The sequence below is a fragment of the Argentina silus genome (genome assembly GCF_951799395.1).
Source record: "Argentina silus genome assembly, chromosome: 3".
NCBI lineage: Eukaryota > Metazoa > Chordata > Actinopteri > Argentiniformes > Argentinidae > Argentina > Argentina silus.
The window spans coordinates 5,037,596-5,109,684 of NC_139657.1; the positions used below are offsets into that span (position 1 = coordinate 5,037,596).

General features: G+C 41.6%; 4 protein-coding genes across 7 annotated transcripts in view; 3 read left to right on the forward strand and 1 right to left on the reverse strand.

Moving 5' to 3' along the window:
• The window catches only part of rbpms2a (RNA binding protein, mRNA processing factor 2a), an 11,885-nt gene extending 1,927 nt beyond the window's left edge, over positions 1-9,958 (reverse strand). The window contains exons 1-6 of one of the 2 annotated variants that reach the window (XM_083666723.1): positions 9,548-9,958; positions 5,444-5,521; positions 5,029-5,067; positions 4,146-4,208; positions 3,178-3,328; positions 2,843-2,991 (exon numbers count right to left, since the gene is read on the reverse strand). In XM_083666723.1, the coding sequence (XP_083522849.1) occupies positions 2,843-2,991; positions 3,178-3,328; positions 4,146-4,208; positions 5,029-5,067; positions 5,444-5,521; positions 9,548-9,601 (534 nt within the window). In that variant the 5' untranslated portion in view covers positions 9,602-9,958. Of the gene's footprint in view, positions 1-2,827; positions 2,992-3,177; positions 3,329-4,145; positions 4,209-5,028; positions 5,068-5,443; positions 5,522-9,547 lie in introns of both variants that reach the window. The other variant, XM_083666722.1, reaches the window with a different exon arrangement.
• Positions 9,959-22,858: 12,900 nt separating this feature from the next.
• On the forward strand, positions 22,859-27,026 carry pclaf (PCNA clamp associated factor). The gene is made up of 4 exons (XM_083666724.1): positions 22,859-22,961; positions 23,750-23,842; positions 25,383-25,554; positions 26,145-27,026. Exons 1-4 carry the CDS (start codon positions 22,916-22,918, stop codon positions 26,182-26,184), a joined length of 351 nt encoding a protein of 116 aa, XP_083522850.1. The 5' UTR covers positions 22,859-22,915; the 3' UTR covers positions 26,185-27,026.
• A 2,250-nt stretch (positions 27,027-29,276) lies between these two features.
• On the forward strand, positions 29,277-58,213 carry LOC310802395 (casein kinase I-like; the record flags this gene model as incomplete). Of its 3 annotated transcripts, XM_083666719.1 has the most annotated exons (14): positions 29,277-29,398; positions 40,687-41,043; positions 45,415-45,455; positions 45,927-45,996; positions 50,688-50,839; positions 52,188-52,422; positions 52,635-52,720; positions 53,186-53,270; positions 53,578-53,726; positions 54,120-54,227; positions 55,625-55,735; positions 56,089-56,195; positions 56,894-56,917; positions 58,079-58,133. In XM_083666719.1, the coding sequence occupies exons 2-14, from the start codon at positions 40,863-40,865 to the stop codon at positions 58,131-58,133; spliced, it is 1,404 nt and encodes a 467-aa protein (XP_083522845.1). In that variant the 5' UTR covers positions 29,277-29,398; positions 40,687-40,862. The 3 variants fall into 3 exon arrangements, with proteins under 3 accessions (XP_083522845.1, XP_083522846.1, XP_083522847.1); XM_083666720.1 differs by lacking the exon at positions 56,894-56,917 and having other exon boundaries at positions 58,079-58,213; XM_083666721.1 differs by lacking the exons at positions 55,625-55,735; positions 56,894-56,917 and having other exon boundaries at positions 58,079-58,213.
• A 6,365-nt stretch (positions 58,214-64,578) lies between these two features.
• LOC310802355 (small ribosomal subunit protein eS17) lies at positions 64,579-68,022 on the forward strand. Its single transcript, XM_083666659.1, has 5 exons — positions 64,579-64,629; positions 65,403-65,554; positions 66,736-66,841; positions 67,466-67,531; positions 67,900-68,022. Exons 1-5 carry the CDS (start codon positions 64,627-64,629, stop codon positions 67,975-67,977), a joined length of 405 nt encoding a protein of 134 aa, XP_083522785.1. The 5' UTR covers positions 64,579-64,626; the 3' UTR covers positions 67,978-68,022.
• Positions 68,023-72,089: the final 4,067 nt, after the last annotated feature.

Genomic DNA, 72,089 nt, shown 5'->3' on the forward strand with positions numbered 1-72,089 from the left:
ACACAAGTCTAGGGCCACTCCCACACAAGTCTAGGGCCACTCCCACACAAGTCTAGGGCCACTCCCACACAAGTCTAGGGCCACTCCCACACAAGTCTAGGGCCACTCCCACACAAGTCTAGGGCCACTCCCACACAAGTCTAGGGCCACTCCCACACAAGTCTAGGGCCACTCCCACACAAGTCTAGGGCCACTCCCACACAAGTCTAGGGCCACTCCCACACAAGTCTAGGGCCACTCCCACACAAGTCTAGGGCCACTCCCACACAAGTCTAGGGCCACTCCCACACAAGTCTAGGGCCACTCCCAATAAGGCCAACTTTGAGTGGTTGATATTCCAGGCTCATCTGCACTATGCACAATAGCCTGGGGACAAAGTTATTCAACACACTCAAGGCAGAGGTTGATCAAGCCCCAGCTTGTGACAAAACATGCATAAAAGCTGCGCATGTCATTTAGCACTGCCACTTATCCAAAACGACTTACAGTACAGTGGGTGCAAGTTTTTGTATTCCTAATATGGTTCCAAAGGAAATTGAAACCTCCAACTAAGCATAGCAAGTGCCATGCCCTACGAACTGAGCCACAGCACACTTGAAAAACTTCAACTAGGCCTAAGGAATGTCTATACATTAATTTAAGACTGTACTGTCCAATTGTGTAACTTTAACATGTACCCCACGTCTAGTGTTGGACTCCATGGTCTCTGTTCAGGTATAAACTGAGTTCTCATGTGCACAGTACAGAGAACAGATCAGTGGGTGCACTGTAAAATGTCTGCATCTTTCGCCACATAGCTATTAGTAGTCTTCCTGTCCTGCCCTCATTGGATGAAGCATCAGAAGCTTTGTGTTCCGGCCAAGGGCAAAAAAGGAACACCGGACAATGCCTTTGGCACTTCTATACCCTGTGGTTGTGTTGCATTCCTCCCCCCCTGTACACGCCTCATCAAATGCCCCAAATTCCTAGAGGCCTGCTGGGCTTGGGAAAGACTTAACAATTAACTTCCTATGCAAAGTGGGGTTGCCTGTTAATGCGAGCGAGCTCAATGGCCAGCCACTATTGTTGTTCCAACCAACGACAATAAACTAGAAAAAGAAGTTCCAGGATAAACTTGTGGGCTTCCAAAGTCTTATTTTTGATAGTAGAAAAAAAAGTCTGGGTGATAGATGGATCGATATGGTGGGAGGTTGAAAGTGAGAGTATTATGGTAGTGGATAAAACTTAAGATGGTTTGGTTGGTTGGATGAATTAAGATGAGAGATCTATAGATCGATAAGAGAAGGTTGGATCGATCAATACTGTAGTTAGATAGGTATGAGCAAGAACAACCGTTGGACTTGCTGAAGCAAGCCCACTCATTATTAAGTATGAGCAAGAACAATAGCACAACAGAACAAGCCCACTAATAACTCAAGTAGAACGGCAGAGGCGCCGTTCACTGAGCAAAGTGAGGGGAGGAGGTGGTTTCGGTGCAGTAAACACTGGACAGCGTCCTTGACATTGAAATGGAACCAGTATGTAGTTGGAATCACTACATAAGGTAAACACATCTCATATGTTATAATTCCATAACTTGTTGCCATGACAGCATCCAACTTGGGGACAAATGCAGTGTTTTGTTGCTGGGCTGAAACAAAAGCCAACAAACCCTGTAGTTCTCTGCAGGCTTGGTGACCTGTCAACAGTATGGCAATACTGTAGCTTCAATCAGAGGGTGATAAGACTAATCCCCATGAAAGCAAATACTGGTCAAGATGGGGAGGGGGGGGGGGGGGGGGGGGAGTAGAGGGAGCACACCGATACCCAGGGCCCAGTATTTCAAAAGTTGTAATCTAGGTCAGAATGACCCCTTATTCGTTTTTTCCATTTAATTTGCGTTGAGTTGTTGCCATGGCAACCGACAGGAAACCCAGAACCATCCAATCGATCAGCTTCCTCTCAGAGGGCCAGTCCACAGATGTACTACTTACAACTGATTAACCGCTACAAGTGAAGAGCATTACAAATGTATTAGCACCATTTGTAACCAAAGAGTCAAAGTATTATCTGATAAAATATTGCCTGTGCAAAAAATAAAAAACAAACTAACAATTGAGGAAGTCCAGAGGACGACAATCCTCATCACCAGCAAAAATACAAGAAACTTCCAATGTTCAAGCACAATCAAACTCGGCCCAATTCTCAAAGCAAAAGCTCATGGTTTATCTTCAATTATAACAAACATCACTGGCTTGCTTTAGGTCATGACAACCGCAAACAGTGCACAGATTTGGCTAACATTTAACTGGACTTCATGGGCAACAGATTCACTCAACCACCAATGCATAATCCAACCTGAGAGGCAATTAAAAACAGATTTTCTGTTGTGATCTCTTAGCAACCATCCTCCACACAGGAATGCTGTTGCGAGGAATGTTTAAAAGGAGTCAAGCAAACCAATTTTGTTTACCATTGTATGTGGGCAGGCAGGTCAGATCTGTCTGTCGGCCAACATGAAAAAGGGATACATTGCATCAGTGGCTTACAGAGGTGTGCACACATGCACACATGCCAGGAGAGGCTGGTAGAGGTCAGAAATCAGAGGACAGGCTCATTATAATGCTCTAGTGGGTGGCTCGTTGCCATTGTTTGCCAGGTTGTGGATCTGTACGGGTGGTAAGCTCACTGCCAGTTTCTGGCGTGGGTTGGGAGTAAAACCTTCACATGGTTGGAGCCGAAATTACTACAAAACTGCAATTAAAGCAATTATCTGTGTAACTTGTGATGCATTCTCCGCCTCCTGTTTGTTCGCAGGCATGCAAGATGGGCGGGTGGGTAAACACACCTGTTGGTCCCTCACCTGGGCGTGAAGGGCCGCAGCTGCTGCAGCCGCGGCAGGGTAGGTGAAGGCGGCGTGCTGGAGACCGGGAGTCAGCTCCGTGGTGTACAGTGGGTAAGGCGCCCAGGCCTCGGGGGACGCGGGGATAAGTGCCGCTCCCGTCAAGTCATCTGACCGCCCCAAACAAAGAGACAGCACAAACATCATACGTCTCTGTATACAGTTTTTTATATCATGTTATGTGCCATGTCTTCTATACAGACGTGAAACCAATTGCCTGAGTTTGAGAGGGGTTAGAGGTTATTGCTGCTACTACAATGCCAGGGCATGGTGAGCGTCCTAGGCAGCACACTTACATGGGTCCCGTGCAATGAAGTGTGCTCCTAGAGCTGGGTGGATATTTGTGGGGTTCGGTGTGCCCATCAGCTTACTCTTTGCCATCTTCGTGTTAGCTTTGGCAAACTCTAACCGCAGGGTCTGGGGGCTCTCGGGGTCAAAGCGGATCCCCTGGAGAGAGATGGACACGTCATACTTCCTAACTCCACTTTAAAAGTCTCTCCATAGGCATTGTATGAGTGGTGATTTAACATTGGAAAGCATGAACCTACTTCTGAGATTAGTCACTGGTTCATAATGACTCGTATTCTTGAGCAACAGTTCCGACTTTTAAAACGAGATTGTTAATGTTCAAAATGGGTTACACTTTTTCAGTTAGCACATTTTGAAGATACTGGCTATATTAACAATCCAGGAAATTCTTGTAATAATTAATTAAACATTGAATTTATAATAATTACTCAAATATCCAGACAGAAAATGTATGCAGAACATTCATACTCTATTGGATGTGAAGGTCAGTCAATCAACATTCAGTAAAACATTTTAAAAGGGGTTCTGTTTATCTGGGCACTGACACTAACCGCTAACTCAGCATTTTAACCAAAATAAATTTGCATTTTTTCAAAATGTCATGCCCAAATTCTCTGAAAATACTTAATTTTTATTTATTTATTTTTTTCCATACCTTGATTTAAATTGAGATGATTCGGGCATTACATTTTAAACATGTAAATGTAGGGTCCGTTGACTTGCATTAGATTTTGGTTAAAAATACTGACTGTGCCCAGATAAGATAAACAAAAGTGTGGATTAAAGTTTATCCTTGTCTGTAGACCTCTTTCAAGGTAAGGAACCAAATGTGATTTTTATTTGGGTGAACTCTCCCTTTAAAGTGTCAACTTGCAGCTATAAAAAAAAAGATCCCCCAAAGGTACTCAAATTCAGAGAGCCTCACATGTTCATTGACAGGTTAGTGGCTGCTTACGTTTAATGAATTTTTCGCTGCTTCAGCACCAGACCGGTTGTCAAAGGTAACAAACCCAACAGGCTGGAAGAGAGGAAAAAATAATGTATGACAGTTACAAGGTCCAACAATGGACCCTTGTGTTGGCTTCAAGGTGCATTCTGTCAGATTTCTATATGCAATCAGCCCTTAATGTCTGTTATGAGCTGGCAATTGTTAGTTATTTTCTTCATAGCAGGTGTATTTCAGTATTTGAAATGGTATTGCAGATTGCACTTTAAGGGTCGGTCAACAGGTGGAGTAATATCACATGAAACTATGGAAATCACCTTTTCGTTGCTCTGATTTGGTTACAGGACAGTGAATAGAAACATAAAAAAGGTGAATGACGCAGATCAGTCAGTTCAAAAGACAAAGACAGTACTGACATTAAGATGTAGTAATATAATCAATATGCTCAGAAGACCTGGTGGACCAACGTGTCAAACATGGCCTTCGGTTACCCAATAGAAAATTGGGGGGGGCAAAAACCCAACACAGCCATTGGCTTTAAGTCGCATCAATCATTTCCCACAGAACTTCTCCCCAAGTGCTTGAACAGCACACATTTCTGATTTCGGAGCCACACCTCGCACGATTTGCTTAAATCAAATAGGTGACATATTTTACTCAGTAAGTTCACTCCCACGAAGGCCAGGTTTGAGTCGTTGTTATTCCAGGCTTATATGCGCTGTGCTCAATAGCCTGGAGACAAGGTTAGTAGGCATAAGGCCACAAAATAAGAGGTACGGTGAGAGCAGGGTCATTCTAAAGACAACCCAATCAGTCAAACTCATTTGATTCAAGCAGACATGAATCATAGCAACATAAGCATGAAGAACCCAGGACATTAACATGGTCTCACCTGCTTTGATGTCAGCTTGATGAGTGACCCTTCATAACCCTGTACATACAAAGTAAAAAACAGATACAGTACACATTTCATGGGTGTATACATTAAAGGGACAACTGGATGAATTAACAATAGTGACAGATTTACACACAATATTGATTGAAAGTTCCTTAATCAACTACAGTTTGTGGAATATAACAAATCTGAACACTGAATCATGGTTGTTTCACTTAATCTCCCATATGTAACCAAGTAAGAGTTTTTGACCAGGAAAACACGTTCTGAATCCTATCCTCCAATATGCGCACCCAACTCTCATTACCATCAACGCAATATTTACACGAAAATTAAGTTGTGCAGGGCTCTGATCACAAGGACTCCGGCCTAAACAAATAGTTTAGCCTGCTGACAAGAAATTGTGGCCTACCTTGAATGGTCTGAAGAGCAGATAGAGTTCCCGTGGCTTGATGTCAACTGGAAGACCACTGACAAAGAGTGTTCGTACCTTGGAAAAAAAAAAAAAAAAAAAAAAATTATTTTTTTTATTTTTTTCCTTCTCTTTTTATGTCTGTGCTCATGTCAATCAAGCCAGATTGACACAGGGTATAAGAGTCAATATGCACACATTGTTATGGCAACCAGACTCAAGTTTGGTAGCCTAGGGATGTACAAAAACAAAGTGAGATATACGCTTGATAAGGGGATGGAGTAAACAGATGAGGCTCAAATGAAGGCCCTTTTTAATACCTTGAACCAAAACCATGGCATCTGGCATTATTACATAATCATGTCATGACAGAAGAGACTAAAATCCTGTTCAGCCTGGTCTTGCCTTTCAGCAGAGATGAAGCAGTAAAAATGTAAATTCAAAAATAAAATTCGCAGTAGAAGCAATGTGACTGACTCAAAACTAGCAGCAGCATCTTAAATCACCAAAAAAAGGAGGCAGCAAAGAAGGTGCAGGGGGTCATTTTGATCGGGCTTTGGCACAACGCCGGTGAAATTTACATGACGGGTCGTTTTTCCAAAATAAGCCTCAACAAAATGCAATTCAATTCTCGGAGAACCGGAGAAACCCTGAAGTCAAACAGCTGGAGAGACTGCCCACACTGACCTACTGCTAGGGCCGACAAAGCCAACGAAACCCAGCACCCACACAGCACACCTTTTAGGGTATTGAGTGCAAGTGTTATTCTTAGCTTAGTGGGTGATGGACTTCAGGAGAAACTTGGAAATACAAGAACAAGAATCCTTTCTTTTTACCGATGTACAGTTGGTCTGCTATAGCATTCTTGCACCAGTAAGGACAACAACATGCAAGCAGTAGGCCTTCTCCATAATCAAATACAAACTCTTTCTAAATCTCAAACAGCCTTTCAGGAAGTCTTACACTCCAGCAAAATGTAACTGCTAAAAACCCAACGTGCTGATGAAGTCTAAAGTGTGCTTAACAGGGAGTTCTTTTGAGTCCACACTAAATAGGACTCCTGAAAACAAACGGATACAGTAGGAGTGAATCGCTCATCATTTAGACCTGTGGTGTCAAATGAATGGAATATACATCAACATAAAGCAACACCAAAAGACTAAAGGCAAGAGGTTACATCACGACATAGGGTTATCCACACAACATTTCCACAACATTCATTGGTGTAATTTTACATTTGGAAAGTCTCCTACAAACTGAACTAACTGTCCACCAACCCCAACCCTCCCTCTTAAAGGTGCAGGGTGCATGTCTATTGGAAATCTGCCACCTCTGGTTACCAGGGCAAAATTCAGTTGCAAGTTCAAACTGCCTTTCAAGGGATCCCTGATCGCTACCGATTCAACAGTAATTTAGAACCAATAGAAAGCTTGAACGTCGCATCCAGCACCTTTAACAAACACTTAACACTCAACCTACTCACTACCATACTTCTCTCTTTCAAACAAACCCCCAAAGCCATGAGCTTTCTTACTCAAATAATTCATTAAAATAAAGCATTAAAGTACTCGACACGTTTTGTTCTGCACAGCGACAGCATTCTCAACAGGTCAGGATAGTAGATTTAGTGAACTGAAATGGAACTAAATCTACAGGACAATAAAAATGTTTCCTTCCCATATTATTGCAAACATCTCTGGAGGTTCAAAAGATCATTTCAAAGAATAAACTATTTTATACAGTAGTTATTAAGAATACACTGAGCTGTGCTATTTATGAGACAAGTGCAGGGCAAGATCTACAGAGGTGCAGAAAATCTAATGTTAGTCTGGAGCCCTGTAGGCTGTCTCAAAGGCTGTTGCCCTACACCCGCTGGGACCCTATACTCCTATATACTGAAAAATAGACACTCACGGCAAAGAAAGACCCTTTGGATAAAAGCGTCAGCTAAATAGCATTATTATACAACTGCAACAGTTAAAGTATGAAAGAGAAAAGGCACTGAGTCCATTCATTGACAACTAAAATTGAAAACCTCATGTCGCTTTAATAACTTGTAGACTGTACATCCTGCTTGCTGTCCAATAAAGCATGCTAGATGTTTGTTTGGATATTTTGTTCAAGAGTAATACCGTCTGAGCACTAGAATGTCAGACTAATTTCACTTGAGTCAGCCCAGCTGGATGCAAAGACTGATCTGTGGTTCTTGTGATAAGGCGTAAACAGAACGCAGTCAACTCTTGCTACACAGTACATGCATTGGCTATGGGCGAGCTGATATCCAGAGCAAGTAAAATACTACAATTGAAATTGGGACTTTTGGTACGTTTGTACCAATTCCAGACTACAAAATGTACATTTCGTCAGAGAACAGTTCCCTTTCATAAACAGTGACTGTTCAACACAAGTACACTCCGAAAGCTACCTCTAGGAGGACTGCGCAGTGAGTGCACCCATTTGAAACAGACAGTTGTTGCAAACAGCCGCCCCGCAATTAAAGTTGCTCTGACCGAGTCTCGAACTTGCGACCCCTGACTTGCCAACGCACGTGACCGTCTCCTCAAACACCTGATGTAAACCAGCTACCAGCTATTGAAAAGCTAGCAACTCCACAGCGCGGGTGGGGGCATTTGAACTTGGAGTGAGTTTTACCTCCTCAACTCGGTTACACAGAGAACCTAATACATTATGACAGACGACTACTGGACTTTGTTTCCCCATTAAAATCTACTGCATAATGAACTAACGTCTCTGGAGCATGCAACCCTCTTCATAATTCATCTCAAGAACTGTTGAATGGTTTAACGGTATATGAAATGCCTATAAGCAGAAACTAAAATATATTATGACCTAGCAAAAAGGGGCTTGCTGTGAGCTGGACTGACAAGATGAAACATCAAGCTGACAGCAGCAGTATTTGCACTCATTTCTGAATTTAATAAAATTTGAGTCTGTCCTTTTATGTATCTGAACAAGGAAGCAGGCGCCTCAGCACAATGGATTGTGCCTGAAAATGATATGGTGTGTTATATATAATGTGTAATATGAATTTGGATCGTGGTACAGAAGCCATAAACAATTTAGTTTGATTCATCTATCAAGTCAGGCCATCATATGTGGTTAACAATGCCTACCGATTAAAATCCATATTGTTTGACCTTGGACTACACTACAAACTCACCAGGCCACTGCCACCAGTCTGAGGAGAAATGCCGCCCTCGCCCTCCTCCACCCCAGTTCCTCTCAAGGTTTCTTCCTACCATGTGTTTTCCACTTGCCACTATATGCTTCTCCATTATCTAATTATCACTGCTTTGTAAATAGTACTGTACATATTTGATGGGGTAAACAAACGTGCATTACTACACAGGAAATCCGAAATCCTGTTTTCCCCTGGAAACAGGTCAAAAGGTAACTACGAACGCGGATGTGACCCGACTTTGTAAACAAGAATTAATTGAACATTGACAGACAACCCAAACGACGTATAAGGAAGGGGAGGTTAACTTTGGTAAGTTGGACCAGTTATGAGCAATTGTTAGACGTTATGAGTCCCTTACGCAAGTGTATCATGACATCACTAGAAATAACATTCACTTTTCCACGCAACTTCACGTAAATTGTTAGTAAATCTCTTAAGAAAAACCCAACATTGCCCATAGCCATGTTCAATAGCGTTCCTTACAGAAGTTACAAATTAGCCTCCAAATGTTTCATTTTGTACACACTGAGTGCAAAATTGGCATTAATGAAAACATTCTCTGAACTGACTTTGATATCCACAAATCAACCTTCAGGTGAACACGGCCGTGATTAAAGTACAGTACTAAACAATAGGTTTTGACAAAATGTGGCTACCAACGTCTTCCGTATAAAGCGGATTTGTGTATTCAATAATAGGTTACAACTTCAAGAAAAGTTCTCAAATATTCCTCAATAGGAAACGCCATTTTAGTCATGTTTTCTGAAACTTACATGGAATTAATGCAAGGTATGAACTCGGATAAAAAAAGGCGAGTACACTTTAAAATCTTCCTAAAGACCTTAAATCAATCAACGCTGACAACGCTTAAAACTTTTTACTCAACACGATCTTCCCCTTACCTCCTCTTCTAATGACACATTGTTGTTCGGCTCAGAATCAGATTTGAGACTCATTGTGTAACCTTTGCGCTTCTTTGTTCAAGAAAAGGTAGGAGTTCCCTGAAGTGCGTTAAAGTTGCAGAGGAAATCTTGGTGCCGTTTCGTGAGACTTCAGAAAAGGGGTGCTCAGGTGGTGCAATAAGCAGTGCTTTGAAGCCAAAAGTATCCGAGGAGGTACCACAAAATAAAAGCCGAAAAAACTACAGGTGAAATAGTGGATAAGTGCACTGTGAAGGTGAGAGAAAGGGAAAAGAAGGCTTCTCCTTTGCTCACATTTGTCTTAGTCAAAATTCAATTAGAAGAGAAAGAGTTCGACCTAGGAACATTTTAAAGGTAAGGGTCCACGGCGTTGTCCCTCGTCCTCTCGTCTGTTTTCCAATTTGCTCATCAATCACATTAAAAGTTCCACTCATTTCTGATAGTTCTCAGCTGGTTCAACCCACCCCCACGACCGCATCACCGTCTCCATGGGAAACCTACTGGCCAATCGAAACTGGCGTCCAAACTTCACTCACATGTTTAATTGATATTTAGAATGTTTTCAACACTTAAATAAATAATAAACTTGAATGCGCTTTATCAGTCCCCTCTGCGCATGAACATTTTACTTCGACATGTATCATGTCAAAAGGAAGGGAAGTTCCCTACTTTCCTACAAATTGTTTTTTCCCACTCGAAACTCGCATTTCACCATTGGAATATAACCTCAGTGAGAAAATGAAACAAGGTGGGGGAATGAAGATAAAATGTTATGTTCATTATAAGAATTGGATTAAAGTCATGATGATATGTAGATTTGAGCTTTAGAATAGTGCTCATTGGCCATGATAAATTAGTAGCGATCAAGGAACGAGATCAGTGAAAAGCGCTGTTTTGGTCCAAACCCTTAAGTTTAGTTTGTTTACATACACTATAGGCAGCACAGTACAAAACGACATGCTTCACCTATAAGGTTTGAATGAAATGTTTACAGGATATACTGGAAAAAAGAATATGTTTTGTAAGAAAAGAAGGACCTCCCAAGTTGTCCATTTCTATGACGAAGCTTATCAGTTAATGGTTAGAATTGCTCCACCTTGTTTTTTTAAGCATGTGATTAACCCTGTCGTGGCCTGTGGTGAATTAGCCTTAAATGAAGAGACGTGAGGCTCCATCTCTCAACATGACGAACTCCAGACCTCCTGGGACCTTGAGATGTAGCAAAACAAGCTAACACCCCAGCAATCAGGTCTGCCAAAAGGAGAACAAGGAAACTTGTGCCCTCCCACCACATATCTCCTGTTCTCCCTCTGCAGGACCCTCGACCTGCCTCAATTCCCTCCGCTGCCGAAGATATCCCTACAAAGCTCTGTGGCATATTTCTCTACGTAATATCTGCTGGGGGCGGTCATTGGAAACCACCCTAGTTTCTCTATTAGGGGGCTCGGATCTCAAGTGGACTTGGTCCTTGAAGAAGAATGCCACAGAAACAGGGAGTGAAATAGAGTGCCTTGGAGTGGGAGTAGTGGGCATTTAAAATGGGAAATTCCTTCTTTTATTGTGTAACCTTGTTGGGGGCTGTCAGTGGATGCATAAAACAGTGTGTTCCGCTCCTTGAGCTAGCTTATGTCTCCAGGAGCAGGCAGTTTCCTGACTTTGTGTGGGAACACAATTAGGGAAAGGCTGGGCTCCAGAGGGGGAGGCTCTGGAAATATTTGGTTCCTTTGTAACCATTGACCCAATGTTGTTTCTTACAGCCTGGCTAAAAATAGTCACCAGGCCCTTTCTTTTTTTCTCTTCCTAACTCTATCAAACTGGCCAGATATACAGCTGCAGTGTTTTCCCTTGCTGTAAAAATATTAGTGGTCAAGGGAGGGAGCTTTAAGATATAATGAAATATGATATTAGGCTTATGGAATGTGTTTCAGTTCCTGACTTATTCTTGCTGAGAATTAATTACTTATTTTCCATGCTTGGTTAAAATAAATTGTTTATGTTAGGAATGGCCAGAAGTCGAGTGTGCAATATTTATTACATTTGGCAATGAAGACGAAAACAAGCATAAGTGCTCATCATACTTCGTGTTTACAAAAAAAAAAGGTCATATAAGTACCTCTAAAAGTAGCCAGTACCTATGAAAGCCAATGGTTTTAATTAAAGTAGGTTGTAATGCCACTGAACGCAATGGGCAGCGGATTGATTTTCTTTTGTGATGGCACTATATTTTATATTTATAAGACAAGTAGCTTCGCGCTACTGTCGCCTGACGTAAGACAATGCTTACTACTATATGGAACGCCGTAGAGGTATTGGACTTGAGTATAACTTAACATCACTTTAAAGATTAACACGTATTTTACGCTCTGAAATTGTAGGCGGATAGTGTCAGCTGATTGCATACATGTTTGGGATGCGTTCTAACCAGCCAAATTAGTAAACTCAGTAGTTAGCTCAGGTCAAATTCCGACGATGGTTATACACCCTCCTCATATACTTTAATTGTGATTCTAGACAACCTTGTGTGAGGTGGCAGGTGTCACCTGTCTATTCCAAACTCGCTATGATCAAAGTTGATATTTGCAGATTTAAAACATGTGCAGTGGTAGGCAGCACTCTTCTTGAGTCCATATGCACATAGCTAGCAGCCATATTGTCAAGACTACTTAGCCTGCTATTAGTAAGTAGTTGCACTATTCATGTACCTCTATTCATATCATATTGTATGTGAAAACATTACATTATTAGATTGGCCAGTAGTAGTATATAATTTGCATATATTATTTGATGCGTTAAATACGCCTAATTTAATGTGTTAAATAAGCCTTATTTGAAGTGTATGATTTGAGACGTAAGACATCTTAGCAATACAATTTGATGATTCCATACCATTATCTCACGAAAATTGTAACTCTCAAAGCAGGGTATTGTTCCAGGGTATTGTCAATGATTAACCCCTACACACCTTTTAAATGCAAGGGCAGGCTTCTTGGTTAATGTTCAGGCTTAAGTGGTGACATAAGAAACTTCTATTTTCTCTGAAGTAGTGCACTGGAATCAACAACTGAATGAGCTTTTAACCCAACGCAATTGTTTGCCAAGCCTGATTTCTGAAGGGTTTTCCCAAAGCCTCCCTGCCCCTCCCTCTCTATACACAGTCTTGAACTCTGCCTGTCTGGCAAAAGACCCAGCGGAAGGGTACAAGACTGGACCCTTTTTTTAAACAATATCCAACAGCAGGACAATGCAGAGGGGGGAGGGGGATTTCTAGGAGAATGGTCGACAGCTGGCAGTGAAATGGCACAACAAGAGAGACGTCCACATCCTCATGTCAACCTGACGGGAGAGAGGAAGGTGAAACAAGACTGCGTTCTGGACTACAACCTCAAAAAGGGGCCGGCGGATAAGGCTGACATGGTCAACAGCTTTGTGGACTGCACCCAGAAAACGGCCCTTCAGGCTTGAACCCCTAGTAAAGTTGGTAAAGTAGGTGGAGCCATCATCCAAAGTTTGCCACCCACCTCCTCAATATCTCGGGTAATAACCAGTGCAAGGGCAAGACCTGTATAGGAGGATAACAAAAAAGAACAAACACTCGATGCTTTGGGGCTTTGTAAAGCCATATGGACATGGCATCTCCCCTCCCTGTTAAATATCTGTGGTGAAGATGTCTCCTACCACTCCATCACACACTCAAGAGTTTATAAATACTAGCCCTTATCCTGTCACATCACCCAACACCCTGGTCCTCACCTACAGTGGGCCAGTGATTGAAATGGGCATACTGCTATCGCAATGGTGGTCTACCACAATGCCGCTGCTGTGGCAGACATGAGTTGTGAAGACGTGAGGTGCTGCCAAAAGCCACCACAAGGTGGTGACAAGAGCTGTGAAGGATTTTTGAAAAGATCCATCTTTCTAAATTCCTCTGAACTCTAGCTGCGGTGGTCGTCGGATCATGGTCTGCATTATTTAAAATAAGTTATGAAAAGCAAGTTATGAAAGCAAACTTACACGTACGCAGACTAGCTTATTTGGGAAGCATTTTGGTTGCAAGTGAATACAATTTCGCACGCACCCATTGTTCTGCCCGCGATCTCCTGCCTCCCTTGATTAACTAACCAGATGTAAGCACTCTGACTGGAATTTGGTTGGAATTTGCCCATTGTGTTTACCAGGCTGTCACTACTAACTGAGCTAATGGAGAGGAATAAAACTGTTCAGGAATGCTATGCTGGAGGCCTATGGAGAGTTAGAGATGGAAGAAAAGCTATTGAAGAACAACACCCCGTTCACTCTACATATATCTATAGATGATTCACTTACTTTAGACAAATGTACTTGTTGTAAGTAGCTTTGGATAAATGCGTCTGCTAAATGTCAAAACATGTCAAATGTAAAAAAAAAAAAAATATGTATATACACATGTATATGTGTGTTATATAAAGTGTCACAAACAATTCTGTCAGAATACTGTGTTGGTCACATATGTTGTGCTCATGAGTCAAAATGAAGAACAAACATTTGTTGAGATTAGCAGTAAGCTAAATTGCAGTTGTGTTTTAATATGACCTTTCACACATTGAATGACATGAGCAAGAACCAAGTATTTCCTGACAAACATGTACTCTGATAATCACCACTTTATGTGGCCACTTTAGGCCTACTGTTTGCCAGTATTACTTGTCCAAGGAGGGCTATGATGACTCCATAGAATGCATTACCTTTTAAACACGTTTTCTTCCTTTTAAAAGTTTTCTCCAATGACCGCTGTACCACCATCCTTTTAAAAGTAATATGTGTTCCATTCAATGACAGCTATACCACCAGACACGGTTACTTCCAGTCTTTTAACGTCTTATCAACTTCTACTTTACCAGACATACTTGAGAGCCAAAATGAAATATTTAATAGATTTTATAGCAATTTCATGTCTGTGAGAAAGACTCCTCACTAAGCCTGTCCAAAAATATGACCTTTTTTTTTTTTTTTTCAGGTGGATTACTTCTAATGGTCCCTGAATTTTTAATAATGTTTCATTCATGAACTTGATCTTCAACTTTTATGTCGTCTCTCCCATGCACTTCAATCAAAGTAATCGGACTGAATTAGATCTGCGGATGTGAAACAGTAAAGATGTCCACAGCCATACTGTATTTGGTTGAAGACGCAGAGACAAGTAAACCTGAGTTAAGCAAAGAAAACTAACATTCTAAATTGACTGGACACTGGATTACTAAATAATTAATAATCATTATAATAATACATTACATTTGTGTAGCGCTTTCTTATGGACTCAAAGAGTCAAGAATATAAAAATATATATATATGTTGATTTTTTTTAATGGTCATTATATAATTATATGGAGTTATGACTATTGCCCCAGCCACACGCAGTGCATGTTTACTCTGCCAAAAACAAATGAACACATTTGGATATGTAGTAACGTAGTACAGATATGACACTGTCAGCAAATTCTGCAAATAGGAAAAGCAGCCTCTCTTTGCACCCTGCCTGACCATTCAGCACTGGGCATGTCACACACACACGCATGCACGCACGCACAATCACACACTCCAGACAGTGAAGTCAGGGAGAACTAGTCAAACAGAACAGGAGCTACCACTGGCAACGCAGCAGAGCAACAACTGTTAGTTGGAGTGGAACCATCTGGGAGTAGATGCAGTTCCTTTAGTTTATGATAACAGTGTAGCATCCCCTCCTTTTAAGGTGATGTTCTTGGATGTTTTGCACAGGCCCAATACTGTGCAGCGGCTGCCAAGCGGCCATCCTCTCCTCAAGGTCTGTCACGGGGATGTTCACCAGCCCACCCCATGTGTGTATTCTCAAGAACAGGCCCTAGGAGGTCCTCCAGTGTACTTCAGTGAAAATAGAAAGATCCCCACAATCATGTACTTTAATGCAGACATTTCCCGTTTATTTCCAACCTATGAACACAATGGAGTCATTCACATTATCACACTCAACAGAGAAAAGTTGTGTACGTCAAATCTTGCATAAAAAACATTTAATTCAGCTTTTGTCAGGGAGTTGGTGTGGATATATGTAATGTAGGCTACATGTTGCAATGGTGTAATTGGAAGACCATCAGCGTACATGCATCACACTTCTATATATGCCATTTAGCTGACGCTTTTATCCAAAGTGACTTACATTGCAGTAAGTGCATACATTTCAGTATATATGGTCCCAGCAGGAATCAAACCCACAACCTAAGCGTTGTTAGCACCATGCTCTACCAACTGAGCCACAGAGGACCACTTCTAGAACAATTAACTGTATGAACAGGATTTCTCCTGTACAGCAGTCAGCAGGTCCATTCACAATGTTCTGTGCTCCTTTTATGGTGTCCTGCATTATAAACCTCCTTCACTGTTTATTTTCAGAGGCATTTAGAAGACGACCTTTCAATCTCCAACGGTAATTTTCTGTAGAGACAAAAAAACCCTCACCTCTTATAGTCCCTGACCAAACTAAAGTACAGTTAGAGATCTTCCATACAGATTAGGCAAGCTATCCAATGAATCTTCGCTGTCATTATTTACGTAACTGCTTGGTGTCAGTTGACTGGATCTCCTCTTTATAATGACAGCATGGAGATGCAATCGGCACGGAATCACAGCATGGAGTTGTTGTGATTCCAAAGAGAAGGTCCAGTAAACTGACACTGACAAATAATAAATAATGACAGTGAAGATTCATTGAGCTAGTTTGCCTTATCTCGATGGAAGATCTCCAACTGTGGTTCCGATATGTTGTAAACTTGTGGTCAAATGACTGTGTGGCTTTTATTGGTAACAAAATAAACAAGCCAGGGTCCTACTTAAGGAGATCAGAGCTATTTTGTGCTTTCAGTCCTTTTAGGGAAAAATGACATCAAAGCAAGTGCAATGAAGGCTGGCATCAACTCCTGCTATTGTTCCTTGTCGACCCCAAGTGTGGGTTTTTGACTGTCGAAAAGGAGGGGAGCAAAAAGGAAAGAACAGGGTGATCTAATGATGGAGTGTTCACATGCACTGCTGAATGGCGTTTTATGCTTGATTTACGTGTCAGGCATTCTGGAACGATCACAAGAAGTGTTGTGTTGTGTTTCTCTTTGATACAGATTTATCACCCTGCAGGCGACTCTGAGGCCCCTTGTAGTGTGTGTCCAACAAAGGGTTGTCTGTTGACATTTAATATATATTTATTAACATTTACGTCTTTATGTCTGTACGTGTATTTGTGTGCGTGTGTGTGTGAGAGAGAGAGAGAGAGAGAGAGAGAGAAAGAAAGAAACAGAGCAACAGAGCATGTCATTTTGAGTGCATGTGTGTGAGAAAGAAAGAAAGCCCGTAATTGTGTGTGTGTGTGTGTGTGTGTGTGTGCGCGCGTGTTCATGGCACGAACTCTAGACTCTAGTCATTGATTAATTGTGGAATATCCATACTTGTTGCCAATTCATTTGTAGCCTAAAATGTCAAATGATCCACCAATTATTGATTTGACATTAACATTCATAAACATTTCCTTCAGAATTATTATTTTTGCACGTGACCATGCACATACCTCAGTGTAGCAACTAACATGAAATATGGTGGAGTTACAAACTAAACCAGTCAATTTAGAAGGTAAACAAATACCGAAGTCTACTTTGCAGAGTAACATACCTAAACAGGGCAGAGGCAGTCCCTCTCAACGTCATTCCGCTGCATAACTGAGCAGCTAATGGAAAATTGGGAGGGTCACAGAGCGAGAATAGCCTGCGTGAGTGGGAGAGAGCAGAGAAATCAAAAGAGAGTGAGCAAACAGGGAGATTCAGGGACAGGGAGATAAGCATTAGTCTCCCTCTCTTTTTTCCTTAAAAGGCCTGTCTGTCACTGAGGTCCTTATCTCAGGCCATTGAGAGCAGCGGGGACTGGGGCTTGCTCCCTGACACTCACCACATCCCTTATCCTAAGGGGGAGGCATAAGTAAACCGGGGGTTGACACTATTGTGTCCCAACTCCATAGAGGGCACCTTGGACTGGAGAGGTGTCTCGGGGGTGTGGTATTGGTTAGGGAACTGGATTCGGGATTACAGGGTCGGATTCACTGCGGCAGAAACCCATGTGAATTGAATTGAATGTTTTTATGTGTGCAACAAAGAGACTGAAAAGTGATAATGCCCTTGCGGGGTACTGCGATAGCAGTAGTGTGTCAACTGGCCTTTTCCACACATTTTGTGGTCCGTAGTGACTGGAGCTGGTACAGGGCTCTATGAATAGGAATGGCCCCAGGACAGAGCGCTATAGGCTGGCTTTTAGTAGCCCTCCGAGGGGCCATCTTCCATCTCACTGCCTCTCCTTCCACAGATTTGATTTTTCTGCTTCATTAACCACGCGAAAACTCACCTGTCCCTCTCACATGTTGGGCCTGCTTTTAGAGACAGACGGCGAAATAAATGGAATGCGAATTAAAAATAAATGCAGTGGGCACATTGCAAAAAGGGTTGATGGGAGAGATGGAGAGGGGGGAGAGAGTTTCGTGAACAGTGTGGCTTAATTCAATGGTGGCGGTGTGCTGAGTTGTCATTTCAGTCGGCATAGACTAACATGGCTTTCAATGGTTCCAAAAGTTCATTGCTCTAACTTGAAGATATCTTTAAGATTTAAATCACTTAATGTGTAGGCCTTAACATCTTCCATTACCATAAAAAGACTGTAAGCACACAATGTTTCTTCAGAAGCTTTCCTTTTCTAGTTGTATCTGCTATCACTCTCAAAAGGATACCATGATGGCATACTATACTGTATCTCGCACAACAGCACAGATATTTCACTTCTTTAACCCTTAAGAAAGACTGCACAGGCCTTTAAAGCTGCCCCCCACAGTTGCGAATTAGCTCACCATTCCCGGTAAACAACATGGAAAACATGCCATTGCACGTAGTCAAACTAACCAGGTTTGGCTTTATTAACTACAGGCCAAGGTCAGGGTCAAACCAGGACACATTTAAAAAAAGATGGAACATCCCTTCTCCTTTTTGAATCACTCAGATCTTGAGGACATGAAGCAAGCTTTCTAGTGGATGTGTTGTATTGAAGATTGTTCTCCACTAATTATGGATTGTGTTATACTGTGGAATTGTATAACTATTTATCTCATCCTTATTTTACCAGACTATTTAGTAAATTGACAGAGAACATGTTTTCATTTGCAGAAACAACCTTGGAAAGAGTTGTAGGGGGAGAGGAAAGGGAATCAGTGAAAGCTGGGGATTAGGTTGCCATGACAGTAGAGCGACAGATTGGGAATTTGTCCATGACACCAGGATTACCACGGCTACTTTTACAATGCTATGGCATCTCAAAGTAACATCTCAATCAAAGGATGGCAGCCTTTTTTTCAAGGCAGTACCTCCAGTTAGTACCCTGGGGCATTGGGATTATTTTGCAACAGAGAGATTAGCACCCCCTACTGGTCCTCAAACACCACTTCCAGCAGTCTGTTTACTCTTCCATCCAAGGATCAACTAGGCCCAACCCTGCTTAGCTTCAGAGGCAAGCCAGCCATGGGATAATATATGCCATTTAGCTGACACTTTTATCCAAAGCGACTTACATTGCAGTGAGTGCATACATTTTTCAGTATATATGGTCCCGGTGGGCATCAAACCCACAACCTAAGCATTGTGACCGTCATGCTCTACCGACTGAGCAATAGAGGACCATACTGAGCCATAGAGGACCATACTGAGCCATAGAGGACCATACTGAGCAATAGAGGACCATACTGAGCCATAGAGGACCATACTGAGCCATAGAGGACCATACTGAGCAATAGAGGACCATACTGAGCCATAGAGGACCATACTGAGCCATAGAGGACCATACTGAGCAATAGAGGACCATACTGAGCCATAGAGGACCATAATGAGCCATAGAGGACCATACTGAGCCATAGAGGACCATACTGAGCCATAGAGGACCATACTGAGACATAGAGGACCATAATGAGCCATAGAGGACCATAATGAGCCATAGAGGACCATACTGAGCCATAGAGGACCATACTGAGACATAGAGGACCATACTGAGCCATAGAGGACCATAATGAGCCATAGAGGACCATAATGAGCCATAGAGGACCATGATGAAATGTTATGGCTACTGGCCTCTTCATGAGAAGGGTGCATAGAAAGGGATGTTGGGGGGGCGGTGCAGGGAATCCGGGGGTATGTCCCGCAAGGATTTTATTCTTTTCGGGAATTAGAATGAGGGAAATATGAGATACACCTGATGCCTAAACCTTCTGTAGATAAATCATGAAGGGTTCAAAACAAATGGCACCATAAGAGCTCAGCTTTTCACAGATGTGAAACAACTACCCGTCTAGAATGGTTTCTCCCAGTCAATAAGAGCAGATGTACAGTGCCCTGCATAAGTGATGGGTTAGTGAAGCATTTTTTTCTTCTTTTGGATTTGAAATATACGAGGTTAAAGTATATATTCTCATCTTTTATTCAAGGGTATTTTTGGACATATTGGTTTCACCATTTAGAAATGAAAACACCTTTTATACATAGTCCCCCTATTGCAGCGCACCAAAAGTAATGGGACAGATTCATATACAGTTATGTCCAAATTAAGCATTCATGTTTAGTATTTGGTTGACAATCCTTTGCATGCAATAACAGCCTGAAGTCTGCGACCCATTGACCCCACCAGACGCTGGGTATCTTTTCTGGTAACGCTCTGCCACGCATGTACTGCAGCTATCCTCAGTTGTTTGTTTTGAGGTATCTTTGCCTAAAATCTTATCATCAGGAAAAGAAATGCCTGTTCAATTGGATTTAAATCTGAACACTGAAGTGGCCAGTGAAGAACTTTCCACTTTTTGGCCCCAGAAAAAAAACCTCACTAGTTGCTACGGCAGTATGTTTCAGGTCATTGTCTTACTATATGATGATACATACGGCACACAATCACAAATGTATTCACCTTTCTGGCAAAAGTACAAGTACATCCAATTATAAAAGCTACTTATTCCACGCTATTGGAATAAGTGGCATCATCCACCCAAGTCTGGAGAGCCAGACACTGCTGGTGCTGTCAGAATCGATGAGCTTCACTACTCTCAGTCACCACAGGCACACCTGGAACAGCCCCTTATGTACTCAGTTTATTAACCCCCTGCAGCCTAACTGAGAACGGTGTCCCAGAAAGGCACAGAAAACACAGATCTACTTCAGTCAACAGTTCCGTTTGAAAACACAAATATTCCAGTGTAATTGGACATGTTTTTCTTACCAATGTGTAGTTATGCTATTGTGCTTGCTCAAAACTCTCCCCGCCCATAGTAGCTCAATAACTGATGACTCCCCAGAAGCCATATTGCAGGTGCCCGGTCTCTGAGTACACCTTTTGGCTTTTAGCTGTACATCAGCAGCGCCACCAGGGTGTTAAATCATTCACAAGGCCATAACTGCCAAGAATAATGCTGGAATGAATATATATAATATATGCTTTTAGCTGATGCTTTTATCCAAAGTGACATACATTGCAGTGAGTGCATACATTTCAGTATATATGGTCCCAGCAGGAATCAAACCCACAACCTAAGCATTGTTCTACCAACTGAGCCCCAGAGGACCACAAACAAATGAACAAAACGTAGGCTGGCTACCTCTCTAATCCCTGGACTGTATAGCAATTCTGCATGTCTCCTCGGTGGCCAGAGATGGCAGATTTCTGACAAACTTATGTCCTGCTCCTTTAACAGACTTTTGGGGACAGATGGGGAGATTGGGGACATTTTAGGATTATTCTGTTATCAAACAGTTCTTAAAGTAAATGTGTTTTGTTTTTTTTATGCTACAAGTAGTCCTTGTGCATAGAGTTGTATTGCTTTGCCTTCACAAACACTGGAATGTGGGAGAAGTAATACAGGTTGATGGAAGACTGTGCTTTGAGCGCCATCTTCTGGTGGGAATAACAAACTGTTCTGAATTATTACTGTTACTACTTTTAGTGCTCATATTTATGTTTACATTTTTACTTATTACACTGTAGTGTGTTGTTGATTGATGTTGTAGAGTTGCTCTGCCTTAAGCATTTCATTACATTGTGTACTTGTACATGATGTAATGACAAATAAACTTCAACTTGATAAACGTGAACTAATGAACTACATTTCCCCTGATTCTCCGCAGGCGCTACACGCTTGTTCACCCTGACCTTCTCTCCAACATGATTAATCATTGCCGAAATATTAAATTGTGACCAGCTGCATACCTCTAGTAATGAGTTGCATACATCTCCGTATACGTCCTCTGTGGCTCAATTGGTAGAGCATGGCGCTAAGAACGTATATACTTATATACTGAAATGTATGCATATATATGTATATACACATATATACTGAAATGTATGCACTCACTGCAATGTAAGTTGCTTTGGATAAAAGCGTCAGATATACTATGTAATATATATATCACATCTAGCCGTACAGAAGTGAAGGCCCAGGACACAGACTTTCTTCCATTTATTCTGGACAGACTCATAACAGTGGATATGTTGAGTGAATGCTGTGTGAAACAGCGACGACTGTTCAACACAAAAAAACGAATATAACTAAACACTTGCCGGTTTTGATCACAAAATATATTTGTAATATTTATAATAATGATGAATAATGTATTGTTTTAGACCTGAATCATATTATTTCACGTTATAAAAATGATCACATCAGGTTCAGTGATGACAATCTCCTGTGCGCCGGTGTTTGGTCTTGGAATATGTAGTTCATATAGTGCTATTTTTGTATACAGTTTGTACCCTTATCATTTTTACGGGAAAAAAAGATATCCTTGTTTGCTTTCCTGTAAGGTTGATATGTCTTTATTAAAACCAGGGAAGTTTCGAACAGTCAATTCAGTCGAACAGTCCCATCAGTTTGATCTTGGTTTTAACTGGTATTTGTTTGATTTGAAAGCTGAGCATTTGTTCATTCAAGAGAATAGACCTCAGGTAAAACGGGCCGTCGGCCCGCCCCTGATATAAGTTATCTCGAAAATACTTTTTTTCAAATGGAGCGGTAAAGACGTGTCCTTTTCAACGGTAAAACAGATATAAAAAAACAACAACATTAAAACACGTGAGCACATAAAGCTAATCACATATCTATGTTCTTGTTTTATTTTTTTACTGTCATGGGAGGGACATAATTACGTTCCCAATGACGTCAGGTGAAGCTACACACTCGACATTTAAAGCCAGGCGGGAAACGATGACTTTTATATCAGCTCTCACTGAGGCGCCGGTGGAGGTACATATATCGGTGTCAGTTTATTAGGGGTAAATCAGGACAACATGGTGAGAACAAAGGCAGATAGTACCCCTGCATCTTACAGGAAAGGTAATGTTATTCCTTTATGGTCAGGTGTTCTTGTCTTACGCATTTGTATCAATTTGTGTTGTGTACATAGCCCTGACTGGCTGTTCGCAGCTGTAATGCTCGGTTAGCATTATTAGCTATATCTGGATTATGGGAAGACCTTTGATGTCCCCTTGTCTTGTCGATATTTTAGTTAACATCAAGTTAGCTAACATCAAGTGTGACGATTCTGTTGCGATCAAGATTAGCCAGTCTGTTGGTGACGAGACGCCAAGTTGCCTGACTCCCGCCAACCCTGTTGTGAATGGTTCACATTTGTTTGTGCCTGCCAGTATTCCTCACTTGGACCGGCATTACATTAGTATATTCATTATCCAACTAAGAACGAATAGAGAAAGAGATTACGCATCATGGATCATTTAAATTATCCATTTAAATTCGCACATATTATGATTAGCTAGCTAGCTACAATCAACACTAGTATACCACCCCGAAAGTGGCGCCAGTTTTCGCCGCCCAGTAATCAAACAACAGTAATACTATAGCGATGCAGATGTGGCGTCACGGCCCCGCGCTTATCTTGCATGGCGAGGCTAGCATCTAGATGGGTTCGTAGATAAATGGCTGTACTTTTAAAAAAACAAAGTTTTTTTTTTATATATATATATGCCTCCTCATATTTTGTTGTAAGCCAGGGACAACGAATTTTAGTCTACGGTGACGTTGCAAATGCATTCAGTCTGCAAGATCAGCCTTTTCTTAAAAGTCAAGCTGATTATTTTGGACGTTTGTTTACACTTCACTTTCAGCTGTGGCTGCTACTGCTCCAAGAAAATCATTTGGTGCCTCCAGGTCGGCAGCAAATGGAAATGCTTCAAGCAGCTCTGAAGCGGGCACGCCTGGTGAGTCGGCTTCCCCTTTCTGCTTCTAACTCCAATGACACTTGGTTGTATTTTGTAAATGCTCTGATGATGGTAATTTCACTTAACTCACTAACTGCCAAATAATTCCGGAACACTCACAACCTAGAGTGCTTTATGCACCACCTTAAAGTGTTTTGTGGCAACAATACTTTGGCTACAAAATAAAGCCTCATCATTTATGCTTTTTTGGTGAATAAAGTCACCCGTGGCACTTCTAGGATGTTGACAATTTGGGTGACTTTATTCACCCTTGGCACTAAATGAGTTCAAGGGGAGGTTCAGCCTATGTTCATGTTTAGGTGAAATATGAAATTACCCAGAGTTGCTGCGAGCTACTAAAGACATCACTCATTTGGAAGCACACAGATGGCAACTTAAGGAAATGCATGTGGTTTCAGTTTGAAAGTTTTGCAGTGTTTTTTTCCATTGAGATTACCAGAGTATGCTACCCTCACAGTATGTTTCTCTCACAGCCTCTTTGGTTCGGTTTCACCAGCCTAGCTCTCCCCTGGTTGTCACTGGACAGGCACTCGGCCACAGAGTGATTACTAGCCGTGAGCAAAAAGTTGCTGGTGTCCTGACAACCGATTATTGCAAAACTACATTGTTTGCGGTTACAATGGGGTGCCTGTCACTGCGGTGTTTGGCCAGGTTGGAGGTGTCGCCTCCCATGCATCGCAAGGTTTTGTAACATTGTTTGCACGAAGGCTGAGTAATGTCAGTGGGCTCGACCTCATCAGCTTGGTAAACAAAGTACTCCCATAGCTGGAGCCCACTGTCTACAAGTTGTGGAGGTATGGTGTCATTTGAAGCAGTAGAAGCCATGCTGGTTTGCGGCTCACTGTGGCTGCCAGCTGACTCACCATTGCATGTCCAATCAGACTGCTTGGGTTGTCTTACTACTGCCGTCTCGAGAAGATTCAGACATAACTAGACAGATTTGTTCCCCTCGATCAATATGACATGAGACTTAGACCCATTTGACAGAATTGCTGAGAGTCACACATTCTAGTATTGTACAGTTTTAAAGAAGGATCAGAACAACTCAGGGGTAAGGCGATATTTCACCTAAACATGAAAATAGGCTGAACCGTTCCTTTTTAAAGCAAAGCAATGCAATTTCACATGCTCAGTCTAGTCTTGTGTTCCTGCACTGTTGCACAACCTGTCCCTGCTGTTGTGTTAAACATTGGGAAATAGTTTTGCACAGCCTCTAGCAGGTGTTGTGTAAAATGAGATGGAGTTTTGTCCATTGCTCTGCCTGTCAGGCATCCGCCATCAGCTTTTCACATGAACACACTGACAAAAACGTTTGATGTGTGGTTTGATTGGACCGGGGTCAAAATTGCAGGCACCCTTTTGATTGGACCCCTTCATTCTGTGAAAGTGCAATGATTGCCATTTTAACCAATCCCTTGCAAAATATGTGAGGAATGGTTGATTTTGCATTGAATCATGCAATCCTAAAATCCTGGATGTACTGCTTAACGGATTTGAAAGTGATGTCCTTATTTTGCAGGGAAGGGTAAATATGCTGGGGGGAACCCCGTCTGTCCTCGACCCACCCCGGATTGGCAGAAGGGCATTGGGGATTTCTTCGGTGGGCCAAGCAGGAAGCCTGAGAAAGAAAACCAGGTCCCCCACTCGGATGATGATGAAGAAGAGGCAGGAGGCAGTGGCGTATCCAGGAAGTGAGCCTGAATTTATATTGACTTCACAGTTCTTGTATATCTAATTTAAAAACAGCCCTTATCCCCTCAGTGTTCGCTGATTTGAAGCAACTACTCTTTTGCGGTATAACCACTGGTAGAGGTACACTGCTACCGTTACCGTAGTCCAAGTGGACCACAATTATAATGTGATGTCCAAATCTTTCCCACGAGTTACCATGGGGATTTGTACTGCCGTGGATTATATCAATCCCCGATTGCAGTACCTCATTATTAACATAGAACTACTTTTGTAGAACTCCCAAAACAATACATACAACTACTATCCACCATTTTGAGAATCTACCTGACTTTTTTCAGGTCTGAATAAAGCGAATAGAGTTGCATTACCAATCAGTGTGTCAAACTTGGCCATTGTTTACTCAAGACAAAGATTGTAAAGCTCCTGACACACAGCCTTTAGGCTTTACCTTGCATCAATCTCCCACAGCACTCCCCTCGGGTGTTTTAGAGAAGCTAACCACTATAATGCAATTTCCTGAACTGTATTGCGGGCCAGAGTCTAGACATCTCTGGGCGCGTTGTGTTAATGTTAATCACTTGTCTTTCAGATCCAGACCACTGATTGTTGAAGATGAGGACGATGAATGAGCTGAACTGGTGTCCTGATGGAAATGGCTTTTCTTGTACTTGAATAAGCATAATGATTTTTTTTTAATGTATATCTTTGTATATAATAATTGCAGAATTCATGTTTTTTGTACAGATGTTTAATTTGATTTCATTTAACTGTGTCTCGACACTGATCTCTCATCGTACCAACTTTTCATGTTTTTTCGGCCATTCTTTGGACTTTCTTTTTGCTGTCCAATGTTTTTTCGATCTTCCATTGTCGACATCAGCTCAAGAAGGATTTCACCTATTTGTCTTTTGCACCTTTTTTTTTTTTTTTTACGTGGCCAAATTTGTTGATATCCCTTTCAGGTCCATATTGATCAGGTCGTCATGGACATCACAAACACACCTTACTATGCTGTAAATCTAGCTTAAATTAAATACATTGATAATTAACTTTCACTTTAAAAAAAAAATATATATATATATATATAGATTTGACTGTTACTTCACTGACTGGTGTAATTTAACTTAAAAACACAAATTCTAATATTTTAGCATAACTTGATCAAGTAATTTCACCTCTGTATTTACAAGGAATACTGCCATATTGGAGAGGTGCATTTGTTGAGGGGTATTTTCAGATTGATTGGGCAGCTAGCATGACACAATATGGTAACATTTAAGTAGGTACATACCCACAGCAATAGCTCATAAAATGGGTGCAAAAGTAGAAGCTTGAATCCTTATTGGCAAATGTAGCACAGGGCATGCATTATCACTGTCCATCCACCTTTTTGCCAGAATGAGAGTGGTTTACATGAGACACTTTTAACTCACTCTTTGCTTTTTTTTGTATTACTGAAATAAATGTTCATTTTGGCAATCCATTTTTTTCTAATTGTGTATTGCACCTCTTGATACCCATAGGTGGCATTAGCTAATCAAAATTAGGTCTGCAATTTGTTGACTTGTCCGGACTCAATTCTACAAAATTCTGGTTAGTGGAAAATGATGAATGCAGGGCTGTAAGGATTAGTCGAAGAATTTGATTACAAACGATCCTTGATTAGATTGTCTGTCAACATACATACGCTCAATGAGCACTTTATTAGGAATACCTGTACACCTTGTCATGGTGGAGGTCGTGTAATGGTGTGGGGAATGTTTTCTTGGCACACTTTGGGCCCATTAATACCAATCAATCATCTCTTGAATGCCACAGCCTATTTGAGTATTGTTGCTGACCATGTGCATCACTTCATGGCCAGAATTTACCCATCTTCTAATGGCTACTTCCAGCATGATAATGCACCATGTCACAAAGCAAAAGTCATCTCAAACTGGTTTCATGAACAAGACAATGAGTTCAGTGGCCTTCCCAGTCACCGGATCTGAATCCAATAGAACACCTTTGGGATGTGGTAGAATGGGAGATTCACAGCTTTAAAGTGCACCTGAACAATCTGCAGGAATTGCGTGATGCAGTCATGGCATCATGGACCAGAATCTCAAAGGAATGTTTCCAACATATTGTGGAATCATTGCCACAAAGAATTGTGGCTGGTTTGAGAGCAAAGGGAGGCCCTACCCAGTATTAGTATAGTGTTCCTAATAAAGGGAGGCCCTACCCAGTATTACTATAGTGTTCCTAATAAAGGGAGGCCCTACCCAGTATTACTATAGTGTTCCTAATAAGTCCTCGGTGAGTGTATAGTCAGGTATCAACACCTATGGCAACCAACCACCATACATACAATAAAACTAAACCTTTAGCCTGTGTACAACTCTACCTCATGCGCCATTGTTTATCTCCCATTGATTTATTATTTTCTGACATCATCAAACAGCCATTCACACCTGTGACTATTTTTGTTACAGAGACAAGTGGGAAAACTTGTGAGACTGTTCAAAAATGTTCTAAAAAGTGTCAGAGTTAGCTCCATTTCAGTGCAGGCTTTAACCTTCTTACTTTTTTGCTGGTACGTTTTTATACAGAGTGCCAAAAATGACACTTAAATTGTTCAGTTGTTTTTCTAAACTGGCAAACTTTATTTTTATAATGGCAAAACAGGAAGGAAAGGTGGTGAAATGGTTCTAAGGTGTGAAGGCTGTAGCCTACCTCTTTTCTTTCTCAATAAAGGTCTTTAAAAGCAGTAAGTTATTTCAATCAGATTAAACATCAGAATACTCAATTACCAAAACACTAGATAGTTGCAGCGCAAGATTAATATGTTGTGCCTTTTCAGAATCAGAATAACCATTTGTTACAGCCTACATTGAATTGCACTTTTCATGTAAGATGGATATTAAAAAACACATTTCCTGCGGTGAGAAAGCATGTAGGTATAATTGGATCTATTGTATAGAAAAATATGATTTAAATATTGCATGATTTGTCTCACATGATTTGACTGGCTGTATAGAGTTCAAATGTAAAAAGTTATGTGATTAATATTGGGGGTCTACAGTTGGGTGTTAGTTCATATTGTTTATATTGTATTTTTGTGTTTGTATTGTTGTTGGAAAGCACTTTGAGACAATTGGCTTTGTAAATAGCGCTAAACAAATACAGTTGATTGATTGATATAACTTTTCAGGGAACGCTAGCTCATGGTCATGTTAGCTCTTTTTTTTTTTTTTTTTCCCGGGGAAATGTGGCCACTTTCTAATTCATAGACTGAGCTCTGGATGCAAGGATGTAAACATATTTCAAATGTATATATTGTTTGTTTGCATGTTTACAAACATTGAAGTAGAACAACTTCATACTTTGGGTTATGATACGGTAAGACAGTAAGTCAAGACAGTTGCACTAAGATCATTGACACTGGGCATTTTTTGGCCAATTGACATTTGGCCAGTCTTTTTTCGGAAGAAATGACCAGGTATGCATTACATTAAACAATCTACACTTAATTATGATATAAACACAATTATAATTAAACATGTTATTTTGCAGATACTTCATGTTAATTTTACAAACCAAAAAAGCAAAGAATTACATGAATTCCACGCTTTACGCTGGATGCGACAGGAGACCTTTATTTTGAAATGTAAGGGGAAAAAAGCAAACAAACAAACAAACCGGAAGCTCTACCCGGCAGGTTCACACAGCTTTCAGTGGGATCGAATCGAAAAGGGGAGGCATATCTGAAAACACGGATTAATGTCGTTTCCTCGTTTCTACTGGAATTATTAGCTATACTACACAAGGAAACAAGTGACTAACCGCGGGATTACACTGAAAGTAAGTTGCATTTCCACAAACATCGCAAGCGAACAATTTGAATGGCTAACGTTAGCTAACTTGGCTAGCTAGCTAGCTCGTATTCTTTTCTCTCTGCATCTTCTGAACATCTCCCAGCCAACGTTAGGCCAATAACAGCTGGCTATCTAGCTAGATACATTTAACTTGACCACACCAGTTCTCCGGTTACGTTTGGGAAGTGGTGGGGCTATTATTTAGCCAACAAGGTAAGACTGTTTCGTGCCTGTGTAAGTTAGCCATGAAACATGACTTGTCTTGGATTTTTGTATGCTTAATCAAGTCATGTACTATGTGCAGAGTATGGCATTTGCACTATTTACATCATGGTACCTCCTGTTTTGTACCTGGAGGTGCCATAATAATGAAAACAACAGTGCAAATGCGTTCCCTCCTTAGCAGTGGTGGAAAGAGTACTGCAAAATCCCACTACAGTAGAAGTAGCCTACTGTTACTTCAGTGAAAATGTACTGAACTACTGGTCCAGGAAACAACTCAAGAAAAAGTACTTTTCTGTTTGTGTTACTCAAAAAACTAAAAACATTAAGGCTGTCATCATAATTGGAACGTCATGCTCCTATCACCGTCCATCGCCGTGTCAATTAATACCATACTAAATAATAGAAGAGGGACAGGAATGCAGCGACTGACAACTCATTTTGATAATACCACAGCTTGGTTGAATAAGCGATTATAATTGGCGTTCTATAGCGTACATTATCTTTCGATAACCGTGGCTGTGTTCCAAAATGCGTTCTAGCGTGTATCCGTACTCGGTACACGCTCCAGATAGAACGCTTGAACGCGTTTCGGAACGCAGCCCGTGGATCGCAACGGACAACCGGACATCTCATTGTCTGACGTCAGGTGTCGTCACGTTAGCACGACGCCGCTTCGCCCGTACTTCCGGTTTTAGAAATCGTGGAACGATTCTTAATTTTGAAAATATGTTCCACAGAACACCCACAGAAATGTAGTCCGCTCACATGAGAAGATCACTCCGCGTCCATTGCCTTCAGTGGCATTGCAACCTACTTTACAAACTATCAAAACTAAATTAAAACGTTGGCTTTTATACGAAGCCTCTTTTATAGTAAGTGGCTACTTTTAGAGGTACTTATGTGCACTGTTTTGTATACAGAAGTATGATGGGCACCCATTTCGTTTAGTATGAAATGTGACTGGCCAAACCAGCTGGCTAGCTGACTCATAACCCCTGGACCCTGTTTGGATGGCCAGTTAAATACTATGGAAAACAATGCATAATTAAACCCATAAGTAAATCCCTTGTGAAATAAAATTAAATATCCTAGGCTAGGCTACATCAGATGCTGACAGGTGGCATTTTTTTAGTTTTGTATTAAATTAGGACTAAACAATTTTACATGATGAAAAAAAAGTTGTGTTAGGACAAAAAATAAAATAATGTGAATTGTTATTATTTCCCCATCCACAGCTTTCAGGTGCCTATTTAGGAGGCTGTGCGTCACCGGGTGTTCCATGGAGACGCAGGTGTTTCATTGCAAAGAGCTGTAGTAACACTCATCAGTGATTTCAGTGTGGGCGGCACATCCTCGATTGTCTGCCAGCTCTCTCTGTTAGTTCCTGGGGTCTTGCATCACTGAGTTCCTGTCATGTTTCTGTCTGACAGTGTCACGGAACTGAACCTGTAATTTATTGCAAGCAGGGTTAGGTGAAACTTAAGGCCTACTTACAGGAGGTTCGTTCTGTGCCCGGAGCGATTTTTAATGAGTCAAGAGTCATGCTATTGTGATTTTTGCCTTAATGTTGGTTAAATGTGGCTGGTGAAAATTTTCTCATCCACTAGACACCTTGGCTGGGAGACCAAAATGTGAATTTCATGCACTTATTGTTCATAAACATTTTTATTTGGCTTTCACTCGCCTCCGCGGTGTCATTGACTAAAGAAAACATACACTATATATATATATATATATATATATATATATATGTATATGTGTGTGCATTCAACCACTCTCTAATTCAACTTCATACCCCTCAACTCAACTTGGACCCCACCTCTGGCTACCTTTGCAAGCGAGTGGCAAAGATGTATCCTCTTTGCTAGTAGCTAATCAGCCAATTGCATGCATAGAAACGTTCTCTCAGATAGAAATATACAGTGCACTGTTCACAAATGCGGCCGTAGAAGCAGGACAATTGGTACACTGTTGCATTGTATGCGTCTGTGGCAGCAGGGCTTTTGATACATTTGTATCATACTTTTAAGCACATTCGGTACTACAGAAAGTGGAAGCACAGCAGTGTTGGACCCAAAGCTATTTTCAGTATCGGTACGACCATGCAACACTAGCCCGTACCAGTAACTACTTTGTTAAAAATAATAATAATATCACTTTCATAATTGTGACTATTTAGTAAATGCAAATCATTTAATGTGAGGAGAGGTGTGATCTAGCCTGTCTCTTTCTGCTTTCATCAGTCTGTCCCAAGACAGTAAGGAAAGAGAGGGCACTGTTAGCATTTTCCATAGAGCATCGAGTAACAGCAACCGCAAGCTGAAGCTTATATTTGGCTGGCTTGGCTATCAACCCTCATGTTACATTCCTTGACCATTCTGTACGTGCTGCTACACTGTCTACCGGTAAGCATGTGCGTTCCATTCATTCAAACTCACGTTTCTTCTCAAGGGAAGGTTGAAACAACTTGATACAGAACATTATCAACCTGAACAGTGCTAATTGTTCATCTCATCTGCTGGCTGCAGCAGTTAGCAAGGTTAGTGGTCACTTGTTTTGTTTTACTGCCATTGTTTTGTCACACTGATGTCATGGCTGTCATTCCCCAGACATTCAGAGGACACAGAGAAGCAAGTGTAATGCCCAAATAGGCCTACTAAGCTTGTGTTCTGAAGCTTCTTCTCTTTACCCAAACACACTCCAAGTCACAGACTTTTCCCCAGTTCATTTTATCAACAGGAGTTTGTAGGCTTAACACATTGTGCAGACCTGGCGTGAGAAAGTTTGAAGGGTGCCGTGCTGTGCGTCCAAATCCTGTTGGCAGTTTCCAGACAACACTTTTCACATGAAAGCCTAGGCCTATGTGACCAGTCCAATTGTTTACTGCCAAAGTCGCCTCTGTACGTTTTTCATTGGGGTTCGGGTTGTCGTTGAAGGTGACAGCTGCGGGCAGGGGCAGCGACCGGAACGTGACTGACGGAAAGAGAAACGGAATTAACTTACGACAGAAACTAGATGAGTGTTTAAAAGTATCCACACCATAGGGACAGGTAAGACAGTGATGCTTAGCCAAGTATAACTGGTTTTCAGCAGCTATATATAGAATTGGGCATGACTTGTTTTCAAATCTTTGATGCGTTTAGCTTGTGCCGTGTGTGGTGCAGAGTTGCGCAAGAGCTGTGTTTACCCAAGTTGTGTTCTGACTGTTGGTTCAATTGAAACACAGACCCCTCATTAACTTGGACTTCATTAAAGAAGCAGGGCTTAAGTTTATTGGAAATCTGCCATCTTTGGCCACCGTGGTGATATTCATGTTTTCTTGATGGCGTACGTGTCTCTTGTCAAGAGTTTGCACCACTTTCTTGAACCCACTTTGTTCGACTGTAGAAATTGAGGCCATATCCTTGGTGATGTGGTTGGTTATGTCAATGATTTCATTCCACCGGCGAGAGTATTTCACATTTGGAGTTGCAGCTGTAAACACCTCAGTGGTAGATTTTTGTCTTGTTGTAGCTTCTGAGTGTTTTAGGCCTCCACGTCTTGTCCATACTATCTAGGCCATACATTCGCCATGCTCTCTTACGTTGTGTTTCAAAAGGTGAAATAAATTGCCAGTGTCCCCCGTTGACCAGAAGATTCCATCAATGTATACATATTACCTCCCGCTGATCTTTGTCTGTTGGTTTTAAAACAAATTGAGCCCAACCAACCAAGTTTGAATCCTTCTTGAGCACTAAAACAAATTAATCTTCCGGGGCATTTTCATCCCAATACTCATAGGCGCTCAGTTAGAATTAACAACATTCAACAACCACCTGAATGATTCGCAGCGTCACTTTATTCTTCTTCCTTGAGGTGTACCATGCACTCTGTAAGCGTGGCTGTGATTGGCTGCAGCGCTTTGGTTAAAAAAAACACAGATACAGATGCAGAAATCTGTCGCAGAGTACGCTGTGTGTTTGGATATGGTTCTAAGAATGCAGGGCGTAGCATAATTGTGTAGTCGCCGAATTTATCGTGATATACCAAATGTCCAAGTGTCGATACATTTTCGATTTATCGCCCAGCTCTGGTGTTGACGCACGTGTTTGTGCAATAAGTGGAATTATTCTTACTCAGCAATTCTCTTGTGTGTTGAGCTTTTAGGCTACAGACCATTATCAAATGTGAATCCCCAAGTGAAGAGATGGGCACTCCTTTGTTAAGGATGACATTTTGAGTAGCCTGTCCTATAACTGAACAGAGAGAGAGAGGGAGAGGGAGTAGGCTCATATTTTTTTTTATTATTTTTTTTATTATTTTGACTCTTAGGCCTGTAGCCAGGTTGTTCCATCCAGACAAAGGCAGTGCTGCCAAAGCTGCCTATGTTTGAATTGGCTCTTGCTGAGTTCCCATAACCTTTCTGCCTCCTTGGTTCCGGGGCACTCATCTCCCGGTGAGCAGGTGGAGTTGTGTTTTGCCTTCGCTGCAGTTGTTCAACTCCATGGCAACAGATCAGCTGCTATCCAGGTTACAGAAGGGGTAGTCTATATCATGAAACAGGGTCACCGCTAGTAAAGGGGAACAGCATAAAAATACAATACTCCAACTTGAGCTGGATGTTGTCTGTAAAATTTCCAATATCTCTTCTTGAGCGAAAGCCGAGCAAGAGACCCAAAAATGTGATGTTACGCTGTTATCTGCCCATCCTGACCCCGGCCCGTTGAGATGTGGCCCGAGTCCAGGCCGAGCCCGACATCAGATATTTGCATGACTCTGAGCCCCAAAAAAGCCTGAAGTCTAGAAGACAGCTGGCCTTTATTCATTGTGCACAACAGCAAAATTGCAGCGCTGAGGAGTGAGGAGAGGAGAAATCCACTCGCTGAGAAGAGTGGAGAGAGAGACTGCTTGAGAACTCACCTATAAATATGAGGTGCACTTTCAAGCTGTGAATCTCCCAAAGGTGTTCTATTGGATTCAGACCCGGTGAATGGAAAGACCACTGAGGAACACTGAACTCATTGTGATGTTCATGAAACGAGTTTGAGATGACTTTTGCTTTGTGACACGTGCGTTATCATGCTGGAAGTAGCCGTTAGAAGATGGGTAAATTATGGCCATGAAGGGATGCACATGGTCAGCAAAAATACTCAAGTAGGCTGTGGCATTCAAGCGATGATTGATTGGTATTAACGGGCCCAAAGTATGCCAAGAAAACATTCCCCACACCATTACACCACCTCCACCATGAGAAGGTGTACAGGTGTTCCTAACAAAGCGTTATATACAGTATATATACCATATGTAATATATTATTTTAGATATTTATAGCCTAAACTAAAATAACAACAAAAAACTATGACTAGAGCAGAGGAATAGAGAGCAGTAGGTGCTCTGTGAGGTCACACAAAGCCACACAAGATTCTATTTAAAAAGGAGTAAACGCAGCTCTGCTGTGGCAAACCTGGCCCGGCCCGAATCAATTATCAGAAAATCAGGCCTGGCCTGGATCCATGAGAACCAAAATGTGAAATCGGAGCATCAGAGCATATCAAATTGGGTGTCAAGTGAAAACTAAGAGTCTGTATTGTTGGGAAATGGAGTCAGAAATACATTTCTCAGTCGTCTTCCATCATAGGGATAAGCAAAGGCTTTGACTTCTGGTCAAACATATGGAGAAGCGTCTAAGAAAACATTTACCAGAAAAAGTCAAGTATAGGCCCTGGTCAAGTAATATCAACACTTATATTTTGTTTTTAGGATATAGTTTGGCTTCTGTGAGATGTAAGTATGGTACTTCCCCAAAAAAGCACAGACGATATCTGAAAAATGTGATCTTCTGTGGGGTCTTTTACACACAAATGTTAATTTCGTCAATGAAATTATTGACAAATCAAACACCTATTTTTCTATGGCAAGACCCGACAATAACTTTCTAAATGGACCAAGAAAGAACAACAACTAAACGAAAATCATTTTTCTTTTTTGTTGACTAAAACGAGATGAGACAAAATTATCCCTGTGACTAAAATCGGACTAAACGGACAAGAGTTGTTTGGAGAGAGGTGTTGCTCGGTCCAATCAAAAGCATGCATGACGGGGCGCTTGAATGTCATCCTTCCTGTCAATCTCTACTGTCTCTATCCCAATATAGCAGAAATGCCCTAAAAAACATATTACAAAAAAAGAAAAAGAAGCATGCATGACATTAGCATAATTGTAATACTTTTTCATTGCAACCACGCACAGGTCATTTACAAGTCGTGACTACCGTATCTCTGCCCCGCAAATGTTCTAGTATCTGGCCAAAACCCATCGTTGATGCAAACAGGCATGCGCTTGTCATTGACAGAAAAGGGGTCTTCTTATGTCGATTCAAACAAGACCGAATGCAGAGTTTCCACGGGAGACGACAGCTTTTGGACCCACAAACTGACGGGTGGAAAATACACACACACACCCACACACATTCTGGGTAGAGGATGGCACATGGGGAAAAATCTCATCTCCTGTCCAGTCCTGTCTAGTATTTTCCTGTCAAGTCCCAATCCTCCTGTAATCTAAAATCCTGACCCGTCTTGCTGAAAATCCCCCCTGTCCTACTTCATCCTGCTCTTTTTTTTGTGGTTATTTAGCCTGCTGTTTTATTCTAAAGGAAAGGTATTCTGACATGGCTATTTCTTTGTAGTTTATGATTTCATTTCTCATTGCTTGAGATGCCCACTTTGTAACGTGCTTGACAGCGCAACAATTTTGGTCAGGGACTCTGTGACATTTGTTTAATTCGATTAATCACAGCTAGTGGAAAGAGAATAGGCCTACACAGTTTTCAGGCGGAGAGAGAGATTTCATTTAAAACACAAACACACACACACACACACACACACACAAAACAATGACTAGTGTTCTGAACAGTGTGGCGGCTAATGTGTGGCAGTTAACCCATTCCACGCACTATTATAGGCATTACCATGGACTGGGTGAAACGCACTACTATAGGCATTACCATGGACTGGGTGAAATGCACTACTATGGGCATTACCATGGACTGGGTGAAATGCACTACTATAGGCATTACCATGGACTGGGTGAAACGCACTACTATAGGCATTACCATGGACTGGGTGAAATGCACTACTATAGGCATTACCATGGACTGGGTGAAATGCACTACTATAGGCATTACCATGGACTGGGTGAAATGCACTACTATAGGCATTACCATGGACTGGGTGAAATGCACTACTATAGGCATTACCATGGACTGGGTGAAACGCACTACTATAGGCATTACCATGGACTGGGTGAAACGCACTACTATAGGCATTACCATGGACTGGGTGAAATGCACTACTATAGGCATTACCATGGACTGGGTGAAATGCACAGCACTGGGTTTGCATAACAGGATCTAACGGGAGGGAGAAGCAGAGAGGAAGGGGAGGAGGGAACGGAACGCTCCATGGGTTCCGAAGCAGGGTATGTGAGGGTGGTGTGACTCACTGGCTGAGTCAGCGCAGGCGAGGGGCACAAGATTCAGTATAATTCATAATATTACACTCAATTGTAATATTAGGAAGCAGCCTTCATGTTCATGCGTAAATGAGCTGCCTCAATATGCAAAAGTAGCCCAACTTGATCTCGTTGTTACCAAACTTCGGTCTCGTTTTTTTTTTGGAAGTCACGATTGGGAAAATGGGTTTGGATGGTGGGCGGCCTGTGGATGGTCACGTTTGATTGGCACAACAACCCACTTTTTCCCGTTAGTCTACTTTCCTTTTCTTTTCTTTTCTTTTTTTTTTTTTAAATGTACATTTGTGAAGTGGTTTTTATTCAGCCTTTTTATTGGCTTTACCTTGCATCAATCATCTCCCACAGCACTGTCTGTTCCGGACCTACGCCTCGCAGCCGTTTATTCACTGAAATCAAATAATAACAAATTCCTTAGTAAATTCACTCCCACTGAGGCCAGGTTTGAGTCATTGTTATGTGCAATAGCTTGGGGACAAGGTTAGAACTACCCACATGGGGACCAGTGAAAATTAATGGCGGCTCCAGTTCCGTATCTGCCACTGTTTTAAGCTGTCTGTTGGCGTAGCTGTCTGTTGGCGTAGCTGTCTGTTGGCGTAGCTGTCTGTTGGCGTAGCTGTCTGTTGGCGTAGCTGTCTATTGATTTTTGGAGCAACAAGTGGACTATTCCCATCGGTTCCCGGCCTCACTATATCTAAGAACCTCCGGATCACGTGTGGTGACGTGCTTTCCCATGTCCACAACAGGGACATGGGAGACTCAAGGAAAGGTCGCCAAACATTCATGCAATCGTTAACATAAACAAACAGCACAATATTGTAGCCCAAGAAGCACTTAAATTAACTTCCAAGTGAAAGGCGTTTGATTCTGATGGGCAAGCTTGCAAGAGTTGCAGGAATAGCAATAGAATACTGCAGAGAAGCCACTGGCAGCGTTAGCTAGTGGCAGCGATGGTAAACAGGTGCGTGCCAGAAAGCTGGTTGTAGCCGACCCTGCTTCAGAGGCGGAGCTTTTAGGGAGCCAAACAAAAATCAGTGCCGGAACAACATGCACTATTAACATGACTGCTGGACTTCAAATAGTACTCTATTAACAGCTTGAAACACGAAGTAGCCTAACTACTTTATCAGTAACTAACTACTTCAGTACCATTGTGATCTGAACGGCCTCATTGCATTTTACTAAGATGATCTAAATTGAGTGGCTTTGAGATTGCACATGAAACACCCAATGACAGTCTGTCCTTAAGTAATGCTAGGCCTACTTTTTTAGAACTCTGAATGTCTCTGTTCCCATTTGAATGTGACCACAACATTCAAATTGTGTATCCAAACATGATATTTTGTATCGAAACATGATAGTGAGTGAGAAACCCTTTGATCCAGGCACAGGAAATCTCCCATAGGAAGCTGGCCTAATTTGTATGATCCCAGTCACTCAGACCAATAAATAGAAAACCTTTTTGTGGAGCACATTGACAGATCCCACACTCCAGAAAAAAAGGCTCTCTCCTGCCATTGTCAGAGGGAAATGGAGCAGACAATTGTGGGAAATGAAGGCATCTGAAGACGCTGAATTTCTCCAATGAATTATTAACCAAATACATACTGTTTTGCTTAGGTATTCTATGGTTTATTTTTTAATACCAAATGCTAAACACCATGACTATAGAGAGGTCATGTCATCCCCCAAAGTTTAGTTGCCCTATGATTAGTAATGTAAAGAAAGATATGCACCTACAAGGCCTACTTCAGACTGACATCATTCATTCTATTTGGTTATGACTGCCACAATAAACGTAACTTATTAAATCATTTGACAATAACTCGCAACATTTAAAAAGATCACCTTTGGAATGTTTATGTGGGTCTTGACAAACCCTTACGAGCCTAAAGGTCCCGGAGCTTTGATGCAAAGGTGCCTGAACAGACAAAGGGGGCTGTGTCACTTTGACAAGGTCACTGGTGGTTATATTTAGAACACAGGCAAGTTCCTGGTTTGTAGTTGCAGCTTTTTTTTGCAGCACAGGGAGCACAAGTAGTAGAGTATTATGCTATGGCCAATGTTCACTCAGATATTAACGCTAATACTTCAACAAAAGCTGTTAAGTATTGTCTAAATGTAGCAGTTTCTAATTGATTTGTCTTTTTAGAAAGTGGAACTGACAAAAAATAAGTCTGTGTGGCCAGGGCTGTGACAGTCATGGAGTTTTGGGTGTCAGTCGATCATCATGCAAATAATTGGTATAACCTTTGGAAGTAACCTGGCTAACATAATAATAATAATAAAACTTAAACTGACGCTGTCGCTAATTTTGCTGAAAAACTATTTTAGACATTCTAGATTTACTGATGGAGTATATGAGCAATAAATAATGTCATTGCTTGACTGCCACATTTCCTGGTGCTGCTGATTCTGCGCGTGTGGTTTTGGCACTTTTCAAGTGCACAGAGTTATTCCAGTGGTGTGTCACGGTGACTGATTAAGTTTGCGTTATTAAAAGACTTGACTTAACTCCCTCCATACAAGACTCTTGACAGTAAGCCTCGCCTACACGCGTTGCAGATTCCTGATTTGTTTGTGCTTTTTGGACGCCTTCAAATGGGTCCACACAGCCTACACATCTCACCCTGTTCATCGGCGGCATATCAGAGAGTGCTGGCACACTTAGACAGTGCACACATGAGTAGTTGATGGCACATAATTACTGCCATGTCAGCCTACATTTCATTACATGTCCAATGCAGAAAATGTATTTTTCCCAATTATTGGCCATTACTGATATATCGTGCATCCCTGATAAAGCAGCATTACGATCTCTGTAAGAGAATGGGGTGTAGAACATCACCTCGGGTGGGCGGAGAACATCACCTCCACCATCAAGAAGGCCCAGCTAAGGATGTTCTTCCTGTGGCAGCTGTGGAAATTCAACATGCCGCAGAAAGTGATGGTTGAGTTCTACACAGCCATCATTGAGTCCACTCTCAGCTCATCGATGACCGTCTGGTTCGCTGCCTCCGCTGCCAAGGACAAAGGCAGACTGCAGCGGACCATTTGGTCAGCAGAGAAGGTCATCCAGTAAGAGAGCAGGAAAGATCATCGCTGATCCTTCTCATCCTGGTCACCACCTCTTCCATAGACATCCATCCGGCAAAAGGTTCTGGTCTATCAAGACTAAAACCTCACACCACCTGAACAGTTTCTTCCCCATGGCAGTGGGGCTCACAAACAAGCTCCCTGCCTCTCACTGACTCTGGGACTTCCACTATTAAACGCCAAGCAAATATCATCTTGACATTACAAATGCGATACATTCAAATGTGTAATAGTGTGCCTATATTGAGCAGGTATTGGGTTGTGTTGCATCGTCAGTCTTTTTTTTGCAGAGGATTTTCATTTTCAACAGAGTGAAGAATTAGGCTATATTCTACAGGATAGGCTGATCTTATCAGTCAATATGATCAGCAGGAGTTTTATTGAAGCATTAAATCCGGTTAACAGAAACCCTAATTATATATCTCCTTTTCCTCTTTTGTCCAGGTTGCCTGCGAGAGCTTCTGCTCCACATCCCAAATGTGGAGGTTGCAGTGACAGGGCGGGGCAGAGGCAGGTGCCCTGGCCCCTTTACCCAGACGAAGAGCAGCCGCCAACCCCTACCAGGGTGCATACCAATCCCTTCCCCTGGGCCTCCGGTCCTTCAGGGGGCGCCCTGAGCCATGGAGAACCCACGGGAGAAGGAGGGAGAGCGGCCAGCACGCAGCAGTAAGGCGGGTCAGGGGCGCAGTGGACACTCACGTCCCTCTGGTTCTTCAGGCTCCTCTGGAGTACTCATGGTGGGGCCCAATTTCCGTGTTGGCAAGAAGATCGGATGTGGTAACTTTGGAGAGCTGAAGCTAGGTAATAATATCGCCCAGTTTATGGTTGTCCTCTTTTCAACGTTGGAATTTAGTTGTGTTGGGAAAAAAAAAGAAAAAACCCAGTAAAATGGAGGTTTGATGTTTGTTATGACTCACTGATTTAAAGGGGCAATCTGGGATTCAAACAATAACAAAGCGTTCTCCCTGCCACTTCATTTAGTAAACTGCTGAGGGATGGCGCTGGAGAAATGTAACTAGCTCTCAAATACATAGACAGCTATGGATACAAAAAAAATGTTACCCATGTTTTGAAGCTCTACAGTGTTTGTTTACAGTTACATTGTTTACAAAACAAGCTTATGTTTTGGGTTCTGATGGGGTACGAGAGTTGAACTAAACTCATGAGGTATTTATAAGTCACATTCTTCAAAAATCAATGGTCATATATCATTAATTTAAAAGTCCCAAAATGGATGTACCAATCCCAGATTGCTCCTTTTAAAGGGATGTTCCACCCAAGTATATTTTTTTCCAGGTTTATGAAAGTCTTCAGAGAGGGATTCTGTCTTAATATGAGTGTCTGCCAGGTGTTTTGGACATATTTCCAGAATGAATCATGTCCTATGGGCCTAAAATATGACTATTCAGTATCTAAGGAAGCAACATGTGTTACTAAAAACTATCTGGGCTAATCGAGGTCAAGGACAAACCAGGAAAACGATTTAAAAAGGTGAAAAACTTCCTTTTAGAGAGGTTTGTTAACTAGGTTAACTAAACACAAAAAGTATTGTAGGCAGCGAATGTAACCAGGAACTGAAATGTCTATAATATCGTAATCTAAATGCTCAACAAGCCTACAGTGGTGTGCCAAAATCAACCCTGCTGTGCGTCTCCACATGCTGTAACAGTTTAATGAACTTGTAGCAACTTTTCTCATGTTTTTTTATCATTTGCATCAGCTCAATAAATAGGCCATCTCCTTTATCTCTCACAACCAACAGTCATAACCATAATTTCCTGCCACTTGTGTAATCTTGCAGTTGTCTACATGCATTTATTTATGTCACTTCATACCTTTTTGTATGTATGCAACATTGGTCATTCGATGTTTTAGGGAATATAGCTGACAGAATTTAGTAATGCGGGAATATACTCTAGTAGGCCTACTTCCACATGTTTACAGAGGATGTACTGGTGGTATGAGGGATTATCCCAGACAGGCGACAACTGCTGCCCATGATGATTAATATCAAATAAGTGTCTATTTTTGGCTATTAGTAATTATTTAACCTAGTTGAGACCAGGCTTTCATAGTTCAGGAAGCCTGGGGAAATCCTTTGCACAAAGTAGCTTCAAAGGGGTGGAAACCCGTTTGAAATGAGTGACGCCTTGCGACACGTTCAACCAATCAAATGCATTTCTTCGGCAGAGCTCCAAAAAACGATTACGTTTTTCCTTCAGGTTATCTTCCATTTTCTTCAATGTTGCAATGTTTCCCTGTAATGTACAAACTTGCTAATCGAAAGATTCATAATCACCCAATCTTTTAATAGTAGTTCCCTATCATCACCCTCCCTGTCAGGTTTCCTATGATGCTTAGCTGTGTGAACTCTACAATATAATCTTGTCTTGGTATCAACATGAAGTTTGACGTACAGCAAAGCTCCACTCTAAGTCTTCTGTGTCTGTCTGTTGGCTGCAGTTGAAACAAACCCACTGTGAATTAACTCCAAGAAATAAATGAATCTGCCCTAGCAACCATCAACAAATTGACTGCCAAAAACATGAGATGAACCCTGTCCCGGATACGCTTCTGGTGTGCATCCCAAAAGCTACGCTGACAGAACCGACATGCAACGTTTGCAGTGAAGTCTTGGCAATAGATGCATTGGCCAATGTGTCATAATGAGCTCAGGACCCAGCTTCTCTCTGAATTCTGTTGGCGCCAGAGTTAAGACACAGATAACAGAGGTGGCCAAGATGTGTTTTATTTTCATTATCGATAATGACTTCATTCCGAGGGCTAGATGTCTATCGTCTCCCACAGCAACGGCATCTCATTGCTGACAGCTTGCAGCCTCGGGCGACTTAAAGGCTTAAATAAACTTGATGAAGAGTGTGAGAGCTTTTCTTTTTCTCTCTCCAATGAGCATGCTGTTATTGTCACCATATTTCAGGCAGGCTGAAAGAACTTAATTAAGTTTGTAATAATATTTCAAGCCCTTACCCTGTTCCTTTTTATCCAGACAGCAAAGGCACATGTACTTTTCTGCTGTAGAAAATCTGCAGGTTTAGAGACTGCCTGTATAATGTTATTACGAATGAGAAGAATAGTACTTGAATATTCATACAGTATCTCTGGTTGCTGTCCACTGAAAGTGTACGCTGTGGCTCAGTGTTGGTGAGCTGGATGAGCAAATGGGCCTAATCGAAATGTAAATAATGTGATGGTGATGAAATTAATAGTTGATCGAGTTTTGTTTACATTATTTTACGGCAGTATTTCAAATATTTATTATGATTAGTTCTGTGGGAATAGAACCAAGGGTACTTGTTTTTTCACTTAAGTGGTTTTCAAAAACTACAGCCGCAAAATCCCCTGGCTGGATTATTATTATTATTTTTTACCCCCTATGATGTCATCATTTTCTAAGGACCTCTTCTTGAAATATCAGACCATCAATCAGAAACCATAGACGTGCCAAAAACAACAGTTTGGAACATCATTAAAAAGTAAGAAAGCACGGGTGAGCTCAACAATCAAAAACAGCCTGGAAGTCCGAGGGAGACTTCAAGAAAAGGCCTTAAGAAAACACAGATCAGGAACAGTCTCCAGGAGGTAGGCGTGAATGTGTCAGAGAATACCATCCGCTGAATACACCAGCCGAACTACAGAGGCTTCACTGCAAGGTGCAAAACCCTAGTTATCCTCAAAAAGGATGGTCAGGTTACAATTTGCTTAAAAAATACCTACAAAAGCCTGCAGATGTCTGGCAAACAGGTCTTGTGGACCAATAAGACAAATATGATCATGTACCAGAGTGATTGCAAGAGGAAAGTTTTGAAAAAGGATCTGCTCAAGGTTGACAGCATACCACGACCGGAGGGGGAGGGGATGTTAGGTGTCCTCCGTGGCTCAGTTGGTAGAGCATGGCGCCAACAATGCTTAGGTTGTGGGTTCGGTTCCCGCTGGGACCATATATACTGAAAAATGTATGCACTCACTGCAATATAACTCGCTTTGGATAAAAGCGTCAGCTAAATGCCATATATATATATATATATATATGTTTGTTCATATATATATATATATATATATATATATATATATATATATATATATATATATATATATATATATATATATATATATATAAATAATGGTTTGGGCATGTATAGCTACCACTATAGCTAGCTAACTTGTCTTAATTGATGATGCAACTGCTGACGGCAGCAGCATTCATTGAATGGCGCTCCATCATACAGCAAGACAATGACCCAAAACATACTGCCATAGCAACGAGAGAGTTTTTAGGGACCAAAAAGCGTAATGGTCTTGACTGGCCAAGTCAATCTTCAGATTTAAATCCAATTGAACGTGCATTTAATTTGCTGAAAGGAGAACTTCAGGCAAAAAAAACCTCAAAACAAACAACAACTGAAGATGGCTGCAGTACAGGCCTGGCAGAGTATCAACAGAGAATATACCCAGCATCTGGTGATGTCAATGGGGGGGGACTTCAGGCAGGTCAGACTCCAGGCAGTTATTGCATGCAAAGGATTGTCGACCAAATACTAAACATGAGTGCTTTATTTGGACATTATATGATTTATATGAGTTTAAAAATGTTGTACTTTCTAAATGGTGAAACCAATCTGAAAGAAAAAAAACAGTTAATTAAATCTGATCAACTCTAGTAGTAATCTCTCATAGTAACTGTTTTATTTCAAATCCAAACTGTTGGAGTTTTGGGGCGGGGCGGTCATAATAAAACATCTGTGATTTTCAAAAACTACAATGAGATTCCAGCCATGGAGCTTGTCACTGTAGTTTTAGAAATCACAGATTTTTATTTATTTTTTATTTATCTTCAGAACTTTTCTTCGTATCTTTGCCACTAGAGAACGTACAATCGCCGTTTTCACATAAGTAGACAGGAGTCGTTACCTCGGTAGGGGTCTGATTGTTCGTCTAGCTCTCTCTGTTATTTGTGAAGCCTTTGCTTTAGAGAGCTGTGTTTGAAGGATTCCTTGGTAACTGCACTTAGGACGCCACACAAAAAAGAGCTGTTGTTGAAGTCCCTCTGGCTGTCAGACCATTCTGAATTAGGCTAATCTTTGTGCCACCTCGTGTCTGATTGAATCAAATCTTTTACCTAACCTTGTTTGCCTCTTGCTTCCACTGTTCCAGGTAAAAACCTCTACACCAACGAATATGTTGCAATAAAATTGGTAAGTGGTGCCATGTATCTGTGTCCTCTCCGTATTGGAGCATTTTCCTGATATTTTACTACATTTTTATTATTGTTCTATTTCTTTTAGTTTTTACACAAAATATTATGGTTGTTTTTCTTAAGGCCCTTCACAAGAGCATTAGCTCATGGACTATTTTAATAATCAGGAAGTTTCTTTGTGCCAAAACCTTGATGGATTAATGTAAATGTAGGAGAATCATTACATGGTTTAGCAAGTCAGTCAATTCAGTGCTGCTCTTACTGGTAATTGCTAGCACACTTGCTTAAGGTAAATTGCACTATCATTACGGAATAGTAAACCTGATTTTGTAATTCATTTGAATGATAATTCTGTTTCATGAATACATTTGAATTGGTTTTCATATTTACCTCAAGTGCCTCATTGTGTGTGTAGTGAAGTAAAAGGCCTCCTTCGGCTGAAGTGTTCCTTTTTGTCTTCCTCTTCCAGGAACCAATAAAGTCAAGGGCACCACAGCTACATTTGGAGTACCGGTTTTACAAAACATTAGGCAACACAGGTAAGACCTCCATTATGATACCCATCCATTTCCCCCTCTCTCCCTGTCTTTCCTCTCCAAAAACAGTGCCTTCGGAAAGTATTCAGACCCCCTTCACTTTTTCCAACATTTTGTTGTGTTATAGACTCAATTTAAAATGGTTTAAATTAAAAGAATTTGCCATCAATCCACACACAATACCCCAGAATGACAAAGTGAAAACAGGTTTTTTAGAAATTCCAGTAAATTTATTAAAATCAAAATACAGAAATACCTCATGTACTGTACATACATATTCAGACCCTTTGCTATGACACTCTTAAAATGAGCTAAAATGCAAAAATGTAATCAACAAATCACTCAATAAGTTGAATTGAGTCCATCTTAAGGGTAATAGTTCATGTAATTTTGGAATGAAAATCTTTGTTTTTATAGGGTCTCTGATTTGCATAGGATCAATTACACACTGTGTAGATTAGTATGCCACTACCAACTCAGCAAATGAAATATAATACTAAAGCACTGATAACGGATGCACAAAGCAAAGTGCTGTGAAACAAGGAACAGAATGTATAAAATGTGCATGAAATGCTTCAAAATCTAAAATTATTTTGACAAGTGGATGAAAATATAGCTATTGTCTCTGGTTGCAAGAGGCAGAATATCCCTGAGTCTTAAAGTTACTGACCCACAAGATTTCCAGCTCGCAAGGAAACGGCAATGTTACAGGTTTACTTTTGTTAACCGATGTTGTGGTTTACTGGTTGGAATGTTTCACTGGCAATGCACTAGATATCTGTCTTGCTGTCTCACACTCTCTCTCGCACACACAGACACACACACACACACACACACACACACTATCTCTCCCTCTCACACACACACATACACACACACACACACACACTATCTCTCCCTCTCTCACACCCACACACACACACACACACACAATCTCTTCCTCTCACACACACACACACACACACACACTCTCTCACGCACACACACTATCTCTCCCTCTCTCACACACACACACACACACATCTGTGCTCTACTCACACAATTGTGGAGCTCAGCTTGTTTCTCAGGCTCAGGTGCAGAAAGCGGCACTGGTCCTGTGGTGTTGATGAGACACCTGCTGAACCACGGTGGGGGGTGTCACGTTGCCATGACGTCTCTCTAAAGTCGCAGCTGAGACTGAGCTCTGAAAATACAGTTTGTCTTTCCCATTTAGGCTTAGGCCGACCTTAAAACTATGATATGGGAAGGTGTAACTTTCTTAAATGATGTAAACTGTAATCATTTAGGATATTTGATATGATAGGTGTCTAGTTTTGATCCTTTTCCCCCCTTCGGCAGAAAGACAGACACAGGGAGTGCAGTCTTTTGGTGCTTATACAGCTGATGTGATACAGTAGACAAACACACCAGTGAATTTGAAACTTGACACTAAATTAAATACACTAAATTAGCCACTGGCTTACCAGACCAGTACCAAATGAGACCTACTAACCCCTTTTGCCAGTGGTGCCAAGGCTGTGCATGCCAGTGCATACCATTTATTTTCCACTTCCAGGCTTCAATTTTGTCACTTCCAGGTTTCAATACGGCTTACCTCAGGCCCTTTTGTTGCTTAAAACTTGAGCTTGTGACCGTTCAACATCAATAATAATACCAAGATTTTGGTTGCTTCGGTAAGACGCTGGTAATGTTGGAGTACATTTTTGGTTTATCGTCTAGTTCTAATCTGAAATATAGAATTGAATGACTATTGCTATGACTATTGAATGACTATTGCTCTGTTGTGTATTGAGCATACCTTCGCTGGAAGGTTGGAGATAGGACTACGTGCAGACAGCGCTGCCATTATTGATGACTAGCTTGTAACACAGGCCTGTCCTTTGAATGTGGGTGGGTAAATGGTTTAATAGGTTCTCTGGGGATGTCTAAATGTTGCTCTTTTGACTCAATTTGTTTACCTCCAAAGCATTCAAAATATGCATTGCATTAACATATAGGCCTTGCTCAAACAGCATCAGCTCTTTGTTGTGTTGCCATTTGCACCATTCTGGCAGTTGCTGAAACTAAATGGAAAAGGTTTGTTTCGGCTTAATGTTAGGGATAGGTTGAATGTAAAATCTGCAATATCTACTACAGTCCAATGATCGTCTCTTTGACCATTCAAGCGTCGTTGGGTCGTAGAAAAGTGTTCTATCAATTTGATGTATAATGACAACTATCGATCCCAAAATATATTTTTTTATAAAACTGTAAGGGAGTCTCTACTCCATGCATTTGGCTTCAGCGCCCACAGCCAGTTCTCTGAAGTCGTGGGCGACCGAGGAGGGTTAAAACACGTTGATCTCAAGGACCATCAGCATCCATAGCTCTATTTATAGGGATTTAGATTTATTCAGCCTTCCAACAAATCAAGTGGCTGTTGTTTTGGCTAAGAACAAATTAAGCGTTGCATGCAAGTTAGAGGTAAAGATTAAAGTTACTGTCAGGATATGGTGTTCTTGGTTGAAGTCACATGCTGTTCATTGAGGAGCGTTATGTTATGCCTTGACGACCAGGCAGCGTGTAGCAAGCGAACAGAAGAACTGGTAGTTGTTCAGCATGATGTGGTCCGTTCCCATAGTTGACACAGAGAGACGTTTTTTCTCGGGGGCTTGTGTCTCTCTAGCTCACTCTCTTGCTGTCTTGCTTCCTCCCTCCCTCAGTTGTGGAGTCTCCTCTTACAAGCTTGGTAACACCTACTCACTCTTTTTTTTTTATCTCTTTTTTTCATCTCTGTCACATTATTTACCTGTTGACCCACTTATCTCGTTGTCATAGATAGTAGTAGTGAACTTTATTGTCATAGAAAGGGAAATTGGTTTCTAGCTAAATACGACCTAAACAAATCAGAGACATAATCTATAGGTTAAAATAGATAACACAAATCCATGTCAACCATATTTATGCATGGTCTGATTACCATATTAGGATTAGATTTAAATCTGACATTCACCCCAGAAATATTTCTAGAATCAGACACTTTATCTCCCTACAAGACCGATGCACCTGACTAAATGTTGAGTATTACTGCTCTCTGTGGCATAGAGAGAATTCTGGTGTTTTGTAATGTTTTATTATAGAATTAGTGAATCCATGTGACCTAATCTCTTGGGTTTTTAGCAGTTTATTCTGGGAGCCTACAAAACTGCCTGCACCCAGTTAGTAAACAAACGCTGGTATGTATAATAATGGTGAAATACAGGTGGACAGTGTTGACAGAAATAAACCGGTATAAGATTAAACACCTTATTCACCTGGTAATACCTTATACCTGCCCAACCCTATTAGGCCGGCCAAAAAAAACATCTAAGTAGGCTGGCCAAAGATTCTCTATGCAGGAAAAGCCCTGAATGTGCGTGGTCAGGACAGTTGGACATTTGAAATCCACCCTGACTCCCTCAGCAGGTATCAGTGTTGGTAAAAGCACAAGCTCTGCCATACGCTTTGAGAGTGAGAAAAGGCCTCACTTTGCAGCTGAGCTCAGCTCGTACAAGAAACCTCACACCGGGGATGTTATTGAAGCCGAATATGGAGCAGGTTGTAATCTCGACTGATTTATCCACTTAGAATTACATTTTTTTTTTTTCCATTCCAATTAATAATATGAATTATTAATTGGTTTGGGTAAGACACCAAATATCCTCCCTGGTCCAGTTGTGTTATGAAGCCTAGATTATTCTGGATATTTACAGTGCAATAACATCTGAATAATAATTTCTCCATGAACACATGGAATGTTAGTGTAAAAATTGTGTAAACAAATCTAAAGACGTAATTTGATCCGCAAATGCAGATTCGACAGTTTGAATGCTAAAGTGTTGTATTGAAATTATTGGATACCTACAAAAGCAATGCTTTTGTTTAGAACTTCGGAAATGTTTGTTACTGCTTTTGATTTTATTCACACATCATGGCATTTGTTTGCAAATGTAAATACATTTATTCACAAATCTTTAGCCATATTTACAAATAATTTTGCCTTTATTAAAATAATGGTTTACAAATACAAATCAAGAGGTGTTTGTGTGTGGATAGTAAATTATATTTGTGCTTTGTGTTTTTTGATTATGGATCATGGTACACATTTGTGAATTTTACTCTATTTATTTACACTATTAGTGGCAGTAATCTATCTCCATAGAATATTGTTATGAGTTCTGGTTATGGACACTCTCCTGCGTGACAGATGGCATCCAATGACTGCACTGAAAACTGAACAACACTCAGTGAAACATAACAAACCCAATTATAACAGCTTGGGCCATCTGAGGCTCAATGTCACGTGCAGAGCATTGCATACAGCACAAACAAACAAATCACTCTAAAGGGGCATTTACTTAAAGAAATACGTCTAATCTCCTTTCCCCGCAACATTACCAAACAAATCGAAAGCTTCAGTTTGAGACATTTGACCACAAGGAGGCAAATCGTGCAAACTGAGAACGCATTACTTCATGATAGTCGCACTTGTGCTCTCAAATTAAAATTCCCAGTCGCACTGCAAAATATTTGGCCGCAAATACGATTTAGAGCCAATGTGATGTATTTTTTTCATTTTCAAATACCGTACAGGCTAATATTCCCCCCCTGTTAATAATCTTCCTCTCTCTCTCTCTCTCTCTCTCTCTCTCTCCCTCTCTCTCTCTCTCTCTTAGCGGAAGGCCTTCCTCAGGTATTCTACTTCGGCCCCTGTGGGAAATACAATGCCATGGTGTTGGAGCTACTGGGCCCAAGTCTGGAAGACCTTTTTGACCTGTGTGACAGGACCTTCTCACTCAAGACTGTCTTAATGATGGCTATTCAGTTGGTAAGTTAGCATACAAACAACTTTGGGAGTCTCTATGTTCAGCTTTGTGTGTGTGCATACTAGGGTTGGGCCGATATTCTATATTATTAAATATTGTGGTATTTAGAGCATATTGTGATATTGTTCTCTTGCAGAAAAGAGCTTAACACTTCACATATGTGTATAACTACAAGGAAAAGCACCTCAAATTATGAAAACAGTTTATAACATCATAAAAAACAACAATATTGGTGAGCTCAGCAATGTCAAACAGGCTGGTAGGCCAAGGAAGACTTCCACAGTGAATGACCGAAGAATGCTCACCATAATTTAGAAAACACCCAAAAAACTGTCCCACAGATCAGGAACGCTCTCTAGGAGGTAGGCATGAATGTGAACTATAGCCTGCAGAGGTTTGGGAAATGGTCTTGTGGACAGATAATATGAATATTATGATGTACCAGAGTAATTGCAAGAGGAAGGTTTGGAATATACCCAGCGTCTTGTGGGGTCAATGGGTTTCAGACTTCAGGCAGTTCTTACATGCAAAGGATTGTCCACGAAATACTAAACATGAATTCTTTATTTGGACATTTATATGATTTTTTCCAATACCTTTGGAGCCCTGAAATAGGAGGAGTATGTTTAAAAAAATATACTTTCTAAATGTTGAACCAGTCTGAAAAAAAACACATTGAATTAAATCTGAGAATCTCTGCTTTGACCCCATAGTAATTGTTTGGTTTCAAATACAAACGGTTAGAGTATAAAGCTAAAATAAGACAAAATGCTTCCTCTTTCCAATACTTATGGAGAGCACTGTATGTTTCTGATTCATCAGATATGATATTTCAGTGTCAAAATGGCTTCCTTGACTTTCATTGATGTCTCTTTGGTCCTCATGTTGACAGACAGCAATAGCAGGTTCCAAAGGCAAACGCAAAGCCTAGAATCGAGACGGAACACACCTGACTAACCAGAAACACCTGTCAATCCAGTTGTTCCATTACTTTTGGAGCCCTGAAATAGGGGAACTATGTATAAAAAGTGTTGTCATTTCAAAATGGTGAAACCAATGTACACTAACACCATCAAATGAAAGCTAAGAATCTATACTTTAACCTCATAGTAATTGTTTGATTTCAAATCCAAACTTTTGGAGTATAGAGCCAAAAGAAGAAAAAAATGCATCACTGTCCCATTACTTATGCAGGGCACTGTATATTTGGTTTTGTCAAGAACACTTCAATGAGTCATCAAAAAGATAGTTGGCAAATAATTATGAATAAAAGTTCTTAGGGGAGTTTGCTAGGCAAGCACAGGATATCCTCTGACAAATTCTGATAATCCCATAATCCTCTCCATTCAGATCTCCCGGATGGAGTACGTCCACTCCAAAAATCTCATCTACAGGGACGTGAAGCCTGAGAACTTCCTAATTGGGAGGCAGGGTATGAAGAAGGATCACATCATCCACATCATTGACTTTGGCCTTGCCAAAGAGTACATCGACCCTGAGACCAAAAAACACATTCCCTACCGGGAACACAAGAGCCTCACCGGGACGGCACGATACATGTCCATCAACACCCACCTGGGGAAAGGTAAGATCACATCGCCTCCTCCTTTTATCAGTCAGCTTGCCTGATCCAAGGTGAATGACACTTCGGCTCACTTACAGAAATGTCAGAATGTCCTCACATTTTCCGATTGTTACTCGTTTGAATGTCATCTTCTTTCGAAATAATGTCCTTTATTTTAATTTTCTGACCCCCCAAATTCAGTCAGAGTTGACACCCTTCCCTCTTTGTTTCAGAGCAAAGTAGGCGTGATGACCTGGAAGCCTTAGGCCACATGTTCATGTATTTCCTACGGGGCACTCTGCCGTGGCAAGGACTTAAGGTATGGCAACTAGGCTTGATATGAGCAGATGTCTGGAGTAGAGGATGGTGTTAGTGTGAGAGAAAAGTAGTTTTTTTTTTTTTTTTTTAATATGTTTTTAGGGCATTTCTGCTTTATTGGGACAGAGACAGTAGAGATTGACAGGAAGGATGGGTGAGAGAGAGGAGGGATGACATGCAAGATAGGTCGAGGGTCGGAATCGAACCGGGAACCTTGCGATTACGTGGTATGCGCATTAGTGTGCTACGCCACTAAGCGGCCCGAGAGAAAAGTAATATGAGGAGAAGGAGAGGAGAGGGAGAGATGGAGAGATGGAGAGATGGAGATAGAGACGCAAGAGGAAGAGTGAGTGGGTGAAGAAAGTGAAATGGCAGCTAGAGAGGAGAGGAAGTATGGTATGAAGGAAGGAGGGAGGAGGGAGAGAGAGGGAGGAAAATTGTCTTAACTCATGTCCCCCTCCTGCAGGCTGATACCCTGAAAGAGAGATACCAGAAGATTGGCGATACCAAGCGTAACACTCCAGTCGAGGTCCTCTGTGAAAGCTTCCCAGGTACTGGCATTGACTACCAACATCTTTTAACCCTTGAACTTGTGCAAACCTTTGTGCCACGGTCAAATTTCCTAAAACACGCACACTACACTTGTAGACTCTCCAGACAAACCTTTACACTTTACGGAGAAATCGACTCAATGTGAATAGAACACACTTTCCTTCGCTGGTTGTAGAAAACACACGGACCATTTACCTACTTTACCTTTGTGCAATCTGTCTTAAAGTATGAACAGATGGATCTCATTTTTTTTCCGTATGTGCCTGAACCTTGTTTGACCCACTGTGTTGTTTCCCCCGTCCGTAGAAGAGATGGCGACGTATCTGCGCTACGTGAGACGGCTGGACTTCTTTGAGAAGCCGGATTACGAGTATCTGAGGACCCTCTTCACAGAGCTGTTGGAGCGCAAAGGGCACACCTTTGACTACACTTACGACTGGGTCGGCAGGCAAATTGTAAGCACCCGATAGCGGCGCGCGAGTTAGCATTAGCATGCTAGTAAGAATAGCGTTGCTATTTACAGGGATCCGCACAAAGGTGCTTAAAGCACTCCAAATATCTTTGTTAAAAAGTTGCTGTGACTTCCTCGCATAATTTCCAGAGTACGACCTACCTTTTAAAAGTCATTGAATTTGACTGTCTTAATGTCTGTATGAACCCTGTGTTTAGCGTTTGCATGCTGATTAGTAGTAGCGTTCTAACAAGTGTTAGCACACTTACTTGCTGTAGCATAGCTATTCAAGTTAGGATTTGGCCCTGTGTATGTGTATTGTTCAGTCTTCGAACCTGGTACGTGTTTGGCTTTCCTTCTCTGAGCCTGGTTTTCTCTCTCTGTCTCTCTCCCCCAGCCAACACCAGTTGGGTCTGTCAATGTGGACTCGGGGGCGTCTGCGATCACTAGAGAGAGCCACGCCAACAGAGACAGGCCCTCTCAGCACCAACCCCTACGGAACCAGGTATGCTGTAGTCTCACTCAGCTCACACCTCAGCTCACTTCAACACACGGTTCAGTAATAAGACTTAACAAAGTCAGTTAATGAGCTAAAGAATTTCATGACTCCCACTATGACACCTAAGAAATGTAAACCCTCAGTGAGAGTTGACGATAAGATTATTCGGTGGCCGGCTTGCACTTCTCCAGCTGTATGCCTGGTAATCAAGGCTTGCTACACTGGAATCGTAGCGCTGATTTACTGAGGCATATAAACCAGGTGACAGGATTATATTCAGGAACAGGTCAAACCAAGATCACACATTTACACACCTGCAAAGATGGCTGCCACATAGACATGGTATTCTTTGGGCTGCCATTACCGTTTGGCAGACAGTACACAGAAAAATACATGCCTCATTGGTCAATTAAATTTCAACCACCGTCAATGAACTGAAATTCAACCCATGAATTGACAAATTCTCATGGAATATATTGGGCTTGCTGTTAGTCTGCTGTCATGGATAAATGCTTCGTCATATCAAAAAAACCGCACTAATAAGTAATAATTTAGACTAATCGCTAAAATAATCTACAACAAAATTAATCGATAACAAAATAATCGTTAGTTGCAGCCCGAGTTCTGGTACAAATTATTCAAATTTTTTGGCATATCCACTTCATAGAAAAAATGCAACAAAAGGATCTTACTTAGGAGTCGTGTGTGTGTGTGTGTGTGTGTGTGTGTTTGCGTGTGTTTGCATGTATATGTCCAGTGGGACTGTGTGAGTCCCAGACTTAATCTAATCAGTGCTCTAGACAGTTCACCTCTGCCTCCATTGGGGATGTTTGCTGGGAAAGAGACAAATTGAAAGAGGCATGGATGGATGGATGGATGGATGGATGGATGGATGGATGGATGGATGGAGACACTCAGGGAACACAAGAAAGGAAGTGAGATGTAATCAGGCGAGGGAAGGAGGAAGTGGGGTAGAGTAAAGAAGCGTTGTCTGTTTTGAAGACGCCAGCCTGGTTCAACCCACCAGTCCCAACAGCGACATGTTCATTTTAAGAGGTGGAAGCTGGCTCGTTGCTTTACTCCTTTGTGATGCAGTTCCCTTAGTAACCCCATGCAAACTCGGCACAGGCTTTAAACTACATGACTTTTACTAGACGTCGATAAGACGGTTTATTGAGATACAGTTTATTTCGTGTGTTTTGTCGTTGCTGTGTGACGGTTTGCTTGTCTTCCTGTGACCTGGTTGCTCTCTTACACTTATGCTTTGCCGTGCCTCTTACCTGTTCTTCTTCGTCTGTTTGTCTCTTGTGTTGCGCTGCATGGCCTATGGCGCCTCCCTCTCTTGCTCACTCGCTCCGCCCACCCGCCTCTCGCCCCGCCCACCCGCCTCCCCAACCAACTAGACAGCAGCATCAGACCGTAGAGGAGCGTGGGACGCACAGCCCCACCGGCAGACAAACTCCTCCTACCTGAGCTCCCACCTGGCTTCAGACAGGCATGGGGGCTCTGTGCAGGTACACTAACCGTCCACTGGTAGACACACAACGCTGGCTCGGGCCCAAACCTAAAGCTTGCTTCTTTCCCCTCAATTGTATAAGTTGCATTATACAGCGGCACTGTGCAAGCCAAAGTTATGAAATGATGATTTAAAGATTTTTTTCTTTTTTTTCTTTTCTGTGGATTCCAACACTTTCGGCATCAACCAAATGTAATTCCATCAGTTGTATATCTGCTTTATCATTATAATGACAATGTTTTATAAACCTTTAGTTTGTTCTTTGGCGATGTCTGGTATTTAATGCTCAGCGTTAGCACTTGGCTGCCCTCTTACTGTCCTCCCTGTGACTTTCTCCCCTGTGTACCTCAGGTGGTCAGCTCCACCAATGGGGAGCTAAATGCTGACGACCCACTGGCAGTCCACTCCAATGCACCAATCACAGCGCAGGCCGAGGTGGAAGTGGTGGATGAAGCCAAGTACGTATACTTCTGGACATCATCATCCTCTGTCTGTCCTTCCTTCTCTCTCTCTCTCTCTCTGCCTCCCTTAGTTTCTCACTCGTCATCTGTCAACATTTCAGAGGCACTTCTATGTTTGTTGTGGGTAAATACAGCAAGTGGTTCCAACCAAAGGAGTTACTACTCGGTACTTCGTAGAGCTTCTTTGTTTAATATGAATTCTCTCTGTTTGAGACTTCACATTTTAATGGGAACCATGTTGTCTCCAAGGCAATTACATTGTTCCTGGACTGCAAATTGGAATGTCATTGTCATTGCACATTTGGGGCCAACATGGCGGACATTAAAACATGTATCAAATATAGGATGTACCTCAGAGGTAAAAGAGATTAAAGAACCTTTAAGATTAAAGTTTTAGCCTTTAAAAATAAAATGTCAGTGGAACAGGTGGTGGCAAATTGGTTTGGTTCATCATTTCAGATGAGATTGCTACCCTTACTCAAACATTCTCCCCTGTGTGTGTGTGTGTGTGTGTGAGAGAGAACTTGCATGCTCGCTTGCGTCCATTGTGTGTGTGTACAGCACATGTATATATGTGTGTGTTTGCAAGAGGATTATCCAAAGGTGCCATCCCTGTCTCTCCTGTCTGTCTGTCGCTCTCCCTCTTATCTGTGTACAGTATTAATCTCTGTCTTTTCTCCTCACACTCTCTGTAGCTGCGTGAAAATGCTCAACCTGTGGTGAGTCTCCTCCCCCATGCACATTAGTCCATCAAAGGGAGTGGCCGGGCCTGAGCCAGTCCAGCACCAGCCATAATGGGAGCCACTACTTTGGGGGCAGCTGTGTCTGTCGGTTTCTTGGGTTCTTCCCTGACACTCCAGTGAATAATTAGCAATGAATTAGTCACAGGCTTCTCAGATATAATGACAACATGTACCAATACTGTAGCTTTCAAGCCCAGATTGAGGTTCCCTGGCGAGTGTTAGCCAGTGTACTCAGGAACAGGGCAACGTGTTACGTTTGAACGTGGAATACGTCAGTTGATGCCGCATTCACCACCAGGTGAAGAAGCAAGATTATGTTGCTCAAAAGTATAAAGATAACGAGAGTTGTGTTTGATGAATAGGAACGATTTAGGTGTTTTATGGAGGGTCCACCTGAACCTGACTGCTCTCCCAAATTCTGTGTAAATTGAACAGTGGCTCTCAGATTGACATTTGTAGAAGAGCGACAGAACTCCCCGTTAGGTCAGAGTCTGAACCCCCCGTTAGGTCAGAGTCTGAACCCCCCGTTAGGTCAGAGTCTGGGTTCGTTCCCCCTCCTCCACGGCATGCCCTCCCTCTCCCTCGTTGCATCTCTCCTCTCACACTCATGTTGTCACACCTCCATGCTTATAACTGTTTCTAAATGGTCACATGAATTCTCTCTAACTTTCTAACCCGCACTAATCACGTGTGTGTGTGGGCGTGGGCGTGTGTGTGGGCGTGTGTGTCTGAAAATGGTTTTAAGTTGTGAGTGAACTTTGTAGTGACAGCAGTTGACTACCATTTAAAGGGACACAACACTCCAAAGTCAGATGCTGTCACATGCTTTCAGACCTCAAAGGTAGTCTAATGTCTGAACCAATGTCCCACGTCATTGATGGTGTAGATCCAGCTGCTTCAACTCCAAATTAATGGAAAAGATTGTGATTGTATATTGTTATTCGATGGCGATATTTTCCATTCATTTCAGGTTCAGCCATATAGCTGGACTGATGGCGTGGGACATGGACTCATATGCCATTAAATGACCTTGGAGGACTGAAATGTTGATTTTGAAGTGTAATGTCCCTTTAAGGGATAGCAGTGAGAAATAGTAGTACGTCATATAACTTTCTTGAACACCGTCTTCCTCCTCAGGTGCTGTTGCTTCTTCAAGCGAAAACGGAAGAAAAACACCCCACGAAACAAATAAGTCCTTGTCGTCCTGTCCCGTGTCGCCGAGCCGTTGGGGAAAGTGAATGAAGGGATACTTTTGTGTCGGTGGGGGGGGGGGGGGATGATTACTGGTCTTGACCTACTGAATGGAATTATACACGAGAAGACCATTATTTTTCGCACCCTCACAGTGGCAACGGATGATTAACTTAATTTGAACCCTTCCTCTGGATTGTGGAGGACGCCTGAGGCTCATGGACATGTCTTCATCCGCCTCCTCTTTTTACCTCTCTTCTTCTTTTCCTCAAGTGGAGATCAACAGTCAAGTCTCTTGCTTGTTTACTCCTTAAGGGGCAGTGAGGATAGTGATAGACCCTACCACCCCCCTCCCCTCTCTCTCTCTCTCTCTCTCTCTCTCTCTCTCTAGCTCTCTCTAGCTCTCTCTCTCTCTCTCTAACTATCTCTCTCTCTCTCTCTCTCTAGCTATCTCTCTCTCGATCGAGACTCAACCACATCCCTACACCCATCCTCAGTAAAAGCTGGTCTTAAGCTGTCCCTGATGGTTTGCATGTTGTTTTTCCTGTGCATATTTATGTTACATACGTAGGGTATGGATTTATAGTATGTTTGAATGTATGAATGTGTCCTAATTGCTAAATGATTTACATGCCACAGATATGTCTACACACAACAGGTAATGTAAACAATCAGATCAGCTTATTGTCAGCCTACACAAGAGAAATGCTCGACAGATACACACACCCACATACACACAGCAGTGTGTGACATTAGGCATGTGTAGACAGGATTTAGGCTAATCTATATTGTGTTTTTTATCTTTGGATTTTATTTTATTCAGAAAATGATTTGTTTGATGTGCTCCTTAATACAGTATATGCATCCTGAAACTGGTCCCCTATTACCCACAAATACTTACTGTAGCTGTGTGTCTTTGTCTGCCTCTGGATGAAGTATGAAGTTGCTCACAAATCCTGACCTAAAGTCAGTTTTGCCCTATCACCTCCAAATGTTTATGGTTAACATTTGGCTGGTGTAAACTGACGCTAGATATGTACTTGGAAGGCAACTTCTACCTCCCGTTTGTCTGTCTGTCTGTCTGTCTGTCTGTTCAAAATCTGGGACAAAGAGAACAGACATCTGTTGAGACTAAAGCCAGATGGACACTAAAGCGATTTTCACAAACACGGACAATTCCAGCCGACGAGAGGGTCTCATACTGCAGGATAAATTCCCCATGTCACCCTGTGTTGATGCAGAGCGGACCCGAAGGCAGCTCTCTCACTGGGCGACGCGACCAAGCCCCCTCTCACCCTCCCCTTCACTGTTTGTTCATTACCAGGACAACGGCAGAAATGGTGATGGCCAAGAAATAGTAAGCCATAGTCATCCTATGCTTTGAGAAAAAGCCTAATAAACATAAGGAGAATTTGCGATGTCCAGGCTATTATTCTTTAAAAAAAATAATTAACAGTCATGATCATTTTTAGTCGACATATCAAAATGGCAGCTTTGGCCCTGGCAAAGTTTTTCTTTCATTTTATGATTCCAAAAACATATTAAAATGTATTATTTAGCTATTATTTTAAGTATTCTATAAGTGTATTCTCAAATGCAACTTGTCAACATTTTGGAAATGTCAGAATTCAATTTGGACGTGATTGCATCTTCTCATGTTGGCAAATGTGTGGCTGAAGTCGTGTAGTGTCTGCCTGGCTTTAGCGCTGCCATTTACTTAGATGCTACTGCTCCCTCTGCTGGCCTTACCGTGTAATGCCTTAATCAGACCACCTCTCCGCAGAGCCTATCAGGATGGGCGTCTGTGCACTGCAAAAAGACACCAGCCAGTGAGAAGACTAGTCTGGTTACTCCTACAGAGAGAGAGAGAGATCAGGCAGCTGCCTCACTGCTCTTCTGGCCCATTACAGAGACTATTGACCTCAGTCCTCAGTTGGGTACCAATAGTCTGGGAGCTTCTTGCCCTTGTCTTCTTATTTAGGTTTGCGCAAAATGGTAGAAAACCTATCCACTCTTTTCACCTTTCAGTGATGTTTAAAGGACCTAAACACAAGTAATGACAGCAATCCAAGACTATTTGGACATGTGGCAAATGGTGGAATGAATAAAGGTCAAATATTATTTAGTCGTATTTTGAAACATCAGACTCATTAGTCTCTCTCTCTCACTGTTCATCGATAATAGCACAGGCGAGGTTTTAGAGAGCGGAATGGGACGGTCTGAAAGATAGGTAGCTCTTCGATTCCTGTGTAATTTTGTCAGTGTGAAAGGAAAATGAGGGGACATTTTTTTTCTCTTTTCTTCAGATGCGCTTGGATGTGTTCCGCGTTTGCAGTCAACTTGATTTTTGTGGAATGTGAGGTTATGAAGATGCTAAATGCGACAATGATACTCTCCCCTGTTGGTAAACACCAGTGTTGACTCCCGTAGAGCTATCTTGTCTTTTTGGATCTATTTCTATCATTTTGTGTTGTAAATGTGAACCGAAAGTGTATGATGTACTGTAATTAAGCTTTTTTTTGAAGTCATTGAATGACCTTGCTTTTTGGTGGGGTAGAGTCTGTAAACAGTGATCGAGTGCACTACTTCTTCAATTCCTTCTGTTAACTGTTATTTACAACGCCGGACCCACTCCCTTCCATCTACATACTATCCACAACGTTTAATTTGGTGTTGTTGTTGTTATTATTATCCAACAGTGGATAGAACTCAACAGCATTGAGGAAAAACTGGAGGAATTGTCAATTTCCACCATATGCTTCTATTTAACCTTGCAGAGCCATTATTGCTGTAAAGTCTGGCACACAAGATGAGCTTCTGTTGAATAACTCCCCTGTTACACTTACATACAGATGTGCAAAAACCCAAATATAGGCCCTAGTGTGATTGTGTTTGTATTTTTGATTGTCTTTTGGCACACTGCCAAGTAAAAAACACTAATCTGTGATTTGAAGCCCCCTGATGGGCAGCAGGACCATAGAAATAGAAGTAGTAGAACGGACATGGTTTGTCAAAGCATGGCAATTTGGCTAGTACACCAAAAGATGGCTGAAATGGAATTGTAATACTTAATTGCCATGGTAATCATTATTGTTGCATGTGTCGAACACAGAGAGAAGCTAAAACTCCAGAGGCGGCACCATACCAACTAAGCATCATTTGACTGAACATTCCAATGTCAGTTTAATGAAGCTGTAAGCTAAAAACCTCCAAATGGTACACCAAAAGATGGCCGCCGGTACACCCACCTTGGAATGTTGTCTGTTCTATTCATTCTATTTCTATGGGACTTTGTGTTCTTGGCTATGATGTGTTTTTCTGTTTGTAGTGTCCACTCCCTAGCTGCCCTTTAGGGATGGACAAATGCTCTTTCTATTTGTGAGCAACAGCAGTGTTTTTTGTGTGCAAACTGTGTGGATGCCGTTTCCTTTCTTAAAATTTGCTGTATTGCGTAAGTTGCGCTGCATTTTGAATTATATGAAATGTACTTGGAACAGAAGAAAATGTGGGACTTCTCTTGGCCTCTTCAGTCGAATGTTAGGATTTCCTGAATACCTGTCTCAGACTAAACAATGTGCATGCATGGGAGTGATGCGTTTCACTCATGGATTGGTCGTCAGTCAGATTGATTGACAGATTCACCAACCTGTAGGGCGATGTTTGGACATAGCTATTGACTACACCACGTAAAAAAGGTTGAGGCTGTTACATCTTTGGTGTGCCCTCTCTGTCTCCTCGCCTCCTTTGCCTCCCCCTCTCCCACGCCTCCTTTGCCTCCCCCTCTCCCTCGCCTCCTCCTCTCCCACGCCTCCTTTGCCTCCCCCTCTCCCTCGCCTCCCCCTCTCCCTCGCCTCCTTTGCCTATCCCCAAACCGCCTCCTAGTCCTGACCCCTCCATGCACACCGTTAATTTGGGATTGGCCACTTCACTCTCATGGAGTGTGCACGATTTGGCAAGCCGGCGGGTTGGTAGTGATGTAAGCAGGGGAGGAGTTCATCACCCTGCCCCTGGTTGGTGTAGCATGTGCTCAACCAGCCCTCTGATTCAGCTGTGCAGTCAGTATGACGCCTTAACACCCTTCAACAAGTTCTTGACGACCCTGTCTTAATTGCAGATGGTTTTGTTTGCGATGTCACTCACTGTATTAAGACGCTCCAACGAGAAAGAATATGTATACCTCAGAGAAAAGCCATTATTGTCTCCTACTCTCTGTCCTCTCTCTCTTTCACCAGAGTTATTTTGCCTCAGTCTTTGCTCCCAACGCCAGCTTGTTGACCTCTAACATTACTCTGGTGCTAGAGGCATTTGTATTCAGACAAGAGCCCTAGTCGCTGCTCTTGAAATGGTAACATTTTAGAAATTTGCATTCGCTGGCTTAGCCCAGATCGTTGCTAGTGCTATTGAAATGCAGTTGGAAGTAGATATATATGTTATTCTTTTTTTTCACCATCTTATTGCTTAATGTAGTCTTCTCAGGCAAGTGCTTGAGCAACAACCCATGGCAATTGGTCCCATATTTTGACATTCCATCAAATATTTGTTGTTGTTTTGCTGTAGGTTTTAGTTGTTTTTTAGTGTTTATGAAGCTTCCACAAGTATTTTAGCTTCTGATTTAGGAAGATTGTGTCATTCCTCAAGTATTCCCGGCCTGGTCGTCTGCTTTATTCCAATGACCAAAGTTATACGTTTGAAATCCTATTATCTTTTTCTTTTTTTTTCCGTTGGGTCTTCCTTTTTTATAAAGGGAACCACTTTCTTCACTGTATTACATACTTGAAATGTTTTGCCAACGTTTGCGCAGCATGTACATGATGTGACATCACCTCCTCTAAATCATTGTGATGCTTGAGAGGAGCCATGGCTTTACCCCTCTTCAGCAGCATCTAGAAGACTAGGACCCTGAGCCAGATGTCTTCGGCCAGTTGTATCCTGAGGCCTCCTGTGTATTTTATCTAGGGTTATATGAATCCAACCTGAGGGTTTTTGTTGTGGACTTAGGGCACAAGGTAATTGCACTGGTATGCTTTGTACATTGAAAGGAGAACACTGAAATCCTGCTTGCGGGTAACAGGCCCAACATGGCCTTACAGATCATTTTCCTAGTTGCCTGTTCCTCTGTCAGTCTCACTGTCATTCCTAACAACCTCGCCACTTTCTAAGCTTTGGAGAGACACTTTGTTGACTATTGTTCGCATTTGTCTATGGAACAGCAAAGACTTGCTCAAGTGAGATTTTCTGACATCACTTTCAGAGTTGCTGACACTGTAGAGCTCCAGTGGTTAGAGACAAGACTGCAATATTGTAATGATTATTTTCAATTGTAAATTATGTAAAGTTGATTACTTCTTTTTATGTTAAAATTGGAGGCTATTTTGTTGACTTGTTTTTCTTTTGTTTTTTTTTCTCTCCCTCCTCTAAAGCTGTGGAAAGCAAACTTGTACAGTGCTTTGAGAGCTTCTGTCTCCTGTTCTGGTAAAGGTTTCAAAGCTATGAATATAAGAGTCAAGTCTTAAAATTGTATTATGAATATTATTGTGTGAAAACATGAATGTTACTTCAAAATGTATTTGAACGCTTTAACCTGGTTAAGGGCTCCAATTGTGAAGAACCCCCACCCCCCCTTTTTGTTGATTTTTAAATTTTTATTTTTTAAGTTACAGAAAGTAAAAGGGCCCAGAACTTTCTGTCTTAAAATGCCTACTTCCCAGAGGCTTCAACTGAAACATGTCATGGGACCTTTCAGAAATTTAACTTTAATTCCCTCCACACTTAAAGGGAATCTCAAGTTTGCACCCTTTTTTATGTCAAATAAAACTCTCTCTTAACCTAAACTCTTGACCCTGTGTGTCTCTTGCCTATGCTGATGACTTCTTGCTGTCATAGACATTTATTTAATGAGTGTGCTTGCGATGCAACACACTGCTATTCTTAGGGTGTACTTAATTAGTGGGCGTGCTTCAGCAACTTTAACATCATAGTAATTGTTTGATTTAAAATCCAAACTTTTGGAGTGTAGAGCCAAAAGAAGACAGTCCTTCACTGTCCCATTACTTACGCAGGGCACTGTATGACAAAGTTTGGCAGACTATCATTACATCTACTGCAAAGGTCTAAGAAAGGTTCAAAATCACAGTTTTTATAATGAGAGTTTGTAACCACATGAAATAAAAAACCAACTTTATAATCATCAGAATCAATCAACATTCAATCGGATACAACAGATATCAAGGCAGAATATCAAATGGACGTCAAACTAGATCTTAGTGTAGTTATGTGTGAGTAACACACAGTAGTAATAGTGAGTATTTGCAGTGCCTTTTCATCACTCACTTTGGTACTAAACACTTACTTGTTGATCTAAAGCGGGGGTATTGTCAGTCTTCCGCCTCTACGTGGCAGTGCAGCTTATGATTGCATTAGTTTTTCACTTCCGCGTGCCCTCTTAAACTTCCGCCGGGGCGCTTGTCCGGTCTCTTCTACCAGGCCGATTCAACATGGTGGGTACTTGAAAATTGATAACCACTTCGAATCTATTGCAATCCTTGATAATAAATAAACTATATGATCGTTATCTTCAACATAGTGAACCGCTTAATGTCTACTTTAAATGCATTTTTGTATTTCTCTTTAATGAGCCCAATCGGAGAAATTATGAACAATATTTTGGTGGAGGGATCTCCGATGTGCTAACGGAAGAAGCGTTGTCCTGTACGTGCAAAGCCACAACCACGTTTTCTATGTTTCAAGACAAGTGATACTTTTCAGTGGAATGTTGTAGCTAAATTGCTGACCTGGGCCGTTAGATACATACCCGTTGGTTTGCATTATTTCACATTTTGGCTTGTAGGAAGTTTGACTACTGCAGAATCGTTCGACCTAGCTGGCATCTTAGCCTAGCCAGGTTGGCCTACGTTTCATTCAATTATTCGTAATGTCAGTTTGTCGAGATGTGATCGAGATACGTGAACGTCCTGATGAATACATGAGACTGCAAGATGAGACCCAAGCCGGCCATTAAGGCTTCTTGTCCATTTGCAAGACATTGTACTGGAACCCAGTTGAGCTAATGTTTGGTATTGATGGAATTAATATAAAACAATCTTGGCATCCTTACCTATAAACCCAAGTTCTTGGATACCTTTTAAAATGACCAGAGACAACACCATGCTAGTGTTTAGACATTTAACTCCCTGAAGCTCCCACACAATGGTAACCAATAATAAACATAGGACTGATCCAAAGGCGACCACTCAACTTTCTGTTTTAACAGGGACGAGTCAGGACCAAGACGGTGAAAAAGGCCGCCCGGGTCATCATTGAGAAGTATTACACCCGGCTGGGAAATGACTTCCACACCAACAAGAGGGTGTGTGAGGAGATTGCCATCATCCCCAGTAAGAAACTGCGCAACAAGATCGCTGGGTGAGTAGAGGACTGACACCGTGCACAGGGATGCACTGCTTGGGCCCTTGAGTCCGGAAGCCTTGCTGGTTTTCCTTGGGTGTAGGACTAGTTGGCTGGCTAGAGCACATGCATGTTTAAAGGTAGAATCAGCACTGCGGTGTTTCCACGGGAAGTGGGACAACTTTAGATTCCATGAAGCCAGATGTCTTTGCTCGTTAGCGATTCCATGGGCATCTGCACATGCTACGTGATGGGTGTTTTATGTGTTTGACACATCTGGTGAGTGATCAGTCTTTGCTATGCATCTGCCAGTAGGACAGCTACAGCTATGTTACTGTCAGATTGCTGAGTCTACCTTTGACTACAGCATGGCAAGCCTTGTATGTCATGTTCATTTGTGCATGTGTCGGTAATCAAGTTTTGAGCAATACCCAAGGGATCACACCGGGCAAGTATCCAGACAAGATCGATGTTTTTGCAATGTTTGGGAAATGTATAATTTATCGGGTGAATCTGCCCCATTATACATTTGTATGCATATTCTCGGTCTATATAGAAGGTTTCACATCAAACCCTGTATCGAAAGTGGCTATGGTATGACTGTTGCCAGGTCATTGATAGTACAGGAATAGAGATCTTGAAAGCTTTTCCCGTGTTTGTTGGGATACCTGTTCCTTTCAAACCCTGTGTCTTTCAAACATCTCATCGCATCCTCCCCCGTTTAAATGTCCGGGTGAAAAGTCTCGTGCTCATTTTAGGTGATACAAAAATTCCATGCATACCAATGGTGTGTTCTGCTGGTGTAGAATTATTACGAAATGCTTGTAGGTTGGAGTGTGTGTGTGTGTGTGGGGGGGGGGGGGGGGGGGGGGGTCGGGTCATTACCGGGGTTGTGTGGTAGGTTTTGTGGACATTAGGCATGTTCTGTCATGTAGTAGTGATGAGTATTCTGAATGGATTCTTGATAGCTAACTCAGTCAGTGCAGTGGGTGAATAAAGTGACCTAATCTGTCAACATTCTAGAGTGCCAAAGGTGGCTTTATTCTCCAAAAATGCATAAACGACGATGCTTCATTTTGTAGCCAATCAAACCGTCGTTGCTAGGTAAACACCACATAAAACACTCAGCGCTCTAGGTGGTGAGTGTTCCGGAACTCTTGGGCAATTAGTGAGTTAAATGGTTGCACGTTTGCTCTCAGGTATGTGACCCATCTGATGAAGCGCATCCAGCGGGGACCAGTCAGAGGCATCTCCATCAAGCTGCAGGAGGAGGAGAGGGAGAGGAGGGACAACTACGTCCCAGAGGTCAGTATACCATCTAATACCCAACCTCCCCTTGGTACCAGTGCAGGATGTAGGCCTTCTGACTACGAGGGCTAACATTACACTTTTTTTTTTTTTTTTTTTTAATTTAAATGCTTGGAGGCATCTTTACAGTCGCTGTCCAATGAGTATACCTGACCTACGCGTCTTGAATGTGTACATGTATTGATGTCTGGAGAATGTATCGGATATGAAATACTAATTATAGGTCTATCCAGAAGGTTTCACCTCAAACCCTGTATCGAAAGTGGCTGTGGTATGACTGTTGCCAGGTCATTGATAGTACAGGAATAGAGATCTTGAAAGCTTTTCCCGTGTTTGTTTGGAATACCCGTTCCTCTCAGACCCTGTGTCTTTCAAACATTTCCTCCATGTCCCAGACGTATGATTACTGCTAAGTATATTTCAATGCTGGTGAACATTGTAACCAAGGACACCACCTCCTGCATGCCCTGTTGAATTGGTATCCTAGAGTCGTACATAAATGGTACACGTTGTACTGATAAATTATACCGTGTTTGATGGTGGAAATCACACGTTTCTTTGGTGATGGTAGTAGTCTTATCACAACTATGTAACTAAGCTTTGCATTCACTCTGTTTCCAGGTATCTGCTTTGGACCAGGAGATCATCGAGGTCGACCAGGACACCAAGGAGATGCTCAAGCTACTGGTAAGTCTCCTAAATGGTGGCTGGGTGGGATTGTTAAGTACCTCCATATGCTATTTCAGGGATGGCTGTTGTCTGAAGCGAAATCTTACGGTGTTTGAATATTTATATATATATATACCACAAACCCTGTATCGAAAGTGGCTATGGTATGACTGTTGCCAGGTCATTGATAGTACAGGAATAGAGAACTTGAAAGCTTTTCCCGTGTTTGTTGGAATGCCCGTTCCTCTCAGACCCTGTATCTTTCAAACATCTTTTAACGTTCAGTGTCATCCGTCTAAATCATGTTGGCATAAACGTGTGGTGTGCTGTTGTAGTTAGTCGGTGGGATTCCATTTGACTCGCCTCTCTCTCCCCCTCTGTTGCAGGACTTTGGCAGCTTGTCCAACCTGCAGGTCACCCAGCCCACTGTTGGGATGAACTTCAAGACACCCCGAGGAGTCTAGGCATTTGTAATATATCTCTTAATAAAAACAAAAAAGTGAAAAAGATTTGTTTGTCGTGGTGTTGCTGTTTTATAGGGCGAGTGGAGATGATGATTCAGCAGAACAAAACATGCAAGGTTTGTCTGTCACCTGCTGGCTCAGCACTGTTGTATCTTGAATGCACCATTTTAATGAGCTTGGGGTGCTTGGCGCTAACTCATTTGAACGATTTGCAACATCTGATATCCAAAATAAGTGGGAGACAGCGAACATCTGTGTGAAAGTGTTACCTCGTTGGCCATTACTATTTACATGTCGTACATGTTAGAGCATCTGAAGTAGAAATGAAAGTTGCTGCTTTGAAAGGGATTTAGGTGGCTGGGTTTTTGACCATACAGTCATTGCATTGGTATTTTTATTTTTCATCTGGACTGTTTTCTATTGTGTGTGGGTGTAGATATCTTACTAGGGCTAACAGGCTAACACACCATCTAATACCACTGAAGTTGAAAGCAGTTCGGCTCAGTTGAAAAGTAAAAGCTGGAGGCCGTCTACTTATATCAGATGAGTTGTCTGCTCTATTTTGTACTCCCTCTGATGTTTACATGGTGTGGGCATTCAAAAACATGGGGGGGGGGGGATGGTTTCAACAACTCATTGTAAAACACACTCAATCTTCTCACAGCTTTGCATGTCTGAGGAGCTTGAGGTAATGTAACACAAATATTTCTCTTTGAGACTTGGTATGCATTTTGAATATTCTGAAAACTTTTTATACTGAGTTGCCCCTGAACCGGTGTATTTACTCTGTAAATTACTCAACTAACATTCACCAACATAATTTAGTATTTGCGTGATAGTAACTGTATGAACCTGAGTGGTTTATTACACAAGTGGAATGTGATGCTGACCTTATTCCACCGTTGTGTAATTGACAATCAACTGATCTCCATCGCAAAGCAATTACTAATGTACAATGGAGCAGCATGTTAAAACAACGTCAGAGGGTAATTGGTTACCACACCGATAGGGGTGGCTTAATGTGACCATAGGTAGGTAGAGAGAGTTCACACATTTTTACATTTTGAGGGTAAACCCCTCAAACTCCTTGGCTCGCTTCCCTTTTAAAGATGCAATACTTAGTTGTTGTTTTTTTGCCAAATGTCTGCGTCATTATTTTGTAGAAATATACATGCCCTTCGTAAGTATTGGAAAGAGGAAGCATTTTGTCTTTGACCCCATAGTAATTGTATAGAGCTAAAAGAAGACAAAATGCTTCCTCTTTCCAAGATGCTTCCTCTTTCCAGTATTTATCGAGGGCACTGTAGTCCCTGAGTAGATTCACCCTGTGCAGTGTATAAGGAATCAGGAAATTATTGGAACACAGCCTTGGTCTGCAAGAAGTCCATAACACAGCACACAAACAGACCATGCATATGTAACGTAGGAAGTCTTAGACCATGGCAGTAGATGTAATAATAGTCCAACAAGCGTTGTCATATATTGTAGTAGATAACGTAGACCGTAGTAGAATGTCCCAATATGATGTATACATGTAACTCATTCCCAAACACTGAAGACACCACAGAATACACTGTCAATGGGATACTGTCTACTGTAGGCTTTATGGTAAGCTACTCTGTGTTGTGTATTGTTTTTTGACTGGCTGCATTGGTTCCCTTGCTGCATAGCCACACACAAGGACTCCATTGATGATTATGGTCAAAGGGGTCGCTATTTATTCCTCTCAAACAAGCACAAATTATCTCATAACAGTATAACATACATCAACATGTAGCTATATAGCCTAGTACAGTGGCTGGCACAGTCGGTTGCTAGCTAGCTCTCTCGAGCTAGCAACTTAACCTCGACTCTCATCATAGTCTGAGATACAAACATTCCGAACAAACAAGATCCTTGTCATGCCAACGAGAATACATAGACAAACACTTGAAATGCAACCAAATAGAATACATATTAGGAATTCCTCTCAGAAAGTGGTACAATGTTTATTGTGCTTATTCACAGTAGCCACTCACCTAGGGGATATAAGCCCGGACTAACTTGACCCCCCAAGTGGCAGGACCATTACCCTGACCCCACAATTTGACACCAGAAAATATTATTATTCCAAACTTGGATAAACTGTGCTAAAAAATTATGAAGGGGTTTCACTACAACCATGTGAGTTGCCTAGATATATTAAAACATATAGGAACAGTATATTAAACTGTGTTGAATTACACTGTGTGTGAATAGATTTAATGTAACCGTGCATTCACATTGGACCAGTTAAACATAGCACTCCTGATTTCACAGCAAACTGGATATAAATGTCAAAGAACATCACATGTGGTTTTAAAGCACTCAATAGTAAAGGTGAATGTTGCAAGCATTAGTGGACAGTAGTCTCTGAATTTGCTAAACAGTCTGTGTCACCTGTGACACATACACCTGTAAATGTGTGATCCATTTCCCTGGACTACCCTATGGGCTAGTTGTACAATAACTATAATTGGAGTGAATTAACCCAATGTTGCATATAGGCAACAATCTCTTTAAACTGGTAAAATGTCTATGCGATCAATTTACAAAAGGAAACTACTGTCTTGAACAATAGTTCCTAATAAACAAAGGCTTGGCAAAGGTTGCCTATTGTCACTTAAAATGCTAATGTTGTGTAAATGTTGCATATACGCAACATCAGGTTTAAAGACTGTAATCACACATTCAAGCTTTGCATAGGCTTTCAGCTTTTATTTGATGGTTATTTCATGGTATGCCTATATTTGAAAAAACTATTGAAAAAACATTTGTTCGGGTCTCATTGGGCAGTCCTAATCACTGCTTCATTTAGATGCAACCAGCTATTCCTGTCCAAGACTATGGTGTCCATTATTGTTCATTTAATTAACCTGAACCGTATTTTCTCTCAGTGTCTTGTTTGATTATAGAGTGTATTCCATTGTCAGGCGGAGCTCTTCTTTCCTCCTAGTGTAAACCAAGGGGTGGCGTAGTTAGCTACTTTCTTTTAAATTATATATCTGCAGTGAAATTCTGCGAAATTGAAATCCAATAAGAGTAATAATTGTCTAGCCCAGTTTGTGTCCGTTTATATGCAAGCCATTTTTTCATAAACGAGACGTAGGATCACAATAGGTTTCTTTTTCTTTTGCAACTAAACACATGCCATTATTGACTGTAAACCAAAAACAAGGTGCTGACCGTGAGATTGGTGCTGATGATGCAGACAGACAGGCGCGCGAAAGTCTGAAGAGCTGCACGAGCATCATCGATACAATATTGCAGGATTCGCGAGCCTCGAGATTGAGCCTCGAGAGGGCACAGTGATACAATGTCCCCAACCTTTCCCTCAACTTTTGTATTGTGGACGTTTATCTCACTATATTTTTGGCAACAAAAAAGGTAGGCTGCGCTATATTTACAAAAGGTAGGCTGCGCTATATGTATTTCTCTTGCTAATCCCAATTGAGCATGTCTCCTCTTCCCCATTGCAAAAGACGTGCGCAGAAGGCCTACTACTGTAACGATTATGATCAAAATAAACACAATTTAGCCTGAATGTTCTTGAGAATTTATGGGAAATACAAAGGCATACTTTCCTCCAGATTGTTGTATGAACCTAGGTTCCAAACACAACATTTGGATAAGTGGTGAATGTTGATTACATTCAATTGTACAGGCGGATTTATACGAGAAATACCGGGAAATATACATGGTATTGTTGTTTATACGTTGAAAATATACATTGTATTGTTCTATATATGCTGTTAAAGCTATATTTAGCTGCTTTGCCATGCTTTACCTGCAGTTTGATAGACATATTCCACCTTCTCATGTGAACAAGGGTAGCGGGAGAAACGGTGCGTAAAACCAGAGTTAGGATGCGTTTATCTGACTTGTCAATGTGACACACCTCATTTTCTGTGCAACTCCATCCCAACTGCGCATCAGAGCCAACATGAATTAAGCACCTGATGTTAGGATTCACTTGGAGAGAGAAGTGGGAAAATCACGAGATAAGTAAAAGTTAACTGCTCTCCCATAGCTGTTATAGGCCTACTTGTAATCCTCTTTGTCCCGTTGTCATTTAATTGTTTTCATTAACATTC

Excerpts from the sequence above, each read along its gene's own strand:
- pclaf (XM_083666724.1), top strand. The coding sequence starts at position 22,916 with ATGGTGAGAACAAAGGCAGATAGTACCCCTGCATCTTACAGGAAAG. Across the intron at positions 22,962-23,749 it reads CCCTGCATCTTACAGGAAAG|CTGTGGCTGCTACTGCTCCA; the intron begins GTAATGTTATTC and ends CTTCACTTTCAG. Across the intron at positions 25,555-26,144 it reads GGCAGTGGCGTATCCAGGAA|ATCCAGACCACTGATTGTTG; the intron begins GTGAGCCTGAAT and ends CTTGTCTTTCAG.
- LOC310802355 (XM_083666659.1), top strand. Across the intron at positions 65,555-66,735 it reads CTGCGCAACAAGATCGCTGG|GTATGTGACCCATCTGATGA; the intron begins GTGAGTAGAGGA and ends GTTTGCTCTCAG. Across the intron at positions 66,842-67,465 it reads GGGACAACTACGTCCCAGAG|GTATCTGCTTTGGACCAGGA; the intron begins GTCAGTATACCA and ends CTCTGTTTCCAG.